Here is a 72,089-nt window from a genome sequence, read left to right as displayed (position 1 = left end):
GGAGGGAAGTAGGTAGGCAGGTTTTGGGGGAGGTAGGCAGGCAGGCTGGATGGCTGGCTCTGGGGGAGGGAGGGAGGTAGGCAGGCTTTGGGGGAGGGAGGTAGGCAGGCAGGCTGGCTAGCTCTGGGGGAGGGAGGTAGGTAGGCAGGCTTTGGGGGAGGTAGGCAGGCAGGCTCTGGGGGAGGCAGGTAGGCTGGCTGGCTCTGGGGGAGGTAGGCAGGCAGACTAGCTGACTTTGGGGGAGATGGGCAGGCTGGCTTTGGAGAAGGCAGGCTGGCTCTGGGGGAGGTAGACAGGCAGACTGGCTTTGGGGAGGTAGGTCGGTAGGCTTTTTGGGAGGGGGTGGGACAAAGGCTGGAAGCAGTGAGGGGACATAAGGAGGGATGAAGGAAGGAGAGAAAACGGCAGAGAAGGGGGTTGTAAGTAGAAGAAAGACTAGAGAGATAAAGGCCTGGACAGGAGGCAGAAGCAGGACTTTGGGAGGTGTAGACAGAGGGGGAGAGCCCCTGAGGAAGAGCAGAGAGAGGCAAGATCATAACAGAGGAGGGAGAGAGAGAAAGGGAGACCTGGAACAAAGGTACAAAGGAGAACTGACACTGGATCTGGGGGCACTAAGGACATAGGAAGGAGGCACTGGGGGCACTAAGGACATAGGAAGGAGGCGCTGGGGACACTAAGGACATAGGAAGGTACTGGGAGCGCTAAGGACATAGGAAGGAAGGAGGGAGGGAATAGAAAGGGACAATTGTTGGGCCTAAGTGCAGAAAGAAATGAAAGATAGGATGCACAGTCAGAAGGAAATGCAACCAGAGACTCATGAAATCACCAGACAGCAAAGGTAGGAAAAATGATTTTATTTTCAATTTAGTGATAAAAATGGGTCAGTTTTGAGAATTTATATCTGCTGTCTATATTTAGCACTATATTTGTCTATTTTTCTATAGTTACTGAGGTGACATCTTTGAAAACCCCCCAAATATAAATAATTAACATTTTCTCTGTGTATAGGGTGCTTTGTGGTTTTTTAAAAATTTTATGGTTACCATTATGAAATAATAAGATATTGTGTCTACATTAAAAATGAATGGAAGAAATTGGGGGGCGGGGGTAGGGTGGGATTGGGGGCGGGGCTAGGGCGGGATTGGGGTGGGGCTAGGATGGGATTGGGGGCGGGATTGAATATTAATAGATGTCCCGTTTTGATGAAAAAAATAAATGGTCACGTTATGTTTCCCCCTTCTCTCTAGCGTCCTCCGGCTTCCCACCTGGCCTCCCAGTCTCACCTTTAAAGCTAATTGCAACAACCTGCAGAGGATCGCCGGTAAGTAAAATGATTTTATTTTCAATATAGTGATTGAAATGTGTCAGTTTTGAGAATTTATATCTGCTGTGTATATATGAAAAATGAATGGAAAAAATTGCATTACAATTAGTAAAGGGGATGGGATCTGGGGTAGAGCTTGGGTGGGCCTAGGGAGGTCTGTGGTTGGGGTACTCAGCTGAAATTTGTTAGACTTAGGGGATACTTAGCTGGAAGTAGTTGAGAAACACTGCTGTAGGCAATCAGCTGGCGCCAGTGTCTCTCCTTCTCTCCGGCCCTCTTCCCTGCTGGCACCCCCTACTGGCGTCTCAGGGCCCATCTGGAAGGCCTCTGGACATGCACGGACATTGAAGTGATGATGTCGTGCATATGTGTGACATCATCACGGCGACGTCTGCGCACTTCTGGGTGCCTCAAGTCGTGGCCACTACCTTTAGCGTCCCCCGGCTCGAGAAGGTTTGAGAGACACTGGTCTAGCTAAAGCTCTTGTCAGCTTGGTAGATAAATTTGCCTGAGGATAGCTGGCTCTGAAATATTTTCAGTGCTCATTAACAATTTAAACGTTTCTTCCTAGCCCAATCTCTTTGGTTTTCTTTTAATTATTCTGTCTTTGATAAGCTAGCTAAAGAAGTCTGAATTTATATTTAGCTTAAAATAAAATAAAAAAAATAAGGGTGAATTGAAGAAATAATCAGGAAATGTCTTCACAGCTGGGCCATAACTAAGAACGGGCAAAATAGAAACCCAAGTGCGAAGACCATGGGGGGGGGGGGTAAAGGGGATAGAAAATGATTGAAATGCAAGCAGTGTGCGCTGCTTCTTATTATTCAGGTAGAAGGAAATGGGAAAGAGTCCTGAGGTCAGAATGGAAGGAGAGAGAAACAAGGTTTATTTGGGGGGAGGGGGGGAAGGGTTTGCAAATATGCCTTCCTGCCTTGGATGCATGAAACAGCCTCCTAGTAAAGGTAATGGAGGCTAATACTGTCAATGGAATTCAAGAAATACTGGGAGGAACACAGAGAATTCTTATAAGAAGAAGGGAGCCAGGGCACGAGGTAAACCTTGGCAGCGTTTTTGTTTTTGTTTTCTTCTCTTTCAGGAGCGGAGAGGCAGAGGGGAAGGCAGGAGGAAACAGCCAGAGCAGGCTGTTAGACCGGGGTCGCGGCGAGAGTTAGCTCCGCCCACCCCCACCCGCGTCAGAGGTTACATCGGGCCCGGGCTCCCCCTATAAGAAGAAGGGAGCCAGGGCACGAGGTAAACCTCGGCAGCGTTTTTGTTTTCTTCTCTTTCAGGAGCGGAGAGGCAGAGGGGAAGGCAGGAGGAAACAGCCAGAGCAGGCTGTTAGACCGGGGTCGCGGCGAGAGTTAGCTCCGCCCACCCCCACCCGCGTCAGAGGTTACATCGGGCCCGGGCTCCCCCTATAAGAAGAAGGGAGCCAGGGCACGAGGTAAACCTCGGCAGCGTTTTTGTTTTTGTTTTCTTCTCTTTCAGGAGCGGAGAGGCAGAGGGGAAGGCAGGAGGAAACAGCCAGAGCAGGCTGTTAGACCGGGGTCGCGGCGAGAGTTAGCTCCGCCCACCCCCACCCGCGTCAGAGGTTACATCGGGTCCGGGCTCCCCCTATAAGAAGAAGGGAGCCAACGGCGCCCAGCCATTCGGCGCACGGCGAAGGCGAGCGGCAAAGGCGCTCGCCTTAGCGAGAGCGCCTTTGCGAAGGAGCCTTGAGAAGGAGCCCAGACAGCAGCAGCAGCAAAAATCTTTTTTTCTCTCTCATTACTCTCTTCTCGCTCTACCCTTTCAGCTAGCTGCACGCCGGACACCACTCATACACACCGAGGAACCAAAGGAACAGGGAAAAAGAAATGGAGGCTGCAGGAACCCAACGGAGCTACCCAGTGTACTGCATCGAGTGTCATATGTATGACTACCTCCCCTCCGGGAGGCAGGCGTACATATGCGGTCGATGTCAGGAACTGGATAGCCTGAGGAAGGAGGTCGGGAGACTGCAGGCCAGGGTCCAGGAGCTGGAAGGACTGTGCACCTTAGAGGAACCATGCTGGACAACGGAGGATACCACCGGAGAGAGTCACGTCACGGAGCAAGTAAGAGAGCTCGAGAAATTCATCGAGGAGGCCTGCAGGATGGTGGCGGCTCAGGACAAACAGCACATCGGAATGGAACCAACAATTGGACAGAATCCACCAGACGCCATGAGAGTAGGACCTTGCGGAGGAGCTGGACAGACAGAGGAGATAGTGACCCAACCGAACCCAGAGGAAATTCTAACGGATCGCGACACGGACCTGAGACCAGAGAGACAACCAAGGAAGGGGAAGTCTGCAATTGTAGTGGGAGACTCAATCCTGAGAGAAGTGGACAGTCACATAGCAGGAGGGAGAGAGGACCGACTAGTGACATGTCTCCCGGGGGCGAGAACGAAGGACGTCATTGACAGAATAGAGAGAATCCTGGACGGAGCTGAAACAGAGGAGACAGCGGTGATAATCCACGTTGGAACCAACGACATCAGCAGGAGGAACTACAACAGGACTACACTAACTGAGCAGTTCAGGATCCTGGGGAGGAAACTGAAGCTGAGGACAAGGAGGATAGCCTTCTCGGAGATCCTGCCAGTACCGAGGGCAGATGCTAAGAGACAGACCGAGCTGCAAGCAGTAAACGGTTGGCTGAGGAGATGGTGCGAAGAGGAGGGTTTCCACTTTGTACGGAACTGGACAACTTTTTGGGGGAAGAACAAGCTCTACAGGAGGGACGGACTGCACCTGAGCACGGCTGGAACGAGGTTGCTGGCACGCAACGTCCAGAGCAGCATTGACTTGGCTTTAAACTGAGGAGAAGGGGAAAGCCGACAGTCGACCTGACCTCGACACATCGGACCAAAGTATCAAACAAGGATACTGAACCAGAAATTTGTAAAAGAGGGCTCGGGACTGAGAGGGTACTTTTGGGAAAAGGACACAAGGACGCAATGCAGGGAGCCAATGCACAAACGAAACTAGCAAGCAGAATTAAGAGAGAGCAACAGGAGCCAGAGGGTCATCCAAACATGGGGGAGCAGGCTGAGGACAACATAGACGCACCGCAGGATGGGGATGAACACAACAAAGCTCCGGGGCTGGCAACCCATGAGGAGGTTGGCAGGGGCGCCAAACCACGAGGAAAACCAGCGGAAAAGGCAAACAACCAGGACTTAAATTGCCTATACACTAATGCTAGGAGCCTAAGAGCCAAAATGGGAGAACTAGAAGTCATAGCCAGTACAAAGGACCTGGACATAATAGGAGTCACAGAAACGTGGTGGACTGACGACAACAAATGGGATGTGGCCATACCAGGGTACAAACTCTACAGGAGGGACAGGACACACAAGAAGGGTGGAGGAATAGCGCTTTATATAAAGGACTCCATACCTTCAACCAGGATAGAAACAACAGTAAGGGCGGACGACTTGGAATCACTATGGATTAAGCTACCTGGAGGAGCTGGAGCAGACATAAAATTGGGCCTGTACTATCGCCCACCTGGACAACCGGAAGCACTCGACCAGGACCTGGAGGCTGAGCTGAGGCAGATATGCAAAAGCGGAAGTGTGATGGTGATGGGAGACTTCAACTACCCTGGGATAGACTGGAGTATTGGACACTCAAACTGCACAAGGGAGACCAAATTCCTGGAAACCACGAGGGACTGTTTCATGGAACAGCTGGTCACGGAACCAACACGGGGGGATGCAACTCTCGACCTAATCCTCAATGGGCTAGGGGGACCTGCAAAGGAGGTGGCGGTGCTAGAACCCCTAGGAAACAGCGATCACAACATGATCCAGTGCAAGCTGGAAATTGGACCATCAAAGGTGAAAAGATCCACAGCGACAGCACTCAACTTCAAAAAAGGGAATTATGATGGCATGAGGAAATTGGTGGGAAAGAAACTCAACGGTAGCGAAAGGAAGATGGAGTCTGTAGAAAAAGCCTGGTCCCTACTCAAGGGCACGGTGCAAGAGGCACAGAACCTGTACATCCCCAGATTCAGGAAGGGGTGCAAAAAAAAAACCGAACAAAAAACCCAGCGTGGATAACAACTGCAGTAAAAAAGGCGATAAGTGACAAGAAAGCATCATTCAAAAAATGGAAAAAGGACCAAACAATGGACAACCAAATGGAACACAAAGAACACCAAAGGGCGTGTCACCGTGTGGTTAAAAAAGCTAAAAGGGAATATGAGGAGAGACTGGCGGGGGAAACAACAAACTTCAAATCGTTCTTCAGATATGTGAAGGGGAAGCAACCGGCAAGGGAAGAAGTGGGGCCATTGGATGATGGAGACAAAAAAAGGAGTGGTAAAAGAGGAAAAAGAGATAGCAGACAGGTTAAATAAGTTTTTCACGTCAGTCTTCACGAGGGAGGACACATCCAATATTCCGGAACCGGAGGACATTGTAAATGGGGATCAGGATGAAAAGCTGGTCCAACTAGAGGTAAGCCAAGAGGATGTCCTCAGGCAGATAGACAGACTAAAGAGCGACAAATCGCCAGGTCCGGACGGCATTCACCCAAGGGTACTCAAGGAACTAAGGAACGTAATAGCAGAGCCACTTCGCCAAATATGTAACCTATCCTTAAAAACTGGAGAGATCCCGGAGGATTGGAAAATTGCGAATGTCACACCCATCTTCAAGAAGGGTTCAAGGGGGGACCCGGGGAACTACAGGCCGGTGAGCTTGACCTCGGTCCCGGGAAAAATGATGGAAGCACTGATTAAGGACAGTATCTGTGAACACATAGAAAACAATGGACAGCTAAAGTCGAGCCAGCACGGCTTCTGCAAGGGTAGGTCATGCCTCACAAACTTATTGTACTTCTTTGAGGGGGTAAACAGACAGGTGGATAAAGGGGAATCCATTGACATCATTTACCTTGACTTTCAAAAAGCCTTTGACAAGGTACCGCACGAAAGACTGCTTAAAAAGCTGTGGAGACACGGGGTGCAAGGGGAGGTCCACCGATGGATCAAAAACTGGCTGGCGGACAGGAAACAGAGGGTTGGAGTGAAGGGCCATTACTCGGACTGGCATGGGGTCACGAGCGGAGTTCCGCAGGGGTCGGTGCTGGGACCGCTCCTGTTCAATATATTTATTAATGACCTGGAGGCAGGAACAAATTGCGAAGTTATTAAATTTGCGGATGACACCAAACTCTACCGCAGGGTTGATACCATGGAAGACTGCGAAGATCTGCAAAGGGATCTAACGACGCTAGAAGAATGGGCCAAAAAATGGCAAATGAACTTTAATGTAGGGAAATGCAAGGTCATGCATGTAGGGAAAAAGAACCCGATGTTCAGCTACAAAATGGGAGGATCACTGCTAGGGGTAAGTAACCTTGAAAGAGACCTGGGAGTGATGGTGGACACGTCTTTGAAGGCGTCGGCACAGTGCGTCACAGCCTCAAGAAAAGCAAACAAAATGTTGGGTATCATTAAGAAGGGTATCACGACCAGGACGAAGGAGGTCATCCTGCCACTGTATCGTGCAATGGTGCGACCGCATCTGGAGTACTGTGTCCAATATTGGTCGCCGTACCTCAAAAAGGACATGGCGGTACTTGAGGGAGTCCAAAGAAGAGCAACTAAACTGATAAGAGGTATGGAAAACCTCTCATATACTGACAGACTGAAAAAGCTGGGGCTGTTCTCCCTGGAAAAGCGGAGACTTAGAGGAGACATGATAGAAACCTTCAAGATCCTGAAGGGTATAGAAAAAGTAGACAGGGACAGATTTTTCAGATTATGGGGAACCACAAGTACAAGGGGGCACTCGGAAAAATTAAAAGGAGACAGGTTTAAAACAAATGCCAGAAAGTTCTTTTTCACCCAGAGAGTGGTGGACACATGGAACGCGCTTCCGGAGGCTGTGATAGGCCGGAGCACGTTACAAGGCTTCAAAGAAGGTTTGGATAGGTTCCTAGAGGATAAAGGAATTGAGGGGTACAGATAAGAGTAGCGGTAGGTTATAGGGATAGTCTGGGACCATTGCTCAGGCAATGGGCCTGATGGGCCGCCGCGGGAGCGGACCGCTGGGCGAGATGGACCTCTGGTCTGCCTCAGCGGAGGCAACTTCTTATGTTCTTATGTTCTTATGAGTATTTAAAGATTTATACAGTAAAACCTTGGATTGCAAGTAACATGGTTTGCAAGTGTTTTGAAAGAGAAGCAAAACATTTTATTAAATTTTAACTTGATATACAAGCAAGGTCTTGCAATACGAGTTCATACAGTATGCACACATCACAACTGAGCCACTGATTCTTCAAGTTTCAAGTTTATTAAAACATTTTTTATACCGCTAATTCAAATTTCTAAGCGGTGTACAGCCTTAATAAAAGAAAGTTTTTAAAACACAAATAAAAATTGGTGTTAAAATATTATACAGAACTATACTAGGTTAGTAGACTTTTAGCATAGGACACATATCCTGACTACACATCATTTGGGAGGTAGGGTTGAATTACAATAATTATAATAAAGCACACTTAAGGGTTAAAACAATAGGTGGGGAATATAGTGACTGTTCTAAACGAGTGAGGTCTTGCAATACGAATACATATAGTATTTTGTATTAAAGTTTTTGGGTTGTGGAACGAATTGTCTTAGTTTCCATGATTTCTTATGGGGAAATTTGCTTTGATATACGAGTGTTTAGATTACAAGCAAGTTTTCAGAATGAATTATGCTTGTAAACCATGGTTTTACTGTAGTTATTTTTTTACAAAAATTCATGTGGCTGTTTTCCCTTATATCTCGGGCAATTTTTTTTTTCCTTTTCAAGAAAACTTTTCATATGTCATTCATTTGGAAGAAAGTTTTGCACAAAATCTTATATTGGGGAACCTCACATGGTTGAACTCAGGCGGTCAACGCCTCGTTCTCTCCAAGAATCTCGGAGAGAGGCGGGAGCCAGAAGGCCTTGAGCATGCGCAGATGCTCAAGGCCCAGTCTGGCAAGTAGCATGATCTTCAGGCACCAGCACCTCCTGTGGGTTGGTGCTACGTACCTGTTCCAGATGGGGGGGTAAGGCTTCAGTTTGAGCGGGTGGTCGTTCGCGAGGGGGGCAATGCCGGTTCACGGGGGCCGGGGTTGGCGAGCGGGGGGGGGGGGGCGATGCCAGTTCGCAGGGGGGATGTGGAAGCGCACCAGTGGCCTCAGGGGTGGAGGGGGTCTTTTGGGGATGTTGTGGGGTGGGGTGGAGCAGTGCCGGTGGCCGCTAGAAGAATATCTGGTAAAAGGATAGCATAGACCCTGGCAATGTCCCGAGAATGAGTAGGAAGGAGATTAGGAACCCTTTCTACCTTTCAGAATCCCGGCAAAGTAGAATGGTGTATTTGGTGTTTCACAGCATCTTACTCAGTATGTCCCCATGGGACAAGCCGGATTTTACAACCTCAGTCTGGTGCTTACAGACAGGTTTTATACCTTCTACCAATAAAGATTAACTTTGATGTGCCCTGACTTGCAGGACCTTGCGTACCTTTTAACTCTTTCCTGTAATTTTCCCAGTTATTGCCTGCACTCTTTCCTAAGTGCTGTGTTTCTCAGATAGCCAGTCATTCAAGTATACGCTTCTGAACTGGATAGTCGGGAGGGTCCTCTGGGTAGCCACAGAACAAGTACCATGCAGATTGCATTCAACCTTTTGCCCATTGAGCAAGCCAACAAGATTCAAGTCAGTTTTAGAATCCATAACATCTGTGGTTAGCCAACCTGGCGTATACTTAAAACTGCTTTCAAATTCAATGTGAGGCAGGTGAATGAACAGCTGTATTGAACAGCTTGGAAACTGTTGTTGCACAGTGTCCTCCTCACCAGAAATATTTGCCAGCTGGGTGGTCAATATATACACTGTAGAGTTTGCCAAAGTGACTCAGCCCTGCTCTATAGAGAAACTGCCTGTAAGGGTGTGAGTTAGTGTCTGTGCCAGTTTACAGATCGGAGAAGGTTATCGTGCCGCTTTACCGGGACATGGTGCGCCCTCACCTGGAGTACTGCGTCCAGCACTGGTCGCCGTACATGAAGAAGGACACGGTACTACTCGAAAGGGTCCAGAGAAGAGCGACTAAAATGGTTAAGGGGCTGGAGGAGTTGCCATACAGTGAGAGACTGGAGAAACTGGGCCTCTTCTCCCTTGAAAAGAGAAGACTGAGAGGGGACATGATTGACACATTCAAAATACTGAAAGGAATAGACTTAGTAGATAAAGACAGATTGAGGCAGGGAGATTGAGAGGGCACTCTCTAAAGTTGAAAGGGGATAGATTCCGTACAAACGTAAGGAAGTTCTTCTTCACCCAGAGAGTGGTAGAAAACTGGAATGCTCTTCCGGAGGCTGTTATAGGGGAAAACACCCTCCAGGGATTAAAGACAAAGTTGGACAAGTTCCTGCTAAACTGGAACGTATGCAGGTGAGGCTGGATTCATTTACAGCACTGGTCTTTGACCTGGGGGCCGCCGCGTGAGTGGACTGCTGAGCATGATGGACCACTGGTCTGACCCAGCAGCGGCTTATGCTCCTATCTCTCCTTCAGCTGGTGTACTGATCTAGCTTCAGTTGAGATACTGGTTTTCAGCTATGTGGCTAACAAATCGATTCTGGGAGAGATCAGACCAGCTATGTCACTTGAAGCCCAAATGATAAAGTTACGACAGTCTTATTGTGGTCACACTGCCAGAAGAGAAAAATCATAGTTCAAGTTCAATTTATGTAATATACCGCAAATATAACACCAGAAGGCAAATCTAAGCAATATCATACCCTGGTTTTGACTTCTGTACGAGGTCTGTAGATGTTTCAAGTCACTTTTAGAGCCTAGCAGACACTTCGTTTTTAAAGTTTGTGCTCCTATTTGGACTTGGAGGATGAAATGTACGGTGTCTGCATCTATGAGACAATCATGGTTTTTCTTATTACATATAGCTGTTTGGACTCCAGTTCGTTTACATAAAGTAGATAGTTCCAAATCTAATAGATGCTGCCACTGTCATCTCGAACCAGGGACGTTGGATCACTTGTTATTCTATTGACCCTTGATACTAAAATTTTGGAGATCTATTTGGGATCAAGTTAATAATTTATTAGAGAATCCAGTGGCACTATCATATGATACTATTTTATTTGGTACATTTATGAGAGCGAAGAGTCAACTATTTGTGAGAAGTAACAAACTTCTCTTTATAATGACAGGGGTTGCCATGCAGATTTCTTTTTTAAAAATTGGGATAGACTAAATTACACATTTTGGTGGGAATCTCTTTCTTATATTTTTAAAAATGGAGCGGTTCATGGCCATTCAGCAGGGAAATTACAAAAAATGTATGGATGTTTGGGAACCGTTAACTAAATACTAAAGATTGATCTCTTTAGATGTCCCTTTAATATGCACATCCAGGATGGGAGGGGGGTACATTTTGGAATTGGTTTAAGGGGTATATATTGAGTGTTCTTTAAGGTATCTATTTGTTGATTAATAGGTGGAAGGGTGGGGGGGAAATAATTTTCCTTTTTATAAATTTTTGTAAGTTTAATGTGCTTTATTTTAATATTCTATGTAAGTGTGCACTTTTGTAGTTTAAAAATTGAATAAAGAATTAAAAAAAAAAAAAAAAAAAAGTTTGTGTTCCCAACATTGGAATGACACCTAGTGGACCCATAACCACACCCCTGAGGCAAGCCTCCACTCGTAGGCCAAAACATGGACTGTGTCAGGTCATCCATTGGATCTCTCCAACATAGAACATTTCATTTATGGGACTTTTTATTTATGTGGTTCTATGTGTGTTATATTTTAAGTTCATAAACACAAAAATAAAGATTGTCTATCTCAAGGTTGACGTGGTCTATCCCACTCCCCACTAGTTGTTCTCTTGTTCAATTGTACGTGGGGTTTCTGTTCCCTATCTTTTGTTCCACATTTGCTCTGACCTCACGACTAAAATCCAATCGCTGCACTGTGCGTGGATGAACTATCCAACAGGCAATGTACGAGTACATATGAAGCATTTTACTAGCTCTGTTCCGGTTATCGCATAATTTAACAATTGCCTTTAAATTCTGATTCACCCTTGTATTTCCTTTATATGATGAAGACGATAATATCAATTAATTATGTTTCTCAGTGGAATATTGTAAAGATACAATGAAAATAATCCTGGCAAAACTGCCCACACACTACACCTGCTATTTGCTGTGGAAATGTGTGTTATAAAATCAAAAAGTGAAAAAATGCATGTTCTACGACAAACATTGAACAAAGACTGATGATAGAAACAATTATAAAGAATTAGTCTTTAAGCCCGTTACATTAACGGGTGCCAGAATAGATGTGTGTGTCTGTCTTTCTTTCATTCTTTCTCTCTCTCTCCCCTTGGCCACTGTCTGTCTTTCTTTCTGTCTCTCTCTTTCCTCGACTGTCCACCACCCCTTGCCTGCTCCCCCTGTCCAGCAATAGCCCTTCTCCCTTCCTTTTACCTCCCCCGTGTCCAGCAGCACCCCTTCACTGCTCCCCCTATCCAGCAGGAGCCCTTCTCCCTTCATTTTACCTCCCCCCTGTCATAGAAACATAGAGTGTGATGGCAGAAAAGGTCCGGTGGACCAACAAGTCTGCCCACTCAAGAACCCTCCCTCCTTGAGAATCCATTTTTTAAGCATTCCTCTGGAGCGACCCCACCAGACGGTCCCATCGTCCCTTGAAGTCGAGCGTGGTACTGGCCTCATCTACCAGAATTGGAAGACCATTCCATCGATCAATTACCCTTTCAGTGAAGAAGTATTTCCTGGTGTCCCCATGAAATCTTCCCCCCCCCCCCTGAGTTTTAGCGGGTGCCCTCTTGTTGCTGTGGGACCCATAGGATAAAAGATTTCTTCCTCCACCTCAATGTGGCCCGTGACGTATTTGAATGTTTCTATCATGTCCCCCCTTTCTCTGTCCAGCAGCACTTTTCCCTGCTCCCCCTGTCCATCAATACCTGTCCAGCAGCACCCCTTCACTGCTCCACCTGTCCAGCAGCAGCCCTTCTCCCTACGTTTTACCTCCCCCCTATCCAGCAGCACCTCTTCCCTGCTCCCCCTGTCCATAAAAACCTATCCCGCAGCACCCCTTCACTGCTCCCCCTATCCAGCAGGAGCCCTTCTCCCTTCATTTTACCTCCCCCGTCCAGCAGTACCTCTTCCCTGCTCCCCCTGTCCATTAATACCTGTCCAGCAGCACCCCTTCACTGCTCCCCCCTGTCCAGCAGCAGCCCTTCTCCTTTCCCTGCTCCCCCTGTCCAACATCCGCTAGCTCGGGCAGCCCCCAGCACACCCCTCCCCCCAAAGCAACCCCCTTTCCCTCTCCCCCTCCACTTCTTACCAGCATGGGACACCTCGCAGTCAACCGCCGCTCAATCTACTGCACGCGCCCCAAGCCGCACGCGCAACAAGCTGCCCCAAGCCAGCGCATGCACAGTAAGCCTCCCCAAGCTGGTACACGTGCCGCAAATGGAATGCGGCCACGGAATCACACATCACGGTGGCAGGGATCATGCCCTCCTAAGTGCGCATGCGCGCTTAGGGTTTTATTATAGAGGATAAAATTACTGAACACATAGACCAAGGTTGTCAAACTCAATCACATAAGGGGCCAAAATCAAAAACATAGACTAAGTCAGGGGCCAAATTTTATATTATGATACTTAGGTGTCCATTTATTAAGGTATGCTAACTGATTTAGCGCACACTAAATGCGCACCTTAATAAAAGGACCCTTTAGTCTTAGTACAGGGGTGTCAAAGTCCCTCCTCGAGGGCCGCAATCCAGTCGGGTTTTCAGGATTTCCCCAATGAATATGCATGAGATCTATTAGCATACAATGAAAGCAGTGCATGCCAATAGATCTTATGCATATTCATTGGGGAAATCCTGAAAACCCGACTGGATTGCGGCCCTCGAGGAGGGACTTTGACAACCCTGCCTTAGAAGAAGTATAGGGTTACAACCTCCCCAACCCCACGCTGGCTCTATAATGTAAACAAAATAAATAAAGACTTTTCTTCTCTCTTTTAGGTCCTAGTTTACGCTTGCTGTCTAACACCAGCTCTTGCAGGATACACATTTCAAATCTGACATATTGTAATCACAAAACAGAAAATAAAATTATTTTTTCTACCTTTTGTTGTTTGGTCATTATTCAAATCATGTTAGTCCCAGGCTCTGGTTGTCTTCTGATAACTCACTTGCCAAGGTCTCCTTCCCATTTGTCATTTTCTTCTTTCTCTGTGCTAACCATCCATCTTCCATCTCTGTCCTCTCCTTCCGTTTCCCTTCCCTCCCCCGGAGATCTGGCATCTTTCCTTTTTTTCATCTCCACCTCCAGCAGCTGCAGCAATGGATCCCACCATCTCCTTTCTCAACTACCCTTTCATCCAGCATCTCTCCTTCTGTCCCCACCACTCCAGGGTCCACCATCTCTCCTTTTCTCTTCCCAACTACCCTCCTATCTAATATCTCTATCCACCCCTCCGCACCATCCCTTGTGTCCAACTTCTCTCCTTTTCTCTTCCTTCCCTCCCTCCATCCCATTGTCCACCATCTCTCTCCCTCTCTTCTGTTTTTAGACACTCTATTTCTTCCCCTGCCCCACACCCTCAGTCCGGCATATGCACGTCTCTTTGGACCCCTCCTTCCCTTCCTTTGTTTACTTCTACACCAGGGCCCGCTGCCACTCCCCCTCCAAGGCCTGCATGTTTCCTCCCTTATTTTTAGCGTCCTCTGGCTTCCTAGTCTCACCTTCAAAGCAACCTGCAGAGGATCACCGGTCAGCTGTAGCGAACCTAGCAGGCTGCTTTTGGCCTCCGCAGCACATTCCCTCTGCTGCAGTCTCGCCCTTCCTCTGACATACAGGACTGCAGCAGAGGGAATGTGCGGCAGAGATCAATGGGTCAATGGGATGGAGGGAGGGAAGGAACAGAGGGCATTTACTTGCGGGCCAAATCTAATTACCCTCAGGCCTGAGTTTGACACCCCTGACATAGACTAACATGGTTTAATGAGACAGCAAACTGTTACATATTTTGAAGGTATGAATAAGTAGGTAAACAAAGGTGAACTGATTACTATGTAGTGTGTCTAGATTTTCAGAAAGCTTTAACAAAGTCGCTCATGAAAGACTCTTGAAGAAATTAAAAAGCCACGGGAATATCCATAATAGGAATAGGGTGAACAGTTGAGTGCCACGTGGTTCTGGACTGGGACTAGTGTCTTCCAATATATATGTAAATGATCTGGAAATGGGAATATTAAGCAAAGAGATCAGATTTGCAGATGAACCAAGATTACTTAGTTATTAAACTACAGATTGTAGGAAAACCTTCTCGTGAGATAGATGAAATTTAATGCAGACAAATGCCAAGTGATATAAATTGGGAATAATAACCCAAATTATAGTTATACTAGCTGATGCCCCGGCGTTGCACGGGTATTTAATTATAGCAATAACACTGTAAATGGATTTAAATAAAGATACTTTATAGTGGTGAATGAAATAATTTTGTTACAGCTTTATAAAAAGTAAAATATTCAATGTATAATGTGAAATATTTGACAAAATGAATACAATTCAACTAACACAAAAATTGATTATAAACAACATTTTTAGTTTCACCTCCAGGAGCAAGAACATATACATTCTTGGGTGAATCCACCCTTCCCACGTGTGCAGGTGGGCCGCGAGACCCCCAGAACATATCACCCCAGGTAGTGAGGGATCTGCATACCAAGTTTCGTTCAAATCGGTCCCACAGCTTCTTACATTTTTTCCATTGACTTGAATGGGTGAAATCTGATTTTCTGTTTGTAGCTCCGCCCACGTGTGCAGGTGGGCCGCGAGACCCCCAGAACATATCACCCCAGGTAGTGAGGGATCTGCATACCAAGTTTCGTTCAAATCGGTCACACAGCTTTGTACATTTTTTCCAATGACTTGAATGGGTGAAATCTGATTTTCTGTTTGTAGCTCCGCCCACGTGTGCAGGTGGGTCGCGAGACCCCCAGAACATATCACTCCCGGTAGTGAGGGATCTGCATACCAATTTTCGTTCAAATCGGTCCCACAGCTTTTTACATTTTTTCCATTGACTTGAATGGGTGAAATCTGATTTTCTGTTTGTAGCTCCGCCCACGTGTGCATGTGGGCCGCAAGACCCCCAGAACATATCACCCCCGGTAGTGAGGGATCTGCATACCAATTTTTGTTCAAATCGGTCCCACAGCGTTTTACATTTTTTCCATTGACATGAATGGGTGAAATCCGATTTTCTGTTTGTAGCTCCGCCCACATGTGCAGGAGGGCCGCGAGACCCCCAGAACATATCACCCCAGGTAGTGAGGGATCTGCATACCAAGTTTCGTTCAAATCGGTCAAGCCGTTTGTGAATTACTGTGAGAATGGCAGCTTTTTACATTTTTTCCATTGACATGAATGGGTGAAATCTGATTTTTTGTTTGTAGCTCCGCCCACGTGTGCAGGTGGGCCGCGAGACCCCCAGAACATATCACCCCAGGTAGTGAGGGATCTGCATACCAAGTTTCATCCAAATTGGTCACAGTGAGAATGGCAGCTTTTTACATTTTTTCCATTGACGTGAATGGGTGAAATCGGATGTTCTGTTTGTAGCTCCGCCCACGTGTGCAGGTGGGCCGCGAGACCCCCAGAACATATCACCCCAGGTAGTGAGGGATCCGCATACCAAGTTTCGTTCAAATCGGGCAAGCCGGTTTTGCGGAGGCAGTTTTTACATTTTTTCCATTGACATGAATGGGTGAAATCTGATTTTCTGTTTGTAGCTCCGCCCAGGTGTGCAGGTTGGCCGCGATACCCCCAGAACATATCACCCCAGGTAGTGAGGGATCTGCATACCAAGTTTCGTTCAAATCGGGCAAGCCGTTTTTGCGTTGGCAGCTGTTTTACATTTTTTCCATTGACATGAATGGGTGAAATCTGATTTTATGTTTGTAGCTCCGCCCACATGTGCAGGTGGGCCGTGAGACCCCCAGAACATATCACCCCAGGTAGTGAGGGATCCGCATACCAAGTTTCGTTCAAATCGGGCAAGCCGGTTTTGCGGAGGCAGTTTTTACATTTTTTCCATTGACATGAATGGGTGAAATCTGATTTTCTGTTTGTAGCTCCGCCCAGGTGTGCAGGTTGGCCGCGATACCCCCAGAACATATCATCCCGGGTAGTGAGGGATCTGCATACCAAGTTTCATTCAAATCGGTCAAGCCGTTTTTGCGTGATCGCAGCACATACATACATACATCCGATTTTATATATATAGATTGATGCTAGGTTGCACTTTACAAGTCACAAACCAAATAAACCATTCTTCAGATATGTTAAAGGGCCAGCAGCCAGCAAGGGAGGAGGTGGGACCGCTTGACGACGGAGATAGGAGAGGAGTGGTGAAGGAGGAAAAAGAAGTGGCGGATAGACTAAACATGTTCTTTTCGTCAGTATTTACAAAAGAGGACACATCCAACGTGCCGAAACCTGAAAAAATCTTCATAGGACAACAAGCAGAAAAACTAACATCCATGGAGGTAAGCTTTGAGGACATACACAAGCAGATAGATTAAAAACTGAAAAAATCTCCGGGCCCGGACGGAATCCACCCTAGGGTATTGAAAGAACTAAAGGAGGAAATAGCGGAACTAATACAGCAGATTTGTAATATACCCCTGAAAACAGGCATGATCCTGGAGGATTGGAAGAGAGCTAATGTTACGCCCATCTTTAAAAAAGGGTCAAGAGGTGACCTGGGAAACTACAGACCGGTGAGTTTGACTTCGGTTCTGGGGAAGATGGCAGAAGCGCTGATAAAAGGCAGCATCGATGAGCATCTAGAAAGGAATAAACTGATGAAACCAAGCCAACATGGTTTCTGCAAGGGAAGATCGTGCCTAACGAACTTATTGCACTTCTTCGAAGGAATAAACCAACGGATGGACAAAGGGGACCCCATAGACATCGTATACTTAGATTTCCAAAAAGCCTTTGACAAGGTACCCCATGAACGCCTACTACGGAAACTGAAGAACCATGGGGTGGAAGGAGACGTACACAGATGGATCAAAAATTGGTTGGCAGGTAGAAAGCAAAGGATAGGAGTGAAGGGCCACTATTTGGACTGGAGGAGGGTCACGAGTGGTGTTCCGCAGGGGTTGGTACTCGGGCCGCTGCTGTTCAATGTATTTATAAATGATCTAGAAACAGGGACGAAGTGCGAAATAATAAAATTTGCAGATGACACCAAACTATTTAGTGGAATTAGGACTAAAGAGAACTGCAAAGATTTACAAAGGGACCTGAATAAACTAGGGAAGTGGGCAACGAGATGGCAGATTAAGTTTAATGTAGAGAAATGTAAAGTCTTGCATGTAGGAAACAGAAACCCGAGGTACAGCTATATGATGGGAGGGCTGGTAATGGGTGAAAGTACCCAAGAAAAGGACTTGGGGGTAATAGTGGACAAGATAATGAAGCCGTCAGCACAGTGCGCAGCGGCCTCTAAGAAGGCGAATAGAATGCTAGGTACTATCAAGAAAGGTATTATAACCAGAATGAAAGAAGTTATCCTGCCGTTGTATCAGGTGATGGTGCGCCCGCATCTGGAGTACTGCGTCCAATATTGGTTGCTGTACTTAAGAAGGATATGGCGATACTCAAGAGGGTTCAGAAAAGAGTGACACGACTGATAAAAGGTATGGAAAACCTTTCATATGCTGAAAGATTAGAGAAACTGGGGCTCTTTTCCCTAGAAAAGCGGAGACTTAGAGGGGACATGATAGAGACTTACAAGATCATGAAGGGATAGAGAAAGTGGAGAGGAACAGATTCTTCAAACTTTCGAAAACTACAAGAACGAGAGGGCATTCGGAAAAGTTAAGAGGGGACAGATTCAGAACCAATGCTAGGAAGTTCATTTTTACCCAGAGGGTGGTGGACACCAGGAATGCGCTTACAGAAGATGTGATACGACAGAGTACAGTATTGAGGTTCAAGAAGGGATTAGACAGTTTTCTGAAGGAAAAGGGTATAGAAGGGTATAGATAGAGGATTACTATACAGGTCCTGGACCTGATGGGCTGCCGCGTGAGTGGACTGCTGGGCATGATGGACCTCTGGTCTGACCCAGCAGAGGCACTGCTTATGTTCTTATGTTAACTTGTAACTCGTCCTGAGCTCTTCAGGAAGGACCAGATAGAAAATGAATGAATGAATAAATAAATAAAATAAATACTTCAACAGTGGCATACCTAGGGTATATGACACCCGGGGCCCATCATTTTTTACACCCCCGTTCCCCTGGCCTATCATTTTTTGACACCCCCCAGCCCATCATTTTTTGAACATCCCCCCCCCTCCCCGCCATTGGTACGCCACTGCTAAGGTTTGAAAAAGGCTAAGAAGCAAGGTCAACCAATGGCTGAGAATGCTGTCCGGTGACGTCACGAAGGGGGCGGGATAGAACCAGATCGGGAGGGTGTTCCTTAAAGGACGCTTTTGCCACTCTCGCTAACTTCTTATCCTTTTTCTTGGCCACAGGGGTGGACCGGCAGCCGCGCTGAAGTGCAGATTCCAGAAGGTTCTGGACCTGGCCTGCTGTGCACCCCCTAGGATGTACACCCGGGGTGGTCCGTCCCCTGCCCCACCCTTGGTACGCCACTGTACAACAAACTTCAGGAGTGGAAGAGTTAGCCTAATGGTTAATGCAGTGGCCCAAAAACCAGGGGAGGTGGGTTCAATTCTCACTGTAGCTCCTTGTGACTCTGGGCAAGTCACTTAACTCTCCATTACTCCTGTATATAAGATGTAAACCACTTTGGTAACTGCAGAAAGGTGGTATATAAAATCCCATTCCCTTTTTCCTCAGAATTTCTTTACTGCATGAAATTATTTAACAAAAAAACCCACCATGATTTGTCTGAGAACAATATCTGAAAAATGAAATGCTAATGTAAGACTAGATAAATACAGTGATTAAATAGCAAAGTCAAACCAATCCTAATTCACTTTCAGAAGGGAACTAGTTTAAATGCAAGTTTCATATTCAGTACATGGGTGCAAACCCTTAAAACACCATAAGCTTTACATTCAAAATAATTCCTTCAGTTTGTGGTGGGTTTCTAAAAATAACTTGACAAAAAAGTGAACTAATGAACCATTATACACTGGTTTTGATGCCATGACCTCTACACCTGTGGCAAATCTTCCTCTTTCTCGTTGACTTGAGCTTTCACTGGGCAAACTGGGGAGATGGCATCAGCCAGATGACATAACTGGGAGGGGTTCTGCTGTTGGGTGAATGTGCCCTTGATCACATCTGCTCCAGGGGAAAACAAAACTGAGAAAATGTTTTCTCAGAACCATAAAGATTGGAAGGACCTAAATTTGCCCAACCAACTTCAGTCATTATTTAAAAAAATAAAAAAATAAAAAAAAAATTATATTCTTAGGCTTGGTGATTTATTAAAAGTGATGTTGACATCCCTTATCTCTGAAAGGGAAAAATTCAAATTCCCCCCTCCCCCCCACTCCTTGAATTCAATGCAGTAGAACACAGGAAGGGGTAAAACATTGACCTCGCGGATCTAAAACTGAACGTCCTTAAAAATCTGAGGTCCGTGTATTGACAAGTCCGCCTTTTAGCTTATTCCATCGCTTTCCCCTGCACGCTCAGCTCAGGCCCCCGGCTCTGCCTTCCCTAATGGCTAAGGAGGGAGGAGGCGCACCGTGGCTTTGGCTAATTAGCCCGATCGTCCCTTCCTCCAAATCTCTCCCTCCGCGCTGAATCCGAGAGCCCCCGCAATATGACACTTGATGGCAAATAGCTGGGTTTGCGGGGGAGTTAAAAAATGTGTGCAAAGGTCTGCAGTGCATCTGACCTCGCGGACCTCACGGATCTGAACTGCACATCCTTAAAAATCTGAGGTCCGCGCCACTTTTAGTATCTAGCTCTGACAGACCTCTATGACATTTTAGTCGCTGACGGATCCTATTCAGGCTCCATCCGTTGTAAATATCTATGATGGCTTGCCATACAAATCTTCGCTTGTGCTTCCAGCCAAAAGTGCCCGCCCGAGAGTCTCTTGGCATTCCTCTGTGAGTCCTGAAGTAAGCAGATGATCAATATCAGCCTTTGATGAATTTCACTTGGGGCAGTTTTCCTATCTTTAAACCTTTTTAAGGATAGTGGCGGTGGGTACAACATTTTAAAGACAGATTTCTATGGGTTTTGCTTATAAACAGCCCGACCTTCATGTAATCAGTTTATGCATGTATTCGGTTTTCATTAATGAGTGTTGCCGAAGGAATGGGGCAGGGACAGGAAAAGAACTTGTGGGGACGGGATGGGAAAGTGAGTTCCCTTGGGGGACGGGGAAATTTTTGTCCCCGGGCCATTCTCTTATTCCAGATAAACAGAAAGCAAGATGAATAAAGGGAGAAAAGCAGACTGCAAAATAGAGATTTTGGATTCTAATACAGTAGTTGGTTGGAAAGTGTGATGCAGTGGTTAAAGCACCCTGAGGTTGTGGGTTCAAACCCATGCTTGCTCCTCATGACTCTAGACAAGTCACTTAGGCCCAAATTCTGTAACCAGCGCCTATTGCGGAGGCGCCCAACTAGATAGGGCGCCTATCTAAATTGGAGAACAAGCTCAATTAAGCTTTTTAATCAGCACTGATTAAATAAAGGCGCCTATCAAGAAAGCGCAATTCTGTAAGAAGGCGCCACTAAAAATTTAGGCGGCCTTCGAAAAAAAATAGGCGCTATGAAGGTTAGGCGTGGGCGTGGCTAGGTGTTAGGCGCCTTCTTACAGAATCCTTGCTTTCATCCACAAGTACATTAGAGAGATTGTGAGTCCAGCAGGACAGACATGCAAAAATATTCAAGCGCCTGAAGACATTTCTGTACCTGTTCTCCGTTCCCATGGGAGAACAGAATAAATGCTACTTTCAAACTGAACATAAAGTGGCTTCAGCAGGCTAGCCTCAAACTGTAAGAGGAAGTCAGCTCCAGATCCTCATCTTCCTTCTATAAGGATTTTCTGTCATATACGCCATCATTGAATGTCTGCTTTCAGGCCGCTTCCTTCCTCTTCTGAGCTAATGTCACTAAAATTGACACATTTTGTGCAAGGAGACAGTACATAAGAATTGCCATACTGGGACAGACCGAAGGTCCATCAAGCCCAGTATCCTGTTTCCAACAGTGGCCAACCCTGATCCCAAGTACCAGGCAGAAACCCAAAGGGTAGCAACATTCCAGAGCTGAGAGTGTGATGTCATAATGCCTCATTCCACCAATGCTTAAGAGCCAGCCTCATCAGTGATGTCACAATGGCTTAATTATCCTATATTTGGCTCACATAAGACCATAAGAGTTGCCATACTGGGTCAGACCGAAGGTCCATTAAACCCAGTATCCTGTTTCCAACAGTGGCCAACCCAGGTCCCAAGTACCAGGCAGAAACCCAAAGGGTAGCAACATTCCAGAGCTGAGATTGTGATGTCATAATGCCTCATTCCACCAATGCCTAAGAGCCAAATTCATTAGTGATGTCACAATGGCTTGATTATCCTATTTTTGGCTCACATAAAACCATAAGAGTTGCCAAACTGGGTCAGACCGAAGGTCCATCAAGCCCAGTATCCTGTTTCCAACAGTGGCCAACCCAGGTCCCAAGTACCAGGCAGAAACCCAAAGGGTAGCAACATTCCAGAGCTGAGATTGTGATGTCATAATGCCTCATTCCACCAATGCTTAAGAGCCAGCCTCATCAGTGATGTCACAATGACTTGATTATCCTATATTTGGCTCACATAAGACCATAAGAGTTGCCATACTGGGTCAGACCGAAGGTCCATTAAACCCAGTATCCTGTTTCCAACAGTGGCCAACCCAGGTCCCAAGTACCAGGCACACATTCCAGAGCTGAGAGTGTGATGTCATAATGCCTCATTCCACCAATGCTTAAGAGCCAGCCTCATCAGTGATGTCACAATGACTTGATTATCCTATATTTGGCTCACATAAGACCATAAGAGTTGCCATACTGGGTCAGACCGAAGGTCCATTAAACCCAGTATCCTGTTTCCAACAGTGGCCAACCCAGGTCCCAAGTACCAGGCAGAAACCCAAAGGGTAGCAACATTCCAGAGCTGAGAGTGTGATGTCATAATGCCTCATTCCACCAATGCCTAAGAGCCAAATTCATTAGTGATGTCACAATGGCTTGATTATCCTATATTTGGCTCACATAAGACCATAAGAGTTGCCAAACTGGGTCAGACCGAAGGTCCATCAAGCCCAGTATCCTGTTTCCAACAGATCCCAAGTAGCAAAACAGATTCCATGCTGTTCTCTCAGGGTTTCCGCAGCTGGCATTGTGCTTGTTGCAGGTTTCCGGGTCTCGCTGCATCTTTGTCAGGTAGAAACCGATGTTTCAGAGCATACCCTGAAGAAAGCCACAGCATGATGGCTGAAACATCGGTTTCTACCTGACAATGATGCAGCGAGACCTGGAATCCTGTAACAAGCACGATGCCAGCTACGGAAACCCTGAGAGAACATCTAACCCAGCTCCACGGGGAGAACATCTTTAAACCTACCAGAGACTTTTCCATTCTATGGACTTTTACAACAAAATTCAAATTTCTGACCATCTGACTTTCCTGCCAAAATTCAAATTGGTAGAATGCCCTGCTCCCAATCAGATCAATGAACCCATTATTTCCAAAGTCACCCTGCAGACTTCAGAGCATACCCTGAAGAAAGCCACAGCGTGATGACTGAAACGTCGATTTCTATCTGACAAAGACGCAGCGAGACCCTGCAACAAGCAGATTCTACGCTGCTTATCCTAGGAATCTCAATAATGGGCTATGGACTTCTCTTATAGGAAATGATCCAAACCTTTTTTAAACCCCGCTAAGCTAACTGATTTCATCACATTCTCCTGAAACCCTTCCTGCCTTTACTTCATGTAACCCATCCCCTTGTAATCATTATACTCAAGGCAGAAGAGCCAGGAACTCTATAAACCAGAAGCCAGGGATTCTGTCCATATTGTGGAACTACTATGATAAGAACAAGAAAAGACGAGCCTGCCTAAGAAGACATTCTGCTTTGGGTGGTGTGTATGCCACTTTAACACAGAGACCCATAAAGAACTGTGAGAAGTAAAGACAAGTCAGAACATTCTAACATCAACAAAGGGAAAATGTCAGTACAATTGTCTCTATGCTAAGGGGTTATTTAACTCAAATAACTGCTTTTATTGTACCTTAACAGACAGGAGCAACTGGAACTCATGAACATTTACCAGGATGGGCTTTTTAGTGCTCTCTCTGATAAAATAACTAAATAAGCTCCGGCACACACTGCAGTCTTCATGAAGATTTCTAAGCACACGAAGGGATGCATACCTGCAGGGAACTAAGTAGCTAATAATTCTGCTGCCAACCTAGTCATTCAAAAAGTGGACTGGCAAAGTAGGGATTGGTCAGGCTACAGAAAAAGGAGGACAGATTGAATCATCCGGGTTTTATTTCCATTGAAAGCAATGGAGGTAAGGAGGACAGACTGAGACATCTGGATTTTATTTCTATTGAAAGCATTGGAAGTCTCAAGCCGTCCTCCTTTTTCTGGAGCGATATGGTGAAAAGTCAGGGGAGAGAGAGAAAGTTATCTAGCTAGCCCAGCTTTCAGTATAAATTTATATAGTTTAGGTAGGTATACAGGTAATTAGCTTAAATCTAATCAACTATGCACGTGTCTGAAGCTGATGATCCTTTTCCTCCTTGCTGGATATGAAAAGAGAATCAGCCCTGGGAAAGCTGTTGTCTATATACTGCCTCCTGCCTGCCTTGATTCATCCAAACATGTTGGCCCCCAAAATCTCTCCCACCTTTCTCTCTAATCTGAAAATAAATAAGATCTCCCACTAACCATACCCTTTCAACTGGACACCATGGCTTGAAAGAAGAAAACCATTCATACCCATATCCCTTCCTACCCAACATGCTGATCTATGCTAGCCCACCATTAACAACCTGTTTCCCTTCCAAACTCTAGTAAAACAAGAACTAAACTAAACTAAACCTTGTTTATATACCGCATCCTCTCTGTGATTATAGAGCTCGGTACGTTTTACAAGAGCTTAATAAAGGAAGGTATGACACGTTGGGTTTGGTGGTTGAGTATAGGGGGGAGGCGAGCATTACATTTTTGTGAAAAGCCTCGTTTTCAGGTGCTTACGGAATAGTTGGAAGGAGACCTGATTCCGTAGTGGGGTAGTAAGGTTATTCCAAGGTTATTCCTGTGATTCTGAAGAAGAGAGATTTTCCCAATTTTCCCACATAGTGAGAGGAAGGATAGTTTAAGTTTTTGGGTGGGCCTGGTGTTGTCAGGACTCGGGGAGTTCCAAGATAGTGGGATTAGGGGAGGGGGTATGCCGTGTAGGATTTTAAAAGCTAGGCAGGCGCATTTAAAATGAACTCTGGAAATTATTGGGAGCCAGTGGAGTTTGGACAAAAGTGGGGAAACATGGTCAAATTTGCGTTTTGCGAAGATCAACTTGGCCGCAGTGTTCTGAATTAGTTGAAGTCTTTGAAGACTTTTTTTAAAGTTAGACTTAGGTAGATGGAATTAGAAGACATATGCTTACCTCTTCCTACGTAGTACATGGTGGAGGAGGGGGATGCTGCCAGTTCAGGTTATGCTGTTTCTCCAAGACTTGTCTGAGAAATTCAAAAGTGAAAAAAAAAAAAGGGCCAGCAAGCTCCACTTCAAAGCCTTTCTATGTTGCTTGTATTTATAACATCTTGATTCAGTGCATGTGTGACCCCTGAAGCAGGCGTATGCTGTGTTGGGTCATTATCTTTTGTGGATGGACACATAATAAATGTTTTTCGATTATTTTGGCCTTTCTGGATCCTTTATTTATTCATTAAAAAATTTATATTCCGCATATCCGAGAAGTCTATGCAGATTACAAAATAACATACATAATAAAATCACAAAAACAAAAAACACATCAATATAGCATTACATAAAATCAAATCAACAAACCCCAAAACTCACCCTTGACACTGAAGGGGGGGGGGGAAAGCCTACGACGGAGACTTAAAAAACAACAACTAAAAGAGCCCCTTCAAACCTTAAAAGTGCGTGCAACAACACAGTTTGTAACCCCTTCTTAAACAGCGACACATCTGTAGCGTGTCATTTTGAAAGACCATTGTCCGATCATTTTTTTGTGCGACTCTTACCTCTTCCTGGTTAACATTTGAATAGCATTACTATGGAGACTTTGTTTGTGGCTGAGGATTCATCCAATTCTAGAGGCCTAGAAAAATCATCCAGGCATCTTTCATAGGTGCAGGTATGCTTGAGAGAGCAGCCTGGAGGACATAGCAGGCAGGATGATATATTAAAAAACAAAAAACAAAAAAAATTCACATGGTTTTATAAAGCGTTCTAAAATGGTTTGTTAGTAAAGGAGACTCCCTAAAGTCACTGATTTGCCCGATGCAGAACCACTCTCCGATGCTGCTTCAGGTGACTCTACTCTGCTTCCAGGTGTTCGGACGGCTCCTCTGCCATGGCCCCTCTTTGTTCTGTGTTCACCGCACTCTGGCGAGTCTACCTTTGGGCGTTTGCTGGATGTCAAAGAGGCCGGCTAGGCTTTATGGCAGTGATAGCGTCCTCGCCTTGGACCTGACCTCTGCCACATCTGCTGCTGATTTTATTTTTTTATAAATATCACTCAACCCAGTAGCTCTTCCAAGCTGTCCTTTGAAGGATACCTGCACACCTGAAAGAGATCTGGATGGTTTTTCCACAGAACTCTGGCACTCAAAACTGGAGTAGGGCTCATGAAAGTGCTGGCGACTAGAATACTTCAGTTGCTCCGTGATCTGCCGCATTACTTTAGCATTTAAGCAGTGCACGCCAAGATCCTCCATTGGTCTGGTGGTGGTTTGAGAGACTGCGTGGGTGACTCTGTGGCACCGGCAACGAGTTAGCATCTCTAAAAGGCATGCCGCCTACAAATACACTCTTGTCGCCACAGGCAGCCGGCACTTGATTTGCTTGGCTTCAGTGGCATAGTGAGGAGGAAGGGGCGGCCCGCTCCAGGCGCTGTCTTGGTGGGGGCACTGGCCCCCATTCTCCTCTCTGGCCCCTCCTACTACCGCGCATGCACTCCCCGTCCCTCGTGCCTCTTAAACGTTCGCAGCGCGAGCAACAACTCTGACCTGCTGCTCGCGCCAGCTCTTCCTCTGATGTCACATCCTGGACCTATGCATAGGAAGTGATGTCAGAGGAAGAGCCGATGCTCGCGAGAGCAGCAGGGGTTGGGGTTGTCGCTGGTGCCGCGAATGTTAAAAGAGGGAAGAGACGCACGCGTGGCAGGAGTGAGCTGGGAAGGAGAAGATGGGTGGTGGGGAAGAAGGCGGGGGAGGGGTGCCACCACCTGGGGTACCTCTCACCCTTGTTATGCCACTACTTGAAAATGAGTTTTCAACAAAAGCAGGGTTCACTTTGCTTCAGTGATCATTTGGAATTCCCTATGCTCAGGTGCCTCCTCACAATGGCAGAGGTCCCTCTAGGGCAGTGTTTCTCAATACGCAGTACATATGCCCCAAGGGTATGCAAGCTGCTTGTCAGGGGTATGCGGCACCGGGTAATGTATGTTTCCCAACTTCCTTCTGCTATCGCGTATAAGCGGCACCAGTGCTGTGTCTCCCTTCCTTCTGCCTTTGCCTATCTCTCGCCTTTCTCATCTTCTCTCCCCAACTTCCCTCCCTTCCTCCCTCCCCCAGAACAGCAGTGGCAGCTCACTATGTGGTCTTTGCTAGGCCTGCCTGCCTCTGACGAAAGAGGAAGTTGCATCATCGAAGGCCAGCTGGCCTAGCAAAGGCCCCGAGGCTGTCTGATGGAATCGTCGGCTCAGCAATATCTCTCCTTTCCCTAGCGGCAGCTCACTGTGTGCTTTTAACTTTCCCACACAGCTGCTGCTAGAATTAGTTTAGCCACAGTTCCAACAGGCAGCCTTGGGGCCTTTGCTAGGCTGGACTGCCTCCGACGAAATCCCCGAGACTGCCTGATGGAACCGTGGCTAAACTAATTCTAGCAGCAGCTGTGTGGGAAATTTAAAAGTTCGCAGTGAGCTGCTGCTAGGGAGAGGAGAGGTACTGCTGGACAGGAAGAAGAGGTACTGCTGGACATGGGGAGAGGGAGAGATCCTGCTGGATAAGGGAAAGGGAAGGGAGAAGAGGTGCTGCTGGACCTGGCAGAAGGGGAGGGGAAGGGAACGGTGCTTATGGACTTGAAGGAGAAGGGGAGGGAAAGGTGATGCACGCTGGAGAGAAAGGTGAGATGGTGCATGGGGAGAGAACATATTAGTTTTAAGTGGGGTTGGGGTGAGGGAAGGAAGGAAAATTGTTGCAGGATGAGTGAGAGTCATGAGAGAGGGAGAAATGGACGTGGAGGAGAGGGAGAAATGGGGCATGGGGGAGAATATGTTGTGAGTGGGGTTGGGGAGAGATGGATTGGGGTGGGAAGGAGGGATGTCAGATTTGAGAGAAGCGGTGAGGAGAAAGAGAGAAAGCATGCAGGAGGCAGAATGTGTTGGACTCATGGAAAGAGAGAGAGGGAGAGATGGATGAGAAGGGAAGGAGAAATGTCACATTTAGGAAAAGGGGGAGAGGGCAGAGAGTAAAAAATTGGGCTCATGGAGGGAGAGAGAGGTGTTGGTTGATGGAGGAAATAAGGACTGGAAGAGAGGAAGTATGCAGGAGGCAGAGGGAAAGAAATGTTGGACTGGTGGAAAGGAGGGAAATGTTGGTTGGGGAAGGGAATGAGGTCCGGAGGAGACAGAAAGAAAGAAATATTGGATGCACAGTACAGAAGGAAGTGCAACCAGAGAATCATGAAATCACCAGACAACAAAGGTAGGAAAAATGATTTTATTTTCAATTTAGTGATTGAAATGTGTCAGTTTTGAGAATTTATATCTGCTGTCTATATTTTGCACCATATTTGTCTATTTTTCTGTAGTTGTTACTGAGGTGCCATTGCATATTTTTAAAGTCATCTGCCTTGATCTCTTTGAAAAACACACCAAATACAAATGATAATTAACATTTTCTCTGCATACAGTGTGCTTGTGTTTCTTTAAATTTTGTGGTTACAATTGTGTATTAATAAGATTATATTGTGTGTATATGAAAAAAGGATGGAAGAAATTGCATTACAATTACTACTATTATGGGGATGGTGTTTGGGGGGAGCTTTGGCGGGGTACTTTGTTGATATTTGTTAGACTTAGGGCTCCTTTTACTAAGCTGTGCTGGCAGGTTTAGCACGCACTGCAAAGCCGCACGTGCTAGACCAGGGGTGTCCAACCTGCTGACCAAGGGCCGCATGCGGCCCAGTGAAGTATTTTGTGTGGCCCTGGTCGAGGGCGATGCAGTGTTTTACTCTGCTGCCCTTGGGTGTTTACCATCTTGCCGGCTCCCTCCTCTGTCTTGCTGCAGCGTTTGCGCAGCCCTGGAAACATTTTTTTCGGCCAATGCGGCCCAGGGAAGCCAAAAGGTTGGACACCCCTGCGCTAGACGCTAATGCCTCCATAGCGCTGGCGTTAGTTTTTCCGCTTAGCGCGCACTAATCTTCAGCACGTGCTAAAAACGCTACCGCAGCTTAGTAAAAGGAGCCCTTAGGGCAGGGGTAGGGAACTCTGGTCCTCAAGAGCCGTATTCCAGTCGGGTTTTCAGGATTTCCCCAATGAATATGCATTGAAAGCAATGCATGCAAATAGATCTCATGCATATTCATTGAGGAAATCCTGAAAACCCGACTGGAATGCGGCTCTCGAGGACCGGAGTTCCCTACCCCTGTCTTAGGGGATACTTGGCTTGAAAGAAGTCGAGAAACACTGTCCTACTTGGATTGCGGGCGAATGTAATATCTGCAAGAGAAGAAATCTTACAAGCTAACAACCACTAATAATCATGCTAAGCAGGGGCTAATGCAGAAAACTACTGTGGGCAGAAGCACACAGTTAATGAGTAGTCTATGTGGTCATTAGTGGCCACTGGATGTAGAAAGATGTTGGCATTGAAGTTAACTTACGCTGCAGACATTTGTATACAGCAGTGTGTCGCAAACTGTGCTGCCCGAGATTTCAGGTGTGCCGCGAGACGCTGGGGAGGAGAAGTGCCGGCTGACTGAATCCTAGGCAGTCAGCCGGCACCAGCGCCTCTCCCCTCCGCGCGTCTTCCCTTCCGGCACCCTCCACTGGCGGCTCAGGGCCCGCCCGGAGGGCCTTCGTGCATGCGCAGACGTCGCGTGTAACATCGTCACGGTGACGTCCGCGCACTTCCGGTTGCCTCGAGCCACGGCCACCAGGTTCGGCGTGCCGTGGCTCGACAAACTTTGCAGCATATTAAAACGCATGGCAAGAGTCCTTTTAGTTCAGTGTTTCTCAGCTCGGTCCCTTGCCAGTCAGGTTTTTCAGGATATCCACACTGAATTTGCATAAGCTACATTTGCGTACACTGCCTCCATTATATGCAAATTTATTTCCTGCGTATTCATTGTGGATATCTTGAAAACTTGACTGGCAAGGGGGTACTCCAGGACAGCAGTGCAGAGCTGTATGCTGATGTGAGAAGCTTCACATTGATCTGAGGTGGTGTTTAGAGAGCCCTCGTGGTCCACCAGCCCCCATCCCCCTGACCTGGCCTGACTGCGCTGACAGGAGATTTCCTATCTGGATCACTGCTAGTACAGCAGAACAGCTCAAGGCTATATGGAGGACTGTGGATGGGGAGGGGAGGGAGGGAGGGAGAGGCAGATCTTGCGTGGAGTGGAAGGGAATTAAAGAGAGACCGAAATCAGAGCAGGACTTCCACAGAGAGGGGAGGAAGGGAGAGAGCTGGAGCAGGAGAAAATGTAAAAAAAAAAAAAAAAAAAAAAAGCTAAACAAAACTGTATTGCATGCTCTTACGTATATCAGGCGGGGGTGGGATGGTGTTGTCTGGGATGTAAAAAAAATCCATATATAACACGTGCGTTATATGCATGAAAATATGGCCATTGTGGGTAATGCGATTTCAGGGTCATCTGAAACCTGACTGGCAGGGATCCAAACTATGTAACTCATCTAAAAATTCTCGCAATTGGCTGGTCCCTTCCTCCCCCCCCCCCCCCTTGCATTTGACAAGGAAGGAATTGTTTGATATTGGTCAATAATATTTGATTTTTCAAATTAAACTTCTTCAATAATGGCCTAATGGATGCTTTCTTTAGTGCTTGAGGCATGATTCCTTCCCTTAAGAAAGTAATTATTGGTTGTACTCCAAGGTATTAATTATTCTTATTACTATTTCATGCATGTAGTTCTTTTTTCTCAGACTATTATACGTTTCCATTTAAATGTAGATGAAGGGTGGCTGCGAACCAAAAAAACTGTATAGAAAGCAGAGGACCAGTTTTAGCATAGACTGAAAACCCAACTTTTTGATATAGTCTTCAATCCATAACCCTACTCCCCACTGTCCACCAACCCAGCCAGCGGATTAATCGTTCCCCTTAACTGTATCCATGGCGTCCTGTTTGTCTGTCTTGTCTGTTTAGATTGTAAGCTCTTTTGAGCAGGGACTGTTTTCTTCTTTGTGACTCTGCACAGCGCTGCGTACATCTCGTAGCGCTATAGAAATAATTCATAATAATAGTCGTAGTAGTAATTTTCCAATGCTTATCCAACTTCCCTTCAATAGTCTCCTACCACCTCTTTCAGCCCCCTCCAATTCCCTTCATAAGCAATAAGTTCAGACTCCCTTTTGTCCTATGTGATTCCACTTCATCAGCCCCCCCTTTAATTCCCTACATGAGTACTATGTTCTGACTCCCCTTTTGTCCTGTGTGTCTATCACAATTAGATTGTAAGCTCTTCTGAGCAGGGACCATCTCTTGCGTGTACAAAGTGCAGCGCTGCATACGTCTGGTAGCGCTATAGAAATAATTCATAATAGTAGTAGTAGTGTGAAGAGTTTCAGTCTTTGGGAAGCAGAGCTGAGATTGTGATGTCATAATGCCTCATTTCACCAATAAGAGCCAACCTCATCAGTGATGTCACAATGGTTTAATTGTCCTGTACTCCCCTTTGCCCTCCAACCCAGTCAGCTGATTAACCGTTCCCCTTAACTGTATCCATGACATCCTGTTTGTCTGTCTTGCCTGTTTAGAGTGTAAGCTCTTTCTCGCAGGGACTACTTACATCTGGTATGCTATATAAATAATTCATAGTAGTTTAAATAACAGTAATGCCAAAGTTAAGGTGTGGACTTTTTGGGTGCATTGCACTCAGGTCTTCCACAATGGATATTTGTCAGTTGTAAAAGTTAATATTTTTCCCATTGTCTCATAGAAACATTGTTCTGAAGGAGCCACCTTGGCTTATCTCAAAATTGAGTATACACTAGTCTCTGAAATGCGAAGAAGGTGAACTTTGCTGGGCTTGGATCTGTATAAAAAAAACAAAACCCAACAACTTAATGCCAAAAGTAAATGAATGTACATGTAATAACTTGTGATTAACTTTGAAAACATTTAGTTAAGCGCCTTTATAATTTGAAGCGTTGTGGACAGCAGAGCAGACGTGAAATATAAAGTTGCATTTAGAAACTGGCGACCTGATGCCCAAGGTAAATATTGTACAGGATCGTGTTATGGTCTGGTCTGAGCGTCTCTGCAATCTCTTCCCTTCTCCCTAACAAAAGAACAGTGAAAGTACTGAACTACTGTGGGGGGAAACTCTGACTCTTTAATTTGGAACAAGGCAGTGAATTTTTTTTTTTGCTGGAAGCAGTCTGCTCCCTGGAAGAATTGCTGCATTCATTGCAGTGGTTGGTCCAGGGCTTAAACTATGAAAGCAGTCACCGGTGAGGCCATAAAGGGGAATCGTATTCCACCCAAAGCAATTTGCTGGGTTAACATAGGGGGGTGTCTGTGTTTTCTGGCAGGGCCGGCTCAAGAGGATGTGGTGCCCTGGACCAACCTTTGCACCCCCTGTGGGTCCCCACGTCCCCCCTGCCCTGCCCCACTGTGTCTCACTCCTCCCTACGAGGTCGCTGAGACTGGATGCCCAACCAGTGTCCCCAGGTTCATTTTTGCTGCTGGCGCCGGCTCTCGCTGATTTTGGAGGAAGGGTGGCAGGGGGGAAGTTCCGAGGTGCTCTGCGCACCTATCAGAGGCCAGCTCCCATAAACGGGGAGGGCTTAAAGAGCCTTGGCGAGTGGAAGGGGTGGCAATGTCACAGGTCAGCTGCCATGAGAGAAGAAGTTCCTGAAACAGTAGGGGGTGCTGGTGCATCAGCGGAGGGGGGAGGGGAAAGAGGAAAACTGACCCCTGTTCCCTGCCTGCACACCACTTGGCACAGGAAGTAAGCAGAGCTGCTCCCTCTTTGCTTGCCTTTAGCATTGGCACCCTGGGCCAGAATCTCACCTTCTCCATACCAGTGGTACAGGTAGGGAAGATGGTCTTAGCTGTAGCATAGCCATGGGTGGGCCAGGGTAGGCACAGGCCCACCCAGCAGCAGCACTGTGCTACCCTCCCCCTTTTCTCTTTCACAGCTCAGCATCTACCTTCCTATCTCTCAGCCCCTTCACTCCCTGGTATACCTTTCACGGAGTCCTCGGTGCCTACAGAAGTTCATTTTTCTGCTGGAGCTGGCTCTCAAAGGCTTCCCTCTGCCACGTTCTACCCTCGCTGATGTTGCTTCCTGTTTCCTGTCTGGAAGAGAGGCAGAGAGAAACCTTCAGGGGCTGGTATTGGCAGCAAAAATGAACCCCTGCAGGCATCCTAGACGCGTGAAAGGATGCTGGGGAGGGATGGGGTTGAGAGATAGGGGGGCAGATGCTGGATGCTGTGAAGGAGAGGGGAGAGCTATTGGATGAGTATGAAAAAGCCTGATTTTTAAAATTAATATCTCCAGGGGGGAAGGTGGAAGGGCCCATCCAAATTAACTGTGGGCCCATCCAAAACACTGGGTCTGGATATACTACTGGCTTTTAGGCTTGAAAGCACATAGAATTACATATAAAATAGCACTCTTAACATTCAAAGTATAAATGTTCCTAATTTCATTGGCAAATTCTCATACCCCACGCATCAGCTCGTTTACTTAAGTCCATTTCTCAAAGTCTATTATCGGTCCCCTCATTAAAAGTTATCAATATAAGAACATAAGAATAGCCTTACTGGGTCAGACCAATGGTCCATCAAGACCGGCAGCCAATCCAGGTTACTAGTACCTGGTCAAAACCCAAGGAGTAGCAACATTCCAGCATCTCAAAGAATAGCAAGATTCCGGAACCCCAATGAGAGCAACATTCCAGAGCCGAGATTGTGATGTCATAATGCCTCAGAGCCAACCTCATCAGTGATGTTACAATGGCTTGATTGTCCTATACTTGGCACACATAAGAAGAGCTAAACTGGGTTAGACCAACGGTCCATCAAACCCAGTAGCCTGTTCTCATGGTGGCCAATCCAGGACCCTAGTACCTGGCCAAAACCCAAAGAGTAGCAACATTCCATGCTACTGATCCAGGGCAAGCAGTGGCTTCCCCCATGTCTTTCTCAATAACATATTTTCGGTAACAGCCCCACTCACATGGAATTCATTGCCAGCTTTCGTAAGGGAGGAAAAAAGTCTTGATAAATTTAAAGGAGTCCTTAAAAGTTTTTTGTTTTTTTTTATATATATATAATATTTCTTTATTGAGCAAACCAGTACACCCAGAACATAACAGAGTAAAGGGACATCCATCAATCCAGAAAAAAAACCGCCCTACCGGGCATAAAAAGTTTTCTTTTTAAAGATGCGTTTGAGTTTTAATTTCGACTTCTTTCCGAACATTTAGTATCGTCTTGTTTTTGACATTGACCATTAAATCCTTTTAGGTTCTCTTCCCTCTCCCCATGTTCTGCATATTGTAGCTCACCTTTTTCCCCCAGTGTTCCAGTTTGTTGATTAGTATGTTTGGACTAGATTCACTAAGGCGATGTATCGGGGGAGGGGGGGGCTGATTCATTAAGCACCTTCATACAAATGAGGGCGATTGGAATCATGCCCCCAACTGACCACAAAGATCGCTCTCCAGCAATCCCGATGCATGCGCAGACCATCTAGAGATGCGCTGGCCCTCCGTGCTCGGCAGAGTTGGAAAGTTTCAAGTTTCATAAAATTTTGATTTGATCTCAAAATCTTACTTCTATGCGATTTACAAAAAAGTGTTGCAAATTAGGGTGACATAAAAACGAATAACATTTTACTTAGACAATGATTTACACAACTATATACCAACCAAACACAAGGAAAAAAATAAAATGGATTAAATACAATTTATAAAGTAAATATAACAGGGTAGGAATTTGAAACAAAACTTTTTACTTTTACTTCGCGAGCCCATGGTTTTAACCCACTTTAAACCCGCGGGTTGAAACCACGGGCTTGCACTGTGGGGGAGGGCAGGAGAGTCAGGGCAGAGAACAGGAGAAGCAGGAGTTGGGGGCAGAGAGCAGGTTTTTACACAAGCGACTGGTCCTCAGCAGTCGCTTATTTTTGGATCGGCCAGCTCGGTCGGTGTGCCTGCATTGTTTGATGAATCGCATCCTTCCCACTTTGCATGCCATTTCCCCTCATTTGCATGCGCGGATCAGATTGGAGGATGATCGGCCATGAGGTTAGCGAATCGGGTCGGAGGAAAATCGGGCTGCACAGTGGTCGGGACATGATCGGTGTCCGTAGTGAATCTAGCCCTTGGTCCCTTTTCGTGTTCTCCCCTCATTTTAATTGTACCTCGTGTGGATTTTGTGTAAAGTGACTAATCAAATTTTAATAAACTTGAAACTAGTGTGGCATTATGTTCCAAGAGTGCATCGTAAAACTGCATATATGAGTTTAGTGAGACTAGTTGCCAGATATCATATTTATGATACCGGTGTTTAATCACGAAGAAATGGAAGCTGTGCAGAGTGCCAGATACAACTCTGGACGCTTCGTTGGGCAGATGGGACAGTCTTTATCTGCCAACATTTACTATCCTCTATAATAAAACCCTAAGCACGCATGCACACTCCTACCTTCGTAATCCCTGACTCCGTGGCTGTGTTTGATTTGCGTCGCATGCGGCGTGCGTCAGCTTGCGGCACGTGCGGTAGTTTGAGCGGCGCCGAGAGCAACGGCAGGAGGGTGTCCTTCGGCCTGGACGATGCGGACAGGGTGCGGGTGCTGCGAGGCGTCCCATGCTGGTAAAAATTCTGCTACTGCTGCACAGGGAAGTGGAGGGGGAGAGGGAAAGGGGGTTGCTTTGAGGGGAGGGGTGTGCTCGGGGGCAGGAAGCAATCTTGGTTTTCTGGGGGGGGGGGTGTTGAGACAGAAGGGGGCCACGGAGAGACAGACAGCCATGGCGCAACAGAGAGAGATAGGCAGGCAGGGGGCCAGGGAGAGAGACAGAGGGAGACAGAAGGGGGCCACGGAGAGACAGACAGGCATGGCGCAACAGAGAGAGATAGGAAGGCAGGGGGCCAAGGAGAGAGACAGACAGACACATCTATTCTAGCACCCGTTAATGTAACGGGCTTAAAGACTAGGGCTGCTATATTTCGTTGGATTTTTTTTTTTTTTATGAGTTGTGTATTTTGAGTGAAAGGAAACTACTGGCTTACAAGAAAATTTGCCCCTTTTGCTTATCATCTAACTTCCTTCCTCCCTTCTTTCTTTGTAGCTCTGATGGGTGCTTGTGTTTCCCTTTGTCGTTCTCTCCAGCCCCAACATGCCTTTCAACCTTTGCCTGCCATGACAGCCTAAGATCAGTACAGTCGAGGCTGACCTGTAGCAGATGGCAATTAGATCTGAAGAGCTTGATGCTGTCTGTGTGGGATAGGATTACGTCTATTTATTTTTTTTTTTTCTAAATGTGCTCAGCTTTTAGCTGGAGGCAGCACTTATGGTCTCCTAGGGAAACCCCCCCCCCCCCAACAACGAAAGCGAGGAATACAAATAGAGAATGAAAACGAATCTCCTCTTCGAAGAATGTGGACTGGAGGTGCTCATGCCTGTTTTTTATTTATTTATTTTATTATTCTCTAACCTTTCACAGGATCCTCATCAAACAGTAAGCAGGGAGCAGAACTATCTCTCTGGGCCTGTGTCACGTTGCTTCCATTTATTGAACAAGGGCTTCACTTATGTCTTTTGTACGGACGGACAAAAAAGATCTTCTTCCGACTCCTGGCTTTGAAAACAGGTTGTGCTCGCTCTTGTGCAGATGCTTTGAAGGGTAAAGGGAAGCCCTGGTTCCAGAATCAGGGGATTTTGTTTGTTTGCCTAAAAAAGTCATGCCTATAAATGTTACAGATTAGGGTCACAATAAAACAGCAAAAAAATGGATGACCTGATTATTTTCTGGTATAGTGCTTAGATATAGAGAGACACGGGGACAAATCTGTCCCCGTCCCTACAGGAACTCAATTTCTCCATCCCTGCAAGTTTTGGCCCTGTCCCATTCCTGTAAGCTCTGCCTTAACCTCACAAGCCTCAAACACTTATGATTTTTAAAAGTGTTTGAGGTTTGTGCAGATGAGGATGGAACTTGCAGGAATGGGGCAGGGTCAGGAAAAGAACTCTTGGGGATGGGATGGGAAAATGAGTTCCCGTGTCATTCTCTAATAGGCATTCAAGCCAGCTCACTTGAGTGGGAGCCAAAGTGAAGGTAGGCGATATCATAGTTAGCTTTTGTGGTGAACAATGCAGAAGCATTAAGCAGAAATATATGATTTCATGAGTCATGCATTGCTAAACGAAAGCGTGTTGAGACAGCAACCGAGGTATACCGATGTAGATGGTGAAAATTGGCCATGAATCCGAGAATGGGTACAATTGAGCCTGCCAAAGGATATCTGATGCCCTTATCTTGCAGCCTGTCCCCTCTCCCACAACTACCATCTCCTCTTTTCTATCCCCGCCAAGTTCTCAGCCTCGCCCATTCTCAAATCCCAATCCAGTGCCCAGCCTCTCCCCTTTCCTAACCTCCTCCAATTCTCCAGCCTCTTACCTTTCCTCTACCCTCTGGATATTTCCTGAGTTACAAAGGACAGCATGGAATTAAATTCAGTCGCTCTGTTTAGATTAAACTTGGAACTTGATTGGGCACCACTATTCAGAAAGCAGGACATTTATTGGTTCTAGCTAGTCATGTGACCGTTGAAAGAATTTGAAATAGATGTGGGCACCATTTTGAACGCTGAGATCAGCAAGATTATGCAGAACATGGTGAGGTATGAGTTTATAAATTTGCACACTATGGATATGAAGTTTTATAGAATATATATATATTTTTTTTAAAATATATTCTAATGGACCAAGTCCCTGAATCAATTTTGATGAAACATAGAGCATGTTGGCCGCTGGTCCTTGAATATTAAAGATAGCATTGTAAAGATATTATCCCAAAAACAGATCCACATTTAGAGTACAACCATGGGCAACATATGGCAAGGAGTTCCAATACCAATGATTATCTAAATAATCTATACCAGTTCTCTCCATCATCAATAACTGGATAATTGCTGAGTGCCAGAGGGATATGGTTGAAGCCTTTGAGGAAAGCTATTTGGTCAGGCTCATTTTTAGGCCCAACTACATGACCTACTTCAAAATAGACTTGAGTCTTCTAGATAATGTCAAAGATTTCAAAGTAGCTCATTCTACATGGCATTTGGAGCTTTATTCAGTAGTACTGAATCCAGCTTTATGTGCCCACCTTTGAAATACAAATTTATATCCTGTTTCCCAGTAGGCCATATTCATCGCTATGGGCTCCTTTTACAAAGGCACTCTAGGGCCTTAACGCGCGGAATAGCGTGCGCTAAAATGCTGCGCGTGCGCTAGCTGCTACCGCCTCCTTTTGAGAAGGCGGTAGGATTTTTTTGGCTAGTGCGCGCTAATCCGGTGCGTGCGGTAAAACCCGTAGCGCACCTTCGTAAAAGGAGCCCTATGTTCTTCAAAGAGCAGAGATATCGCTCTGTCTGAGCATCTGTCGAGACAGTTGAAGGTGCACACTCCACTTCTGCGCCAATAATGCATGGTCCGCTTCCAAAAGCCGCTCTTGCAAAGAGATACAATGAAAATGCAGCAGCACTGGAAGCTGGTCATCCAAGCAGTAAGCAGTGGTCCCCAACCCTGTCCTGGCCAATCGAGTTTTCAGGCTAGCCCTAATGAATATGCATAGATCAGATATGCATGCCTCTCACATCCATTATATGCAAATCTCTCTCATGCATATTCATTAGGGCTAGCCTGAAAACCCGATTGGCCTGGTGGTCCTCCAGGACAGGGTTGGGAACCACTGGTATAGAGTATTCAGGGTTTCCCTGAGTTCCTCTGTAAAAGAAAACAAAGTCAGTGAAAAGACTTTGGGGCCAACATTCAGTGCTATTTAGACGGCCAGAAACAGCTGACAGCTGTCTATCTCATGCTGAATATCCCAGTCTCTGGATTGGCCAGTGACTGGCTATGTTATGTGTTCAAGTTTGGAGATCGTATCTAGTGAAGGACCTAAAAAGAACATAAGAATTGCCGCTGCTGGGTCAGACCAGCGGTCCATCGTGCCTAGCAGTTCGCTCCCGCGGTGGCCCTTAGATCAAAGACCAGTGACCTATTTCAGCATAGCCTTACCTGCGTATGTTCTGGTTCAGCAGGAACTTATCTAACCCTTTCTTGAATCGCTGGAGGGTGCTTTCCCCTATAACAGCCTCTGGAAGAGCGTTCCAGATTTCTACCACTCTCTGGGTGAAGAAGAACTTCCTTATGTTTGTATGGCATCTATTCCCTTTTAACTTTAGAGAGTGCCTTCTCGTTCTCTCCACCTCGGAGAGGGTGAACAATCTCTCTTTCTCTACTTAATTAATTCCCTTCAATATCTTGAATGTTTCGATCATGTCCCCTCTCAGTCTCCTCTTTTCAAGGGAGAAGAGGCCCAGTTTCTCTTGCCTCTCATTGTACGGCAACTCTTCCAATCCCTTAACCATTATGGTCGCTCTTCTCTGGACCCTTTCGAGTTGTACTATGTCCTTTTTCATGTACAGCGACCAGTGTTGGACGCAGTATTCCAGATTAAATGGAATAAACAAAGTATAGACTTAGTGATTGATAGTTCTAGCGATCGTTTGTTGAGGACTAAGATTGTATAGGTTGGTTTCCTAAGTATATATGTGAAGTGTGGCAGCAGACTCATAGAATGCTTCTATTATGGGCACTTAATTTGAGACACCGTTAATGGAGCATTTGGGCTTTACATGGATAGGCTTCCATTACGGAACTCTCTGAAATATGCTGCTCCACTCCAACGTGATCTTATTTTGGATTAGTTCTTCCTAGGAGTCAAAACTTGGAATGGCCTTACAGAAAAGACCAGAACTGAACCTTGTCACATCATCTTCCGAAGAAAACTGAAAACCCATCTGTTCGATACTTCATCTCCTTTACCCTCTCTTCTCTGCCTTTCCCTTCCTCCTCTCTCTCCTCTTTTTATCTCCCTCTTACCTATCCTCTCTCTCCCCTCTTACCTCTCTTTACAGTCGCCTTGAGCCTGTATAGGTCTGAGTGAAGCACAAATGGAAGATTAGATTAGATATAGTTTAATTTTGTGCATACCATAACAATAATGAACCTCACTCCTAAGCCAGAGCATGAGGAGTAAGTATCTCACTCTCTCCAATTTACTGCTAACACTTGCTGTAAAACTTGTATTATGACAAAGAGAGCTGAATTCATAAGATGTAGCACGGATAGGCAACTTATCCAGGTGCACTTAGATGTTCTTTTTGATCAAACCTTGCACCCAAATTGATGTGAAATATTTCTGTATCCTTCTGCCCATAGGGTGTGTGCACAGGGCCGTGGCCTCCCCAAAAATCAGCGATGGTTCAGTTCCCACACCTTACCTTCTCTTCTGGCTCACCTTACCTCCTCTTCCTTCCTCCCCCCCCCTCTAGTAGGACCCTGCGGCATGACCTCATCAGCTCCAAATTCCCCCCAACCCGCACGGGGTCGCTATTATTTTAAATGTTCCGGCGGCCGCGTCGCAGTGTCCACCAGATAAGGCTTCTGCCATCGGCCTGCCCCGGAAGTCTTCATTCAGCAGTGGCTTCCTGTTTCCGCCTAGGCGGGCGGCTGCTGAATGAAAAGTTACGTGGTAGGCCGATGGCAGAAGTCTTATCTGGTGGACGCTGCTGGAAAATTTTAAATATCAGCAATTGGAGGGGGGGGGGGGGGGTCAGGAGATGATGAGGTCAAGCCGCAGGGTCCCATGGGGGGAGGGTGAAATAAGAACATATACTGCATACCACGGGTTGGGGGTAGGAGATTGGGAAGACAGGGAGGACAGATGTTGCACGGGCTGGGGTGGGTGGGAAGGCAGGGAAGAGCAGATGTTGCTCATGCTGGGAGGGGGTTGGGAAGGACAGATGCTGCATGGAAACTTGGGTGGAGTCTGGGTGCAGCTTTTGGGCCCCCCCTAAACAAAAAAGCGTTACACTTGCCTATGCTTCTGCAACATTTTCATGGTCTTGGTCTGCATTTCATGGTACCTGAGGATCTTCTCTCTCTCTCTCTCCACGCAATTCGTTGATTGCTGGGGACTAACACCTCTATAATCAATGTCATTCTGGTGTTTTTCTTTTTTACCACTGTATCTGGATGATTTGTGGAGCAGGAACTGATTATTATATGTGTCTTTACAGTGCTCTTTCTGCTAGTAATGCTTTAGAAAAAAAGCAGTAGTAACAGAGCATATGAACACTTTGAACATAAGAATAGCCTCACTGGGTCAGACCAATGGTCCATTAAGCCCAGTAGCCTGTTCTCACGGTGGACAATCCAGGTCCCTAGTACCTGGCCAAAACCCAAAGAGTAGCAACATTCCAGCATCTCAAAGAATAGCAAGATTCCGGAACCCTAATGAGAACAACATTCCAGAGCTGAGATTGTGATGTCATAATGCCTCATTCCACAGTGCCTCAGAGCCAGCCTCATCAGTGATGTTACAATGGCTTGATTGTCCTATACTTGACTCATGTAAGAGCATAAGAACAGCCATACTGGGTCAGACCAATGGTCCATCAAGCCCAGTAGCCCGTTCTCATGGTGGCCAATCCAGGTCACTAGTATCTGGCCAAAACCCAAGGAGTAGCAACATTCTATGCTACCGATCCAGGGCAAGCAGTGGCTTCCTGTGTCTTTCTCAATACAGACTATGGACTTTTCCTCCAGGAACTTGTCCAAACCTTTCTTTAAAAACAGCTACGCTATCCACTCTTACCACAACCTCTGGCAACGCACTCCAAAGCTTAATTATTCTCCGAGTAAAAAAAAAAAAAAAAAAATTTCCTCCTATTGGTTTTAAAAGTATTTCCCTGTAACTTCAGTGCTCAAACTGAGAAAGAGCCAGACTAAAGATGTAGCAATGGTACCAAGACCAGAGCCTGGACTGTGAAACCACTGGAGAAGCGAGATTTCAGTCTTTCTCTCTGGCTCCTGAAATAATCCTGTTGGATCCCAGAAATGTAGAATATTTTCCAGGCCTAGAAATAAACGAATGTAGCGTGGCATGGATAGTTTCCAAAGAGCTAAGGAAAGTGACCCATCAGAGCAGCTAATGCAAGCCTTGTGCATGGAGCACAAACAATGTTTATGAAAGAAAAGGTAGACAGGCTGAACGCTGACACTGAGCCCCGGTGAACAGGTGATAAGCAGTGAAACGTGTTTATTGATACGGTTCACACAACAGTTTCTACTGAAACAGTACCGGGAGATAATCCTTGTTTAGTCGAGCAGCCTGTTGGTGATGTGCATCGGTGACGGTGACGACAGTTGTCTACCCTAATTTTCCCTAGCTTAATGCTAGTAGGGAGGGGGGGGTGAGAGGTCGGAGCTCTTAAATTTGATCGAGGTGATGAAATTTCACAGTGGTATCAATGCGTAGAAGATTTTCTTACATGAACAGAAAAAAAAAAAGGGAAGGTTGGAACACACGGGGAGTGGATCAAATTATGGTTTGCATTACCGACACAGAAGCTCTGTTTGCGTCAATTTTATTAATAATAATAATAATAACTTTATTTTTCTATACCGCCATAGTCAAACTGACTTCTAGGCGGTTCACATAGAAAGAAGGCTGGACAATCAGCGAATTACACAATGCAAGAAGAAGGAAGTTACATAATAAATTTGGGAAGCATCGGGAAGGAATACATGAGAGAAAGAAATTACCTAATACATTGGGGTAATAAAGGGAAGAATATTTTATGCTACGAAGCAGACTCGAGAAAGAAGCCAGCATGTTACAAGGTGCAGATTTACTGAGCATTACAGCTCTAATGATTTTTTTTTTTTTAACTAATACGAGTTCAATAACTTATTATCTTCTCATTACTATATCAGTTCAAAAACGCATTGCAAAAGAATCCCATGAGGTGCTCCTATAATGTCACAATCATATTATTCATACCAAAATTAATAGAAAAGTACTGAAATGTATTAAAAAAAAAATTTTGAAACAAAAATGCCTTTAGATCACAGCGAAATGAGAACTAATTGGCTGAAGTCCTTTAGAAATGAGGAAGGGCATTCCGGATCTGTGCTATCTGGTATCCAAATATAGAAGTCAGCGTAATTTTTAGATTTAATACCACTGACTTCTGGGAAATTTAAAGGTAGGCAATGATTAGAACACAAAGCTCTATTTGGAAAAGGCTGGGCTGTGATAGTCAATGGTACTGTATTTACAGTGTGGTATTGACAGTGTAGCCAAGACATGTGAAATGTGGAGGTCAGGTTTGAGTCTTTCATCCTTTCATGCAGTCTGTCATCCCTGAGTGGGTCTGCAAAATCTCAAGATGTAAATAAAACATGATAATCAACCCCCATTTTCCCTATAAAAACATAAGAACAGCCATACTGGATCAGACCAATGGTCCATCTAGCCCAGTATCCTGTTTTCACAGCGGTCAGTCCAGATAACATATAGTATCCACATAGTAGCAACATTCTGGAATCCCTTAGCGTGTCAAAATTCCGGAATCCCACAGAGTAACAACATTCCATGATACCGATCCCAGGGTAAGCAGTGACTTCCCCCATATCTGTCTCAATAGCACAATCCACAACGCCACTGGAGGGACCTGCTGTAACAACTGCAGACCCAAAACCAGAGGCAAAAGACCAGGCTTCCTCAAAGAAACAAGACACATCCATAAAGCACACCATGTGAAGCCAGTTTCCAGACACAGGAGTATAAAGTTCAAAAGCTCCATTTCAAATTTAAAAATACTAACGAACACTAGAGCCTGGTCCCAACATGGGCCGTGTTTCGGCAAATTTAGCCTTCCTCAGGGGTCCTGTAAAACTCACAAACGGAAAAGCTGTGCGTTGGTAATATTTGATGTAACCGCCGTGGAGACTTCAGGGGTCCAAATAGTGAAAATGAAAAGTAGCTTCTGCCTCTTCATTTTCACTGATTGAGTCTAGCCTCACCTGCATACGTTCTGGTTCAGTAGGAACTTATCTAACCCTTTCTTGAATCCCTGGAGGGTGCTTTCCCCTATAACAGCCTCTGGAAGAGCGTTCCAAATTTCTACCACTCTCTGGGTGAAGAAGAACTTCCTTACGTTTGTACAGAATCTATCCCCTTTTAACTTTAGAGCGTACCCTCTCGTTCTCTCCACCTCGGAGAGGGTGAACAATCTCTCTTTCTCTCCTAAGTCTATTCCCTTCAATATCTTGAATGTTTGAATGTTTGAGAAAGACATGGGGGAGCCACTGCTTGCCCTGGATCGGTAGCATGGAATGTTGCTACTGTTTAGGGTTCCGGAATCTTTTATTACTCTTTGGGATTCCAGAATCTTGCTATTCTCTAGGATTCTGAATGGAATGTTGCTACTCCTTGGGTTTTGGCCAGGTACTAGTGACCTGGATTGGCCAACGTGGGGCTATTCTTGTGTTCTTGTATTAGCTCCAACGCTCATAGGAATTATATGAGTTTCAGAGCTAATACTGCCGTGGCCGACAATAATAATAAAAAAAAACCCTAATGCGGCTTCATAAAAGGGGTGGGGGGGGGTAAAATGGTTTATATTTTTTGGTACTACCCAGCAATTGGATATTGGATGCATAATTTTGGATATTGGATAGAACATTTTGGATATTCGATAAATATTGGATGGAAAATTTTGTGGTAATAATGCTAATCTACCGGTAACGAGTAAAAGGCTGAAAATATACTCTTGTGATGTAGTCACTTTAGTATAGTACTCTCTGGATATGGCTTCAGATGGATTTGTCCTTACCCCGTGTCTGTGTGTGTTAGCAGGCCTCTCAATTCTGAGTGCAGTTTGGCACTTTTGTTACATGGAGCGGTGTTTCCTGGGCTCCGGAGTGCTTTTTCCATCCAGGGAAATGACCAACTAGGCTCCTTTGGCAGTATAGTTCTGTAGCCAGCCATATGCTTGACTGACAAAGATCCTTATCTGACGGCATACAGTTACTGGATAGGGATTCCATATCAAGAGCTTTGCAGCATCAGAGAAAGAAAACCTGTCTGTGGACCGTCCAGCAGGTTTTCTCTGCTTACAGAGAGGAGCGTTTCTTCCCCATCATCTTTTTTTTTTTTTTTTTTCGGCAGTAGCACAACTGATAAATTTCCCCGCTTCTTAGGTTTCCCCCTTGTGAGTGACTCATTCCATCCTTTTTCTTACTTTTTTTTAGGTTCTACAGCAGATGCAAGAAATGAGGAAAATGGAATTTAAAAAAAAGGAAGGAAAATATTATGGGCACAGTCTGCTGTCAGCAACCACAGAGATGAATGTGTGTAAGCTGTGTGTAGGTCGCCTCTGGCAAATGATGTGAGAGCATGGCAGGAGTTCCTCACTCTCCTCCGGGCTGGGGGGAGCAGGGGTAATGTAAGATTGAGAGAGAACTGTCCAAACCAGTGGTTCCCAACCCTGTCCTGGAGGACCACCAGGCCAATCGGGTTTTCAGGCTAGCCCTAATGAATATGCATGGATCAGATTTAATGCCTGTCATTTCCATTATATGCAAATCTCTCTCATGCATATTCATTAGGGCTAGCCTGAAAACCCGATTGGCCTGGTGGTCCTCCAGGACAGGGTTGGGAACCACTGGTCCAAACCAGGGGTGGGCAACGAGGGCCGGAATCCAGTCGGGTTTTCAGGATTTCCCCAATGAATATGCATGAGATCTATTTGCATGCACTGCCTCCCATTGTATGCAAATGGATCTCATACATATTCATTGGGGAAATCCTAAAATCCTGACTGGATTCCGGCCCTCGTTGCCCACCCGTGGTCTAAACAGTGAAATTTAAATGAACACATCTCAGCAGATTCCATTCCCTTCATTCCTTAACTTGGAACCTACCATTAGACATTCCATTTCCAAGAAATATATGACATGGGAAAAAATTATTGAAAAACAACTAGCTAATGTGATTAAAATCAAATTACATAATTTAACCCTCCCCCCCTTTTATGAAGGTGCGTTAGGTATTAGCTCTGACACTCGTGGAATTCCTATGAGTGTTGGAGCTAATACCACCGTGGCTGGCGATAAAAAAAAGCCTAATGATAAAAGGGGGCCAAAATTTTATTTATTTATTCAATTTTCTATGTTCTCCCAGGGTTCCTCATAACAGTTTACATTAATTTATTCAGGTACTCAATCATTTTCCCTGTCTGTCCTGGTGGGCTCACAATCTATCAAGGGCAATGGGGATTAAGTGATATGCCCAGGGTCACAAGGAGCAGTGTGGGTTTGAACCCACAACCTCAGGGTACTGAGGCTGTAGTTTTAACCACTACACCACGCTCTCCCTGAATAGTATATCCTAGGATATATCTCTTCTAGGCCAATAGATTTTCATATCTTTACTGGTCAGCATTTAGTCACCACAGTTGGTGCTTTAAAAAAAAAAAAAAAATGCTAGCCATTGTGGTGAAATAATATCTGGATATTCCATGTGATCTAACCATAACAAAATTTTCTCCAGACAAAAGTTTAAGACCAAAAGGTAAGGATTTTTGGGTCAACATCTTTCTCAAACTATATACTGTAAGCGTATAAGAACATAACATAAGTATTGCCCCTGTCGGGTCAGACCAGAGGTCCTTCGTGCCTGGCAGTCCGCTCACGCGGCGGCTCCTCAGGTCCATGTCCTGATAGTGCTCATAACCTAAAACTCTCATACCCTTTTCGCTTAATGCCCTGTAAAGTAACCCTCTATCTGTACCCTGCAATCCCCTTCGCTTCCAGGAAGTCATCCAGTCCCTTTTTGAACCCCAGTATTGTACTCTGTCTTATCACCTCATTTGGAAGCGCGTTCCAGGGTCCACCACCCTATGAGTGAAGAAGAACTTCCTTGCATTCGTTTTGAATCTGTCCCCTCTCAGTTTTTCTGAATGACCTCTTGTTTTTGTTGTCCCCGCTAGTCTGAAGAATCTGCCCCTCTCCACCTTCTCTATGCCTTTCATGATTTTATAAGTCTGTATCATGTCTCCTCTCAATCTCCGCTTTTCCAGGGTAAAGAGCCCCAGCTTGTCTAACCTTTCGGCATATGAAATATTCTCCATTCCCTTTATCATCCTAGTTGCTCTCCTCTGGACCCTCTCAAGTATTGCCATTTCTTTCTTAAGGTACGGTGACCAGTATTGGACGCAGAATTCCAGATGTGGGCGCACCATCGCTCGATACAATGGCAGGATAACTTCCTTCGTTCTGGTAGTGATACCTTTTTTGATAATGCCCAACATTCTGTTCGCCTACAGAAACACAAACCAAATTACGTAGGTGTCATGAACCCTTATATAAGAAGATAATCCTTGGATATGGCCAGACTCTTCTCAGAATCAGAAAATAATATTAAATATTGAACTAGGCCAGTACTGGGCAGACTTGCACGGTCTGTGTCTGTGTATGGCCGTTTGGTGGAGGATGGGCTGGGGAGGGCTTCAATGGCTGGAAGGGTGTAGATGGGCTGGAGTAAGTCTTAACAGAGATTTCGGCAGTTGGAACCCAAGCACAGTACGGGGTATAGCTTTGGATTCTTGCCCAGAAATAGCTAAGAAGAAGAAAAAAAAATAAAAATTTAAATTGAATCAGGTTGGGCAGACTGGATGGACCATTCGGGTCTTTATCTGCTGTCATCTACTATGTTACTATGAATTCCTAATGGGGCATAATAGCAGTCCATAAATACTACTACTACTAATAAATTTATTCTTTTATTCCGCCATTACCAAACGTTCTAGGCAGTTTACACCATAAGAAACTGAACAATCAGCAAAATTCATTCATATAAAAATAAAATCATACAAAAAGTTAAAAATGTGTTTACAATCTTAAAAATGCCCAACTAAGTAATAAATTTGTCAAGCAGAGAAGACTTGACTGATTTTCGAAAAGAACAATAAGATATGGCTTGATGAATACATTCACCAAGCCAGAATTGTAGTTTACCTGCTTGAAACGCTAAGGTCCTATCGAAGAAGGTCTTATATCTGACACCATTTGGCTTAGGAGAGGCAAATAAGTGAGAACTTTTTGTATTCCTTGATGGTCTATATAACTCGAAATGAGGAGACAGATAAACTGGAGACTCTCCTGATATCAACTTAAAACAAATGCAAGAAAATTTAAATAGTACTCTAGCGCTAACCAATGCAATAGATGATAATATGGCCTAATGTGGTCATTCTTCTTCAGACCAAAAATCAGACGAACTGCGGTATTCTGAATTATTCTCAATCTTCTTAATAATGTAATAAGTGATCAACTGGATATCATCAGTAAAAAGATGAGCTGAGATTCCAAGATCCTGAGTTATGCTAATGGACTCATAAACATAGAAACATGATGGCAGACAAAAGCCAAATGGCCCATCCAGTCTACCTATCTGCAGTAATCATTATCTCTTCCTCTCTCTAAGGGCTAGATTCACTAAGCAAACCGATTGTGTACAGATTGGTTTGCGACCCCTTTGCAAGCCGATTTTCCTCCGGCCCAATTCACTAACCTCTGTCTCGATCATCCTCTGATCCGATCCGCGCATGCAAATGAGGGAGATCGGCATTAAAATGTAGGCAGGCAGCGATTCACAAAACAAATCTTGAAAACCGACTGGGCTGGCCAATCAACAAAAGAAGCGACTGCTGGGGACCAGTCGCTAACTGCTTTCCAACTGCATCTTGCTCTCTCGGCCTGGATTCTCCTGTCTGCTCTCCTGCCCCGACTCTCCTCTGGTCGCCCTGCTCCCCTCTCCTGCCAGACTGCTCTCCTGCCCCGAATCTTGTCTCGCCGCCCTGCTCCCCTCTCCTGCCCAACTCTGCTCTCCAGGCCCAAATCTCTCCTGCCGCTCCGAATCTCCTGCCATTCCCCGCACCAACCACGGGCTCGCAAAAAAAAGTAAAACCAAAATGTTAAAAAAAAAAAAAAAAGGTCGCTGCTCTTTGAGCATGCACAGACCATCTACAGATGGTCTGCGCATGCTCAAGGATCGCTGTTCAGCGATCCGATTCAGTTGGTTGGGGGCGTGATTCCGATTGCCCTCATTTGCATGAGGGCGATTGGTGAATCAGCCCCCCCGGACACAGATCAGATCTTATCCGTGCCCTTAGTGAATCTAGGCCTAAGAGATCCCACGTGCCTTAAATATGTTAAAATGTAAAGGAGAAAACAGGGAACCATAGGGAACTCTATATAACAAAGAAAGATCTCTTTCTTAGAAATGATTGGAACCATTGGTGGAACCATTGGTAGACCATATCCCTCAATCTGATATCTTTAAGGAGGAGGAGATGACGGTCTACTCTACAAGGTCAAAGGCTGCTGCTAAATCCAATGAAATAACAAGAGCTTCTTCGCCCATTTCTAGATACTCATGAATGTCACTAATCACGGATAATAAGATTATCTCGGTGCTCCTTCGTTCTCTAAAGCCTGATTGACACGGATATAGCAGGGTTTTCCTTTTTTGTCCACAAATCTTTTAAGTCTACTAACTAGAACAGCTTTCTCTAGCAATTTTGAAATAAAAGTCAAATTAGAACCAGGCCTGTCATTTTCTGGCAAAGCTGAAACTAGTGAATGATTCTTCAAGAACAGGCTTTTTCCCAACATCCTGGAGAAATCCGGATTGAAGGCTTGAATTAATTATACGGAGCACATATGGAAACAATAATTGTAGATTCTGAGTATGGAATTTTGAGGGTTCAGGTCCAGAACGGAAGAAGTCATATGTTTTTTGGGATATTAAATTTACCATGAGGGCACTTACTACTTCTTATGTAGGAAGCACTTAGGGCTCCCACATTATGGGTGTGCCAAACAGTCAAAACTACAATGCATAGAAAAGATAGAAACGACATTGAATACAATTTAAAGGAGGAGGAAAAAGACTCGGATGTCCTATATGTGCAGCGACTGCACAATACGCTGTCACTGCATAGCACCATTTTCTGAGTGTGTGGCGCAGTGGTTAGAGCTAAAGCCTCAGCACCCTGAGGTTGTGGGTTCAAATCCCATGCTGCTCCTTGTGACCCTGGGCAAGTGAGTTAATCCAAAAACAAAAAAGTCCAACAAATCTGCAGTAAAAGGTGAACGAAAAAAAGAAGAAAAAAACCCTGCAGAATGGAATGTACAAGGTGCAGGAATCTTTATTTACAAAGCATGCAAAATTGTGATCCTTAAAAAAATGGCTCTCATATACATGGAATACAGACCCAACACGGTCTGTGTTTCGGAGAAACACTCCTTCCTCAGGGAATTTCTTGCTTCCGATACAAAAATTTTGACGTTGGACGATGGGGATAGGAAGGGAGTGATTAAGGAGGATAAAGAGGTAGCTGAGAGGTTGAACACGTTCTTCTCGTCAGTTTTCACGATAGAAGACACATCTAATATACCGGACTCAGAGGAGCTCATGCGTGGGGAACAGGCTGAAAAATTGGAGCACATAGAGGTAAGTAAGGAAGATGTCCTCAAACAGATAGGTTAAAATGCGGCAAATCACCGGGTCCGGACGGGATCCACCCAAGGGTTCTGAAGGAACTAAGACAAGAAATAGCGGGCACAATCCAGCATGTTTGTAACCTATCCTTGAAAACTGGAGAGGTACCAGAGGACTGGAAATTGGCGAATGTCACACCTATCTTCAAGAAGGGATCGAGGGGTGACCCCGGGAACTACAGGCCGGTGAGCCTGACTTCAATTATAGGGAAGATGGTGGAAGCTATGATAAAGGACGGCATTTGCGAGCACATTGAGAGAAATGGCCTACTGAGAACAAGCCAGCACGGATTCTGTAAGGGAAGGTCGTGCCTAACGAACCTTCTGTACTTCTTTGAGGGAATAAGCAGTCGGGTGGACAATGGAGAACCCATCGACATCATTTACCTCAATTTTCAAAAGGCTTTTGATAAGGTACCACATGAAAGGCTGCTTAGGAAACTGTGGAACCACGGGGTGGGAGGGGATGTGCACAGATGGATCGAGCACTGGTTGTCGGGTAGACTGCAGAGGGTCGGAGTAAAGGGCCAATATTCTGACTGGCGGGGAGTCACGAGCGGTGTGCCACAGGGATCGGTGCTGGGGCCGTTACTCTTCAACATATTTATCAATGACCTGGAAAAGGAGGCAAAGTGCGAGGTTATAAAATTTGCAGACGATACCAAACTGTGCGGCAGAGTTAGCTCCAGGGAGGAGTGTGAGGACCTGCAAAGGGACATAGACAAGCTGGAAGACTGGGCAAACAAATGGCAAATGCGCTTTAATGTGGAAAAATGCAAGGTTATGCATATAGGGAAAAAGAACCCGTTGTTCAACTACAAATTGGGGGGGGCATTGTTGGGAGAAAGCAATCTTGAGAGAGACTTGGGTGTGCTGGTGGATGCATCACTGAAGCCATCTGCACAGTGCGCAGCGGCCTCAAAAAAAGCCAACAGGATGCTGGGCATCATAAAGAGGGGCATAACTACAAGGACGCGGGAAGTCATCATGCCACTGTATCGAGCGATGGTGCGTCCGCATCTGGAATACTGCGTTCAATATTGGTTGCCGTACCTCAAGAAAGACATGGAGGTACTTGAGAGAGTCCAAAGGAGAGCAACAAAACTGGTAAGAGGGCTGGAACACTACCCATATGCTGAGAGGTTGGATAGGCTGGGGCTCTTCTCTCTGGAAAAAAGGAGGCTCAGGGGTGATATGATAGAGACCTTCAAAATCATGAGGGGCATAGAGAGGGTGGATAGGGACAGATTCTTCAGGCTGAAGGGGACAACAGGTACGAGGGGGCATTCGGAGAAACTGAAGGGAGATAGGTTCAAAACGAATGCAAGGAAGTTTTTTTTCACCCAGAGGGTCGCGGACACTTGGAATGCGCTACCGGAGGAAGTGATCAGGCAGAGTACGGTACAGGGATTCAAACAGAGACTGGATGGATTCCTGAGGGATAAGGGGATCGTGGGATACTGAGAAAGCTAACCAGAAAATAAATGTAGAAACCCAACCAGGTCGTGCAGGTGCAAGACCGGAGGGCTAGGACTTTGATAGGAAGATAGGACTCAATTAGGAAACCAAGGAGGCATGGGGGCCCCTTCTGGTGATTTAGACAGGTCGTGAACTGTTTGGGCCGCCGCGGGAGCGGACTGCTGGGCAGGATGGACCTATGGTCTGACCCGGCGGAGGCACTGCTTATGTTCTTATGTTATGATTTTAACCCAATGTTGTTTTCCACATTCACTCTCTACATGTGCTACATTAGTCATCCCGGACCCCTGAGGAAGGAGTGTTTCTCTGAAACACGGACCGTGTTAGGTCCGTATTCCATGTATTTGAGAGCCATTTTTTAAGGATCACAATTTTACATGCTTTTTAAATAAAGATTCCTGCACCTTGTACATTCCATTCTGCAGGTTTTTTTTTCTTGTTTTTCATGTCGCTTAATCCCCCATTGCCCTTCACCAAGACAGATAAGGAAAAATGCTGAATGAAACCACTTAGGCTATAAGTGGTATATAAATAAATATAGAAACCCAAATCATGTAGGCACACAGGGGCTCATAATTGAAAGAGAAAAACATCCAAAAACCGGCCTAAGTCGGCACTTGGATGAACATTGTTCAAATACGTCCAAGTGCCGATAATAAAAACGGGTTTTGGACCTATTTCTAAACGACCTAGGCCTTCATAGTACCGCTGAACGCCCAAAGCTAAACAGGGCATTTCAGGAGAAGTGTCGAGGGCGGGAGTTGGGTGGGACATGAGCTGGCATAGACTTAGTTGTACAGCATGTATAACCGAAAGTTATACAGCCTACGATCGACGGAACTTGGACGTTGTGACTTAGATCTAAAGTCACCAGATAAGCACTGAAAACACATAACACAGACCCCCACACACTACCCCAGTGATCACCGAACCTCCCCCCATCCCCATAAAAATATTAATCATACCTTTAAAATTCAGCCTCTAGACCATCATCACCTGGCAGCCTGGCATAGGAAAGCTTAGTCGTCCAGCACAGAGGCGGCTTAAGCCGTCATGGGGGTGGGTTAGGGACCCATGGAGAGGAGGACCCATGCCCATAAGCCCCTGTAATCACTGAATTGATACTTAAACATGTGCACTCCCCTATACACCCCCAAAACCCTTTAGTACTGGCATATAAGTGGCTCCTGTAGCCATAAGGGCTATTGGGGTGGTAGAGAAGTGGGTCTAGGGGATTCTGGAGGTGGTTTGGGGGGCTCACCATGACCTATAAGGCAGCTGTAGGGGGGAGAAGCCATGGCACTCTTTTTGTGAAGTTCACAGCAGTACCCTGTAAGGTACCCCACTATTTAGGTGCCATGTCTGGGTGTTCAGTCCATCACTGCAGACCCCTCCCACGTCCAACAGGGCTTGTTCTAGGCGTTTTTGACTTGGACGAAAAGTTGGACAAAAATGTGGTTTAAAGATGGACGATTTAGTGACTTGGACAATCAGATCGGCAGAACGTATAGTTAGATGATTTTCGAAACAAAAAAAATTTTGGCCATATTTTTTGAAAATGTCCTAGACTGTTTTTTACTTTGGACAACTTGCGACTTAGACGAAAACAGACTTAGACGTTCCTTTCGATTATGCCCCTCACACTGTTTCCAACTTAATCAAAAGCAACACAGAACTCTTTAGTGCAGCCTGCATTAGGCCATTTTTGCGGCATTAAGGGCTCCTTTTACTAAGCCAGCGTAAGTGTGTGGGTCAGCACCCAGCACACCTTAGTAAAAGGGTTCCTTCTTCAGTGAATACTGAATAATGTACTCCAAACCCCCACCCCCCTTTTTATGAAGCCACATTATGCTATTTTATCGCTGGCCATGGTGGTATTAGCTCTGGTGGCACCCGGCTCTGTGCAAGCCTTATGTGGCTGACCGACCTCGCCTGGTGTCCGAGTTGGAAATGATTATGAATTTCTGCGGCACAGTGGACACTGAGGCACGCCGACACTGTCCGCTTGCCAGACGTTTAGGCCACCTCAGCGGCAGCCGCCTTAGCAGGTTTGGCTATTGCAGTGTATCGCCAACTGTGTGACGTGGCACACTAGGCCTCCTGAGATTTCAGGTGTGCCACGGGCACTCCGGGGAGGAGGAGAGGCACAGGCTGACTGCCTACAGGACATGCCTCTCGCGGCGAGGGGCACGTCCTGTAGGCAATCAGTGGGCGCCGGCGCCTCTCCTTCTCTCCGGCCCTCTTCCGTGCTGACATCATCACGGTGATGTCCACGCACTTTCGGGTGCCTTGAGCCACGGCCATTACCTTTCGTGTGCTGCGGCTCGAGAAACTTTGCTTGACACTGGGCTAAGGGCTCCAAATACCCTGGTTAAAAAAAGACCTTATCCAAGCAGCAATATTAGCAAGACACTTCAGCATGTGATCCTGATGTTGGCCCCTAGAAGGACTGCATTTACTGAACTGTTGCTGCTATTGTCTCATTAACTGGGAATCATGCGCATTTATAAGTCCTGAAAGCTTCTCCCTCATTAGGAAACTGGTGAATCCTGAAGATGACAAGAAGGGCTGAGGTGAACTCTGGAAAGACAAAGGGCTAGATTCATTTACCTGACTCTCCATGGCCCGACCAATTCACCAAACAAAAAAATTAAAATGAGGGCGATCGGAGGAACACCCCCCCCCTTCGACCGCACGGATCGCTAGTGACGTATGCGCAGACCATCTGCTTTCTCTGTAGATGGTCGGTGCATGCGTTTGGTGTTCGTTTTTGCTGGGGGGGTTTTATTGTTTTTTTTACTGGCCCCGACTCTCCTGCTCTGGAAGGGTGATCCCCGGCGGCAGCAACTTCTTTAAAAGCAGGAATTATTGACTCTCCTGCTCTCTGCCGCCCTTCCCCACAGTGCAGCCCCACTTTAAAATCACGGGCTCGCACTGCGGGGAAGGGTGGCAGAGAGCAGGAGAGTCGGGGCGGCAAGAACAGGGCTCGGCTGGAAAGGGCAGAGATGGGTTGCAGGGCTGGGATTTCAGGCCGAGGACAGTCGGAAAGAACATTTGTGACTGGTCCCCAGCAGTCGCTTCTTGTGTTGTTCGGCCAGCCCAGTCGGTTTCGAAAATTTCTTTAATAAATTGCGCCCCTGTCTACTTTGCATGTCGTTCCCCTCTTTTGCATGCACGGATCGGAATCAGATCGCACAGAGGTAAGCGAATCGGGCCGGAGTAAAATCGGGTTGCAAAGGGGTCGCAAACCGATCGGTACTCGATCGGTTTGCTTAGTGAATCTAGCCCAATGTACATGTTTGCTAAACAGTGTCTAACTCCAGCAAGCAAACATGCATTTTTAAAGGAACAAAAGAAGAAATGCTTGCAGATAAAAAGAATGGAAGGAAGGAAGGCGTGAAAATGAAAGAAGCCATAGAGGCAAAAAAAACCCAACCCTAACCTCCAAAACAGGAAAACAGATAATCTAGCAACTTTGAGATGCAACGCTGCTTCCTTCCAGTTTCATGAACCTACACGATGCTGGCAGTTTAAACTGCTTATGTTAAGATATTAAAGATATTCTTATGGATGTCATAGTTAATGGCTCCCTCCTGAAAGTGGAACATAATCATCAAGACCAGAATTAGCTTTTTTTTTTCCCCAGATTGGCTCCTTTCTTTTCTGTTGGAGCAGTTTGTTTTTTTTTTTTTAAATTCTTTATTTACATTTTTTAATTAATTTAGGGGTCCTTTTACTAAGGCGCACCAGCCGATTTAGCTCTCGCTAAATGCTAACGTATCCATTATATTCTATGAAATACAATATATGGAACCAAAAATATAAGCCAAAATGAGATTGAAGGTAATTATTTTTCTTTTTTCTTTCTCTATTTTTTTTTCTTTTTATATATAAACAGGAACAAGCCTCAGATTATTGAGTTTTCACCCATTCCGGGTTCTTTCAAAGAGAAAGACGATTCTTTTCTCTTACTCATATTAACATCACTGAAAAAAAAAACAAAAAACCAACATCACTGGCTTGAACCCATCCTCCCTACCTTAATTCTAACATTAAACTTAATCTTTATTTCTTCAATTGTTTTTCAATCTTCAATTTTTAATTAATTTATAGTAGGTTACTATTTACTTTATAATAAACTCGATTATTTTAAATACTTAATTCTTTAAAAAAACTTTATAATTCATTAATACTTAGAACTATTTGAACTTCACAGTTCATTTCAGGAACTCAGAACCGACAGAAAGTGCACTAGTGCAAAAAAGTGTACTAGTGCTTTAAAGTGCTGTTTCAAAAGTGCATTTGTGCTGTATATTTTTTTGTTTCCATTCAAACTTTTGGAACTCTTTGAGCTTAAAGTACTTAGCTCATGCTCTTATGCTCTTTAAGAACCAGGACCGTTGCTTGCTACATTATATTCCATGGACACATTAGCATTTAGTGCTCAGTAATATTTACCACGTGCTAAATTGGCTAGCGTGCCTTAGTCAAAGACCAACAAACAGTATTAACAAAATCCGGGAACTGAAATTCTCACAAACATGATTAAGCAACCAAGAATCGGTGCATGTTTTTGTTCTACAATGCACCAATCTACCCCCCTCCCCTTTCCCTGAAGAGAGCACCCCCTCCCCCCCCCCCCCCCGTTCTGTTGCAGCTTTTTGGATAATCAGTATGCTGCAGCCATTTGTCTGTACACCCAGCGGGGGTCTTTGAACGCCCTGAAGATATATATAGATAACAGACTCAACTGGATTCGTTTTTCACCCCGTAGGGTGCAGTGTGGTAATTATCATAGGAATGAGAAGCACTACTTACCTCCTTGGAGAAACAGCCCCAAGCTGCCCATTCATTAGTGTCCAACTAAACCTCCTCAGGGTTGGAAAGCACATGGCTGCAGAGCCTGGTTGTAGAAAGGGGGGGGGGGGGAGGTGGAAGGATTCCCATGCCCTTCACACTTTTCCGCCATTCCTTAGATTTTTATGGCCACAATTTGGCCTGGTCGCCACAGCTACGCAAAAAGGATTAGCAGTTAATGATGTTAAAACCATAGCAAATTGCTTTAAAGGCGAAAAGGCGAGAGAATAAGAAGCAATTGATTTCTAACCTATTTTAGGATGATTTTTTTCCGGGATTTAACTGGTTAAATAGGCATTTACCCAAATGGGTTACCCTAGCGAAAATTATTTCTTACAGAGCAGCGCGTAATAAGTTCAGCCTTCATAGCATCGTTACTCCACGTTGGCACTAATGATACTGCCCAGGTACCCTTGCAAACATATCAAAAGTGGCTTCATGGCTCTGGGAGAGAAGGTGAAGCAGTTAGGCGCGCAGGTGGTATTCTCGTCCATCCTCCCTATGGAGGGGAAAGGCCAGGGCAGAGAAGCTCGCACCATGGAGATGAATATGTGGCTACATGGATAAGAACATAAGAAGTTGCCTCCGCTGGGGCAGACCATAGGTCCATCCTGCCCAGCAGTCCGCTCCCGCGGCGGCCCATCAGGCCCACTGCCTGAATAGTGGTCTCTGACTAATTTTGTTATTTACCTCTAATCCTGTCCCTAATAACCTTACCTCTACTCCTATCTGTACCCCTCAATCCCTTTGTCCTCTAGGTACCTGTCCAGACCTTCTTTGAAACCCTGTAGCGCACTTCTGCCTATCACCTCCTCCGGCAGCGCATTCCATGTATCCACCACCCTCTGGGTGAAAAAGAACTTCCTGGCGTTTGTTCTAAACCTTTCCCCTTTCAATTTCTCCGAGTGCCCCCTTGTACTTGTGGTTCCCCTTAGTTTGAAAAATCTGTCCCTGTCCACTTTTTCTATGCCCTTCATGATCTTGAAGGTTTCTATCATGTCTCCCCTGAGTCGTCGCTTTTCCAGGGAGAAAAGCCCCAGCTTTTTCAGTCTGTCAGTATATGAGAGGTCCCCCATACCCTTTATTAGCTTAGTTGCTCTTCTCTGGACTCTCTCAAGTACCGCCATGTCTTTCTTGAGGTACGGCGACCAGTACTGGACACAGTACTCCAGGTGCGGGCGCACCATTGCACGATACAGTGGCAGGATGACTTCCTTCGTCCTGGTTGTGATACCTTTCTTAATGATACCCAACATTTTGTTCGCTTTCCTTGAGGCTGTGGCGCACTGCGCCGATGCCTTCAATGTTGTGTCCACCATCACTCCCAGGTCTCTTTCAAGGTTGCTCACCCCTAGCGGTGATCCCCCCATCTTGTAAGTGAACATCGGGTTCTTTTTTCCAACATGCATGACCTTGCATTTCCCTATGTTGAAGCTCATTTGCCACTTTTTGGCCCACTCTTCTAGCGTTGTCAGATCTTTTTGGAGGTCTTCGCAGTCCTCCATGGTTATGACCCTGCTGTATAATTTAGTGTCATCCGCAAATTTAATAACCTCACATTTTGTTCCCGCCTCCAGGTCGTTAATAAATATATTAAACAGGAGCGGTCCCAGCACCTGTTTAATATATTTATTAACGACCTGGAGGCGGGAACAAAATGTGAGGTTATTAAATTTGTGGATGACACTAAATTATACAGCAGGGTCATAACCATGGAGGACTGCGAAGACCTCCAAAAGATCTGGATGGTGTCATCAAGAGCGTTTTGGCTTCCTGGCCAAACAGGTTGAAAAGCTGGAAGGATGCTAGGGTGCAATGGAAGAGGTATGGCCAGTAGGAAAAAGGAGGTATTGATGCCCCTGTATAAGACTCTGGTGAGACCTCATTTTGAATATTGTGTACAATTCTGGAGGCCGCACCTTCAAAAAGATATAAAAAGGACGGAGTCGGTCCAGAGGAAGGCTACTAAAATGGTGTGTAGTCTTCGTCATAAGGCATATGTGGACAGACTTAAAGACTTTGGAGGGAAGAAGGGAGAGGGGAGATATTATAAAGACTATGTAGGGAAGAAGGAAGAGGGGAGATATTATATAGATGTTTAAATACTGGCATGACATAAATGCGCATGAGTCGAGACTCTTTCTTTTCAAAGGAAGCTCTGGAATGAGACGGCATAGGATAAAGTTAAGAGGTGAAAGGCTCAGGAATAATACAAGAAAATACAGAAAGGGTGGTAGATGCGTGGAACAGTCTCCCCGAAGAGGTGGGGACAAAGACTGTGTCTGAATTCAAGAAAGCATGGGATAGGCACGTGGGATCTCTTAGAGAGAAGAAGAGATAATGGTTACTGCGCTTGGGTCATTTGGCCTTTATCTGTCATCATGTCTCTATGGTTCTAGGAGGGGGTGCTGAAAAGTTCTCAGCCCAACCAAGAAGAGAATGACGTGGATGTGGTTCAATCAATGATCCGAAACAGTGTCAAAACATAGAATTTCATTTCTGCAAATTGGCACTTAACGAAATAAGATAACACTTTTCAGCTACAGTGACAAAATAACGCTCGGAATTTAGAAAGTTGGTTGGTTGGGCTGAGAACGTTTCAGCGCCATACGCACTTTTCTGATGCAGACCTTCCACTCAGGTGCTTATTTATTGGACATATTTTCTTGCCTGTTTTCAGTTTTTATTTGAGCTCTCAGGGATCCTGTACTGCCTTCTCTGTGTCTTCCCTACACCTCTTTCCACATGCTTGACATTCATCTTGGAGGAACGCCCTTGTTCCATAAAGCTAAACCATGGGTATGGCTACAGAGAGGAACAAAAACTTAAATCTGGGACTTTTAGCCACAACCATACTTAAATGGAATCCCAAAAAGCTGTTCTTACAGCTTCTGAAAACAGAGGGCATGGAAAAATTGAGTTTATTGTTTAACAGTTAAGCTCCATTGGTTGCTAATGAATTTAGGAATTCTGTTTAAACTTTTGCATGTGTTATTTAAAGTTCTATAGGAAATTGAACCAAATGGCCTCCAACAATTTCTGATATGGTATGCTCCTACCAGGGCGATAGGTCTCAGTTGGCTTGAAAGCTTGCAGCTGCTTCTCAGCTTTGGAAAAGCAGTATATTGCTTATTTAGCCTTTCCAAAATATCTATTTGAAAAACTGTTGGATAGACCAATGGTTCCCAACCCCGTCCAGGAGGGCCACCAGCCTGTCCGGTTTCGGGGATAACCCTAATGAATATGCATGAGAGAGATTTGCATAGAATGGAGGTGATAAGCATGCAAATCTGCTCAATGCATATTCATTAGGGATATTCCGAAAACCTGGCTGGCGGGTGGTCCTCCAGGACAGGGTTGGGAACCACTGGGATAGACTGTGACTTTTTCACTATGTTCTTGGGTGGTGGTATTGTAGAGTAGGTGAATCTGACAGAGCTGGCCTAAGGGGATTAGATGCCCTAGGGCAGGGGTAGACAATTCCGGTCCTCGAGAGCCACAGGCAAGTCAGGTTTTCAGGATATCCACAATAAATATGCATGAGATAGATTTGCATCTCAAGGAGGCAGTGCATGCAAGTCCATCACATACATATTCATTCTGGATATTGTGATAAGCGGACTATGCCTGCTAGGAGTGTCCCTAGCTCAGATTCTAGGTTAAGTCCTGACACAGTCCAGAATCTGCCTTTTCCCCCATATTCTGCCACTCTGTCTGAATTTCCTGCTAGGACCAGTAGAGGGAGTAAGAAAGCAGCAGTGCTGAATTCCCATCCCCCTCTGTATCACAAGATGAATCTCAGGAAATCCTTTTCACCTGAGGGTTGGGGGCGGGGCTGCAAGCTATTTTCCCTGAAGGCCAGGCTCCTAGAGAGACAGAAGGGAGAGGGACAGCAACAGGGAAGGTCGCAAGGCTCAGGGTTGAGAGCTCCTGATGGCAGACCAGCTCCAGAGGACATGGAGATTACTGAGGGTGAAGGAGAATTGCCTACCAGCCTGAGTGAGGAACCGTTGGCTATGGAAGCATATTCCACTGGTTTACACTTGTATTTCATTTCAAAAAATTTTCCAATAAAAATACCTTGACAAAAAAAAAAAAAAGAAACAAGCCCTGAAGCCTGTGTTGAAATGACTCCTGATTATACTCCCATGGAAGTTTGCACCATAAAAGCAAGTACTATTTGAATTTTGCTGGAGTTTGTTTTGGACTTTTCTTTGGGTTTTTGCTGTCTGAACTAATCTTACTCAAGTTAAAGAGTGGATGGGACTATGCTAAGTTAAGCAAGGACTTTTGCTTTTGGAAGTTTGTAGTTTTCTTCCTTGGAAGTAAAATGGTGTTGTTTTTTTTTCTTTTTGAAATGAAGTCTCTTTGCTGTGCGGAGACAGTGGGGTAAGCCCCGTGTTACGTGGTGGGATAGCGGGCCTAAGTTCAGGCAAGAATAAGACCACACGGTGCACACTGTCCTTCCAGCCTCAAGTGGCTGAAGAAGCCAGTACTTCTATATTGTCTGGTTATTTTAAGTTTTGGGAGGAAAAGTTTTTTTTTCTTCTTTGCTTTTGAACTCTATGGAGACTATAATTTAAATGAGAGTTTGTTTAAGTTGAACTCTTTTTGAGTTCTCAACCAAAGACTATTTTTTGGAACTTTGTGCTTGATGATATGAGAATTTTGTAATCCTGACAAGCAAATTATTCTTTTTCTTTGTTTTGAACAATTAAATACAAACCTGAATTATTGTTTGAAAGCTGTCTCTTTTTCTGAAACGTGAAAACAAGTCATCCTTGTGAGACATGCGGCAACTCACAAGAGTTTAATTGTGGCCAGTATTCCCAGGCCCTCTGCCTGGAGTGTGCGGGTTACAATATCCTGAAAACCTGACCTGCCTGTGGCTCCTGAGGACCGGAATTACCTACCGCTGCCTTAGGCAACCCTTCAGGGACAATTTCCTGGAAGAAAAGTCCATAGTCTGTTGTTGAGACTGACATGGGGGAAGCCAGTGCTTACCCTGGCTCGGTAGCATGGAATGTTGCTATTCTTTGGGTTTTTGCCAGGTACCAGATGGGATAGGTGGACCATTGGTCTGACCCAGTAAGGCTATTCTTATGTTCTTACTCATGTCCCCATAACCTGCTTATATTGTATGTTGAGCCCTTCAAAACCTACTATACCTACATAAAGATAAAACCTGCAGGCATAAGGGCTACTGTACAGGTGAGTACTGTGAGTTTTGAGTGGATTTTGGAAGGCTTAACATACAATACAAGCAGGTTATAGTGAAATGTGTACCTGGGACTTTGTAATGTGATGTTCAATGCAATACCCCCTAAAGTGCCCCTCTGCTCTTCACTGCTCTGCTGTGCTTAGCTGTCTGTGACTGTTTGCTAAGAATGCTGGCTGCTTGGACGTCCCACTAGCTTGTTTTTGTGCGTTTTTCATTTGGCAGTCTTTGTTTTTGAAAATGGCCATAAAAGATAGACGTACTAAGGCCAAAATGTCTAGACAGACCATTAAAAATATATATATACTGTTTACATAGACACCTTGCTGTTTTGAAAATAGACATTTTTTTGTACTGGATTTCTGGACATCTTTCGCAAAACGTCCAAACTCAGACTTAGACTCAGACCTTAGACATCCTCTTTGTGAGTTAAGCAAAGGACTTTAATGATAATAGATTGGTAGCCAATGCATTTTAATAAATAATGGGATGATAGGAACATTCTTGTTGGCCCTGCAGAGCAATCGAAGGGCAGTGCTTTGAACAGTTTGCAGTTGTTTCTCCCAAGAAGATGGAAGACCAGCAGTAATCCAGGCGAGAAATTAAGAACGCCTGGATCAAAGCATGGAACGAAGATAAACTGAGTGCACTGCGTGAGCTTTGAGCTTCGGCAGAATAGAAAATCCTTTGTATACCACAGTTGAAACTTTTAACGTGAAAATTGAGATTAGAATCCATAATAGCGGAATGCCAAGATAGCAGAATGATGGAATAGGACTAACTGGAAGATCAAAGATGATTGAATCGATATTAGGTTGTGGAAAAGGGCCTGTTATCCAACACATTACTGTCTTTCCTGGATCTAACACTAAGGGCTCCTTTTACGAAGCCACGTTGGCGGCTTTATCGCACGCGACTTTCTATCACCGCTAACCCCCGCGCTAGCTGAAAAACTACCGCCTACTCAAGAGGAGGCAGTAGCAGCTAGTGCGGCCGGCAGTTTACCACGCGCTATTACGCACGTTAAACCGCTAACGCGCCTTCGTAAAAGGAGCCCTAACTCTTGATGGCAATGAATGATAATTATCCAGGCTCCTTTAGATGCTTCATAGTTGCTGAAGTGTTGAACCTTTATGTATTTTTCAAAAGGTCGCTAACTAGACACCGCTTTAACCTTTTTTGTTTGTTTGTTATGGAAATGCAGTTTAGCAAGTTTTTAAATAAATGAAATGAAAATGGTGAAGTTCAGGTCTGGTGTTAGTAGAGGCAACCAGAATAATCGCTGATGGGATGGAAACATAGGGCTCCTTTTACGAAGGCGTGCTAGCGGTTTAACTTGTGTAATAATGCGCACTAAAAAGCCGGCCGCACTAGCCGCAACAGCCTCCTCTTGAGCAGGCGGTAGTTTTTTGGCTAGCGCGGGGCTTAGCGCCTGATGAAAAGTCGCACGCGCTTAAGCCGCTAATGTGGCTTCGTAAAAGGAGTCCATAGTCTCATACCACCTTTTCCTGGTCCTGGACCCACCCCCCAGCATGTATATCACCAACCCTGGGGGGGGGGATGAAAAACAGATCAGCTGGAGAGGATTGCCTTTCAGTGGCTGCCACTGGGGTATTTATGTAGGCTATTGTGGACACCTTGTTGGCGGAGTGGTATAACTACCTCTAGATTTAAGTTGGTGCCAGTGTACCGGTACTTAGCAGGGTTCCCAAATAACTCTACACAACCAAGGGATTTGACAAGAAAAGGAATTGTAAGATTTATTAGATAGCAATAGGAGAAGAGCGGGTAAGCTCTTCAAATAGGTACCAATTGGTACAATTAGATAATGCAAGATGTTAATACTATAGGGTAAATTACGGAGGCAAAAGGATATTACAGGCTACCCTTCTGGATTGGCAACAGTTCAACGGCCTGATTAACTTCTATAATCTGCAATCAGTTTGACACTCTTACCACTACGTCGAATACTCAAGACTGAAGAGTATCATTTACATGAATGAGACCTAATGTAGTAAATTGGTGTGCACACAATGTTATCAGTCTAAGAAAATCTCTGGAAACGTTGCAGCTGTCTTGCATTGGGTACCATGATCCTTGATATCCATGTCCTCACCGGTCCTGGACTCAGCTCGTTGGCTCTGGAACTCTGGATCACCTACTATGCTAACTGACAACAAACCAATAAAGGAAAACATAACATAACTTCATGCTTCTTAACCGCATAACCATGAGTTCTATGCGGTTTACTAAAGATTATAAACTAAAAACAATTTAAGAATGACAAAAGAAATTATTTGACCAGAAGAAAGGAGCTAATTAGGGCTTATTTTTGGGGTAGGCTTATATTAGGAGCATCTTTAAAAATCATGCTAGGGCTTATTTTCGGAATAGGGCTTATTTTCGGGGCAACACAGTACTTTCCTTTAATAAAGCTTTTTCCTTATGGGACACTACCTAGACTTCTCAGGAAACTGCAAAGCCATGGAATAGAGGGTCATATACTAAGATGGATAGGCAAATGGCTGGAGAACAGAAAGCAGAGTGTGGACATAAATGGGAAGTTCTCGGATTGGGAGAAAGTGACTAGCGGTGTGCCTCCATGGCTCGGTACTTGGACCCATCTTATTTAATATCTTCATAAATGACCTAGAAGAAGGAACATCCAGTGAATCATCAAGTTCGCAGACGACACAAAGCTATGCCGGACAATCAGATCGCAGAAGGATAGCGAGGAACTACAGAGGGACTTATGTCAGTTAGAGAAATGGGCAGAGAAATGGCAGATGAAATTTAATGTGGAAAAGTGCAAAATAATGCATTTAGGCAGAAAGAACAAGGAACACGAATATAGAATGTCAGGTGCAACTCTGGGTAAGAGCGAACAAGAAAAGGACCTGGGTGTACTGATAGATAAGACCCTGAAACCGTCGGCACAATGCGCGGCAGTGGCAAAGAAGGCAAATAGAATGTTAGGCATCATAAAGAAGGGAATCGCGAGTAGATCGGAGAGAGTTATAATGCCGCTCTTTAGAGCAATGGTCAGACCACACATGGAATACTGTGTCTAACGTTGGTCTCCTAACCTAAAGAAGGATATAAAACTACTGGAGAGGGTGCAGAGACGAGCGACGAAGCTGGTAAAAGGTATGGAGAACTTGGAATACGAGGAACGATTGAGGAGACTGGGATTGTTCTCCCTAGAGAAAAGGAGACTGTGAGGGGATATGATTGAGACTTTCAAGATACTGAAAGGAATCGACAAAATAGAGCAGGAAAACAAATTATTTACAATGTCCAATGTGACACGGACAAGAGGACATGGACTGAAGCTAAGGGAGGACAGGTCCAGGTCAAATATCAGGAAGTTCTGCTTCACGCAGCGAGTGGTGAACACCTAGAATGCTCTCCCAGAGGAGGTTATTGCAGAATCCACCGTTCTAGGATTTAAAAGCAAACTAGATGCACATCTCCTTACGAGAGGCATAGAGGGATATGGGTGACTAAAATTATGCCAAGTGTACACCTGGTTGGGCCTCCGCGTGTGCGGATCACTGGACTTGATAGACCTAAGGTCTGATCCGGAGATGGCAGTTCTTATGTTCTTACTATTGATGTTTTATGTTCAAGGTACTCTTAAGTATAAATGTTTGCTCTGCAGTACTGCCCAGTTTTGCCTGATTTAATGAACCCAATTTAATTTGGAATTGGGTTGTTTCATTGTCTGAAAGAGGGATGTGGAGTGAGCGGATCAAAGTATCATGGGTTAGGGGGTTCTTTTCTGACCATGGTCCGTTTGTTATATCATCACCCTAGTTCAGCAGTATTGGTTAATGGTCTGGTTTCTAGTGGAGCGTGGCACCCGTCAGGGTTGTCCTCTTTTCCCCTTATTATTTCTTCTATCTTTTGAGCCCCTATTGCGGCGGATTCGGGAGGATGGCTCTGTTGTCGGGTTGACTGTGGGGCGGGAGAAGGTCCGTTGTCTGGCCTTTGCAGACGATATTTTGCTGTTGTTGACCCAACCGGGTCAGTCTCTTCCTAGGATGTTGCAACTGGTTGGTGATCATGGTGGGGTGTCTGGTTTGGAGTTAAATTTGAACAAGTCTGAGGCTTTGGCTGTTGGTGGGTATGCTTATGAAAATTGGTCGATCCCTTTCTCCCTGTGAAAGGTGGCACACAAACTTAAATATTTGGGGGTATACATCACTGGCGATCTGTCACGGGCCTACAAAGAAAATTTCACAGTTCTCTTGAATAGGTACAGGGATCTTTTGAGTCTTTGGACTCGGTTTCCATTGTCCCTACGGGGTCGCATTGCTCTTTACAAAATGGTGTTATCTCCTAAGTGGGTATATGTGATGCAAACTTTTCCATTGCATATGACTAATAAGGATGTTAATATGTATCACACTGTCTTACACAAATTTCTTTAGAATGATAGGAAACCCAGACTGACTCTTGATCAATTATCTCTCCCTGTGGGACGGGGCAGACTGGCATTCCCGGACCTGAGGAGATACAACATAGCCTACCTTCTTCGGCACTTGGTGGACTGGATTAAGAACACTCAGTTTTATATGCCTGTTATTCTTGAGCAGCAGTTGATGGCTCCTACTCACTTGATGTGCTATCTTCATGCTAAGCGCCCACACCGGAGTTTTCCTATCAGGTCTCATCCTCTGCTGCGTTCCATGAGACAATGTTGGCCAATGGTTGTGCAAACGTATGCATTTACCTTTCACCTCTACGATCCTGTTGCCCTTATGGGGTAATCGAGACCTGGATCATGACGCTTCTAAATTATATTTACAACGTTGGAGTGCTCGAGGACTATGCTATGTGCATGATGTGGTGTCGGAGGAAGGTGTGCCTCATTCTTTTCAGGATCTACAGGCGGCGGCGGGTCTCTTGGAGGCTCAGGATTGGCTTTTCTACCGCCACTTTTATATCCACTCGTTGGATGCTGCTACTTTGAATGAAGACATGGCGGATGTGGTGTGTGAGACTCTGACTCTGTCCCGCCCGACTCGGATTAGTTTATCCTTTCATCAAGTCAGCTTGGGCTGCTTTGTGGCCCCTTGGGACCCAGAGGTGGTGGCAGCTGTGTGGAATCAGGATCTCCCCCATCTGAGCGTATTATGGGCTCCGGGGTTCGTCTTCTTATGAAACATCTTCCTCGGATGACTCGTTCCGTGGTACTACAAGAGCAACACTTCAAGTTTCTACTGCGGCTGCATGTCTCCCCATTCCGGGCCTATGTTTCTGGATACGCCTCTCATGATCGGTGTCCTCGGTGCCAGTCCGCCCCTGCAGGCCTACTTCACATGTTTTGGTCTTGTGAACGCATTCAAACATTCTAGTCCTTTGTGGCTCTGTACCTGCAGTCTGCTTTGCGTAAGCAGATTCCTTTGAGAGCGGATGTTCTGCTTTTTTCTCAGGGGGTCCATTTGGGTTTGTCCAGAGGGGGCAACTTGTTATTACAAAAGGCCTCTTTGTTGGCCCGGAAGTATATTCTTTTGTTGTGGTGCCAAGTTGAAGTGCCGACCCATACCATGTGGAGGAATGAACTGTTTACTCTTTTGAAATTTGAATACCTGGATGTTCAGAGAGGAGCTCCTAGGCCTTGGAGGAAATTCAGGAGAATCTGGGCTCCAATTTGGGAGGGATTGTCCCCTAGAGCTTGCAGTTCTTTATTGAACTTTTGACACTGGAGTGCTGGGGGGGGGGGGGAGGAGGTGGGGATGGGGGTTCAGATGGTGGGGTTGGTTTCCTTCGTGAAGGAATGACACGTAAGACCCGATTGTTTCAGCATTTTCTCTTGTTAGTGGTTGTTGGTTTGTGGTGACCTGTATTTCTATCTCTAAGAACAAAAACTTAATAAAAATGATTAAAAAAAAAAAAATAAAAGTATCAGCTAGCCTCCTAGCCTTTTGCTGGTCCTGTCCCAGATCTTCAACCAGTCTATAAAAATGATATATTTGTGTAGCCCATCTGATGCTTTAAACCTAACCATAAGAACATAAGAATCGCTGCTGCTGGGTCAGACCAGTGGTCCATCGTGCCCAGCAGTCTGCTCACGCGGCGGCCCTCTGGTCTAAGACCAGCGCCCTAACTGAGACTAGCCCTACCAGCGCACGTTCTTGTTCAGCAGGAACTTGTCGAACTTCGTCTTGAATCCCAGGGTCCCAGAGTTATGTAAATAATATCTGCTCTCAGCAGAGCACAATGAATTGTGCACATCATTGTACTCGGGGGAAACCATGAAAGAATCTTTCATTTCTAAAAACACACACATACAGAAAATTTGCTCAGTGTGTTTCAAGCATCCTGTGGTGGGGAGAGAAAAGCCCGACAGCCACAGGAATTTTATCTACTATCTTTATGCTCCTTGTGGCTTTCAGGAAACAGTGTGTCATAGGAGCACTGACAGCCTTTCACCCTTGGATACCTGCATGTGTGACATGCCGACCTCTCACTGCCCACCGGAAAGTCACACAGCTCATTATCTACATGTAATAGTAAGACAGTTATGTAATGGGTGAAAGGGGGGGGGGGGGCGGGCAGAGCAGTGTCATTATTTCCCCTCCTCCTTTCCTATACACTGAGCAGGTTGTGGAGGCATAGTGGAGTTTTCTGTTATACCCCAGTGACGAGCACCTGAGAATCGACGGGTGACTCACACTGCTTTGGAGAATTCTGGGGTGTTCCACCGTTCCGCTCTACACGATGAGGTTATCGCACTGCTTTGTTAATAATACATAATACATATTGGGTGGTGGGGGCTGGAGGGTGGGTGTTACTGTATATCATGTTAGCGTGAACGCCGAGTGGCATTTTATCCAGCAGTAGCATAAAGGTCAGAAACATTATTTTCTTCAGATGAAACGATGTGGTCGGGGTGTCATTCAGCACGCTTGCATCACTACACTCCCTCTCTGTCATGCTGTTTTAGTTCTTGGCTGTTTGACGCATTTATTTTATTGTTAAAATAGTCAGTTTAAATCACAAGTATATCTGCTAGTTACAGAAAAAGGAAGATTGCAAGAAAAAAAGAACGCCCCCCCCCTTATATTGTCAAAATATATAAAGACCAAACAGTGGCCATAAGTCACTTTACCATTAGTCCTCAATTTTCAGATGAAGCCAGCTCACAAATCAAAAGAAATAAAAAGGAGAAAGAAGACATATTAGTGCTACCGAGATGCATATACCGTATTTTCACGCATATAACGCGCGCGTTATACACGATTTTACAAACCGTGCATAACCATGTGCGTTATACGCGTGAGCGCGTTGTACAAATTTTTTTTTACAGAGTTTACCCCCCCCCGATGTCCGATTCATCACTCCAAAGGACCGCTCGCACCCCCATCCCGAAGAACCGCTCGCACCCCCACCCCGAAGGACCGCTTGCACCCCCACCCGAAGGACCGCTCGCACCCCCACTGCCTCCCCCCCTCCCGCATGGAGAAGCTGCCTACCGTTGTTTCCGGATGCCAGTGAGCCCAGCTGCTTCCTCTGCCGGCGGTCCTGCCCCTTCTCTGAGCCCTGCGTGCGCTGCTTCCTCTTCCAGTGGTCCCGCCCTTTCTCTGACGTCAAAGAAAGGGCGGGACCGCCAGCAGAGGAAGCAGCTGGGCTCACTGGCATCCGGAAACAACGGTAGGCAGCTTCTCCATGCGGGAGGGGGGGGAGGCTGTGGGGGTGCGAGCGGTCCTTCGGGTGGGGGTGCGAGCGGTCCTTCGGGGTGGGGGTGCGAGCGGTCCTTCAGGTGGGGGTGCGAGCGGTCCTTCGGGTGGGGGTGCGAGCGGTCCTTTGGAAAGGAGATTCGGGGCGGGTGAAAGGAGATTCGGGGCGGCGAGAGGAGAGTCGGGGCGGCATGCGCGGTATACGCGTTTGCGCGCTATAGTAAAATTTTTTTACATAAATTTCTGTTCCCCGCACGCTATACCCGTGTGCGCATTTTACATGGGTGCGCGGTATATGGGTGAAAATACGGTTATTCCATTTTAGTTCTCTGTTGTTTCAGTCTTTTAAAGATGATTGTATTTCTGTTTTTATATTTGACATAACAGAATAAATGACAGTCCGACCGATATCCAGGGCTATTTAACTGTCCAGAAAAGGGCACTGACCAGTTAAGAACATAAGACTTGCCGCTGCTGGGTCAGACCAGTGGCCCATCGTGCCCAGCAGTCCGCTCACGCGGCGGCCCTTAGGTCAAAGACCAGTGCCCTAACTGAGTCTAGCCTTACTTGCGTATGTTCTGTTCCAGTAGGAACTTATTCAACCTTTTCTAGAATCCCTGGAGGACCTGGGGCTCTGAAGCCTACACAATGCTCAAAGTCCTATGCTTTACACTTCTTATAGGAGCTAATGATACCATTGCTGTACAAGTTTCCGTGTAGCACAGGAGTGAAGCTTCCCCCCCTTCCATGCTGATGTTTGCAGTTCAACTCCTTCTCAGTCAAACATTAATTTTATACTTCTCCTTTTAAACATGGCATACTTTATGACTTTTTTGTTTTTATACTGTTGAAGTAATACAATTCTGAAATAATGAAGAAAACAGATATAACAGGAAAGTGAGATCTACCTTGTTCTGTCTCCTAGCAGAATTAGCTGCCATTCACTACCTATAAGGAGTAGTATAATCAAATCAGAATTGCTATTATTGTATGGCTGATTGTCTAGCACAGCGGATTAGAGTGAAGATTAGCGTGTAAGCATGTCACATTTTTTTCAATTTGCACACTGATGTTCCCAGATCAACTCCCACTGAAACTAAAATCTTATAAATATCCTTTTAAACATGATATACTGTGTTTTTATTATCCTTTTAATGATGGTATACTTTGGTTATATTATGTTCAAGCTTACAGTCCTGAAATAATGATAACAAATCAGTAAAAAAAAACATTTTTATATATAACATCATTGGGACGTCTATCTGACATCTATATGAGAAAAAAGTGGATTTTTGAAAATGAATATCGGACATCTATCTGATGCCTAAGTAATGCTGATTGGCATTTGTGCCACAAGGACGTCTAAAGCACGCCTAAAACTAGACGTAGTTTATAGAATCGGGGCCTTAGTCTCTGTTTAAAAGAATTTTTTTTTTTTTTTTTTAAACATCCAACATGAAATCAGGCCTCATTAGCAGGCCTCATTTATTTTTTATCTTTCTCCCTTTTTCATTACTCTTCATTTTTTGCCCCCCCCCATGTGCTACCCATATATGTTCTCTTTTTTCTATAATTATTGTACCTGTATTGAATTTTTATATGTATATATTAGTTTGTACTAATCTACTACAATGTTTTTAAATTTGTAATACGCTTTGAAATATTTGACAATGCATGCACATCAAATTTAAATAAAAACTTGAAACTTGCGCTGTGTTTTTATTGCACTATACTTATGTGATTCTCCTTTTTATTTGTATTACTTTTGAAAATTCAATAAAATATCATGGGGAAAAAAGCAAACAAATTTCAAAACGGTTCACGGGATTTAGATAACTTTATTAGCAAGACATTTTTACACGTGTTAGCAAAGTTCTACTTTATAATGATTAAAGTACAGAGCGGCGAGAAATGATGTTCCACATAATACTCTCTAGCCCTCCCCAGCCCTGAGTCACATTTACTATGAAGAATATTATAAAGCCCAGTGAAACTGGGGGGGGGGGGGGGGGTTTCATGTGACTACATTATCCAGATCACAGCAGTCATCACTGTTTGTCACTGATGGATGGTAGCAGTGCTGAGGATGTGAACTCAGCTGCTATTAAGGCTTTAGGTTCTTCAGGGCTAAACTGCAGAGCCGGGTACTTTCCCCAAAATCTTGTCAAATGTACAGTTATTCAAATATGACTGGTATCTGCCATAGGGGTTGCTCTGTGAGAATGTGAACCCAGGAAATTAGGGGGGGATTTCCATCACCGGAGACCATTCTCGGT

Source organism: Geotrypetes seraphini, chromosome 2 (genome assembly GCF_902459505.1).
Source record: "Geotrypetes seraphini chromosome 2, aGeoSer1.1, whole genome shotgun sequence".
NCBI classification, from domain to species: Eukaryota; Metazoa; Chordata; class Amphibia; order Gymnophiona; family Dermophiidae; genus Geotrypetes; species Geotrypetes seraphini.
Note: the sequence above shows the minus strand (reverse complement) of the source record.